Raw genomic sequence first — 72,089 nt, 5'->3', positions numbered from 1 at the left:
ACTGACGCACCTCAGAGCGCAGACTGTCCAGTTCTTTAGGGGACGTTGCTGGAACCTTAGCTTCAGCAGTCACTGGGGAAAAAGTGGGTGTTGCAGGCTCTGGGGTAGCCCCACTCTGGTAACATTGGATGGCATTTGTTTCCAGGGGCTGCAGTCCTTTTATGGCCATGTCCTTGAGATTGTCAAAGGTGGCATCTGGATGATCCAGGGACCACCAACGCACAGTCCTGCTCTCCTCTGGAGACCTCAGTTCCCGGACAAACTGTTCCTTCAGCATTCGGTTCTCATTCTCAAAGCTGGTCGGACTAACCTGGTTCAGAGCCCGCAGGGCCCCTTGGAGACGCCAGGCGTAGTCCCGAACATTGTCCTCTGGTTGTTGGGAGCAGCTGTAGAACCTCATCCGGAGGTCCGCCTCAGTAAGGTCCTCAAATACAGTCTGTAGTTTTTGGAATATTGCGGACACTGTCTCCCGGTCTGCGGCCGACCATGTTTCCACTTCCCGCTCCGCAGCACCGGTCAGCTGTCCTAATACAACGGCGGCTCTTTGTTTGCCGGTCATAGAGTACATGTCCAAAATACCACATATCTTCCGCTTAAATCCAGACAGGGTATCTGGTTTGCCGTTGTTCTGGGGGAGCCACTTTGCTCCAGGAATGTACGGTAAAGTCATAGGAATCACAGGTGTTACAGGCGCTGCTGGTGGAGCGGCGGCTTCCGCCTGTCCGTTATCAGGCGCGGGCTGAATTTCAGGGACGTTGACCGGTAGGTCGGCGTTCTGCTGCTCGACGGACATCTTAGCGCCCCCCTAGTTAACCGTGGCCTACCTTCTGGTTTTTCTTCCGGTAGGCCGCAGCTCCGCAGGTGACGGTTGTCTTCAGGACCTTGCGTCGCTTGCGTCCTACGTCAGGACGTTCAGCGACGCTGCGTACAGGACCTGGCGCTTCCTGCTTTGACGTCGAGGCGTGGGGCGTGTCCGGGACTTCGCGCTCTTTTGCAGGTACGCCCCTTATTTTCCCGCGGTTACGCCCTTCTTCTCGCTCAACGGCCCAAAAATGGAAGCTATCTTCACCACAACTTTACGTACACAGTTCAAAATAAAGGCACACAGTACCCGGTGGCAATGGGCGAAACACGGCGTCGTTGCAGCGGGCACGCAATCCTGTTCGTGACGCCAATTAGAGAGATGTAGCACCCAGGGGAAGTGGGGATAACTCGGTACCCGGGCCTTTGGCCTTTAGGGATGTCGCGGTGGTCGGCTCCCGGGCCCGTACCCTGGGGTCTCTCCTAAAAAGGGGTTGATATTTGTAAAGTTTATAAAAGAAAGAGTTTGTGATGCCACCAGTGGTTTCTGGTGAGGATCACCAGCGCTGCGCAGTCCACTGAGGCTGATGATAAGGCAGCTTGATGGTATAGCTCTCCACAGGTAGAGCTGGGCCTCAGGGCAGTATAGGAACGCGGATGCAGGACAAGGAGACTACGCCGGGCCAGAGCAAGAACAGGGACGGACACGATAGTCACTTCAGTACCTTTTACTGGTGGAATTTCAGGCACTCCCCGGAGCACTGTAGGTTGAAGGGTGTATGTCCGGATCTTCCCCAATGAGCAGGTTTTGGGCCTCCTGGTTCTGGCTTCTGCATAATAAGTTTCTGACCTGCCTGGAGCTAGGCCTAACTTTGTCTCTGTCCTGCGCTGGCTGACCTTGTGGTAGGGCCTTCTCTTGGAGTGCACGCTCCCGACTTACGGGGCCTATGTGTCTCCTGGCTCTGGTACGTATCAGCACTTTAGCGATCCTGGGACCTGTAGTTCTCCAGGGATTCCGGTTTATCTTACTGGGTCGTGGAGATCCCGGCAAGCTTCGGACCCGGTGTCCGGTAACTGATTCTCCTTCTGGGGTGAGCTAGTTAAGCTCCTCTGCCCCCTATGTACTAACTCTCTACTCCTTTGCCTTCGGCCTACTCGAGCCCTCAATAGGCCACTCACACAAACGGCAGCGTGCCGCGGTTCACCGATCTTATGGCGCCAGCACACCTACAGCTCACCTCACTGAGCTACACCTGAGTCTTGATCTGGATAAGCTCCACTGCAGGATAGAATGCAGGAGCTGGAACAGGCTTTTGTCCTCTGAGGTAACTCGTCTCAGACTGCACTGGACTCACTGCTAAACCATAATAGACTGACTGCTGCCTGGCTCCACCTTCCCTTATATATCTCCCTAAGGAGCTCCCTCTAGTGGTCTGAGGTGGAAGGTGGAGATGTGTGAATGGTTATGGGGGCCTCTTGTGGAGGAATCTTTCAATACACCCTTCTAGGATCTGTGATGCCAAGCACAGCTGGGCTTCACACCTAAACAAGGCAAAGACCCCAGCTTGCTGGCATCCTATAGACTCATCTTTCTTTTAACAGTAGACGTCAAACTTCTTGCTAACAGACTCTCAAAAGTAATCTCAATAATACACCCTGATTAGTCTGAGTTTATGCCTGATATGTCCACCACGATCAATCTCAGAAGGCTTTATATTAATATACAAGCAAGGGCTGATAATATTGGTCAGAGGGGGATCCTGTCTTTGGACGCAGCTAAGGCCTTTGACAGTGTAGAATGGCAATATTTCTGAGCTACATTGTGGCAGATGGACAAATTTATATAATGGGCGCAAATGCTTTATTCGGACTCAAAGACCAAAATAAGAGCGAATGGCTCTATGGCTAATCGATTTTTGTTGCACAGAAGTACAAGACAAGGGTGCCCCCTGTCTCTCTTATTGTTTTCAAGTTATGTAAATTTCTGATTCAAACAGTGGACAATATTCACACAGGTGGTCACCACCGATTATATAACTATTAGAAACAAGGAGGGGTATTAAGAGAAAAGGTGCGTGAATAAAATTTTACTTTTATTAATAAGATTAAAATATTAAAAGCTTGTTGATTCAATTATCATACATCCAAAGGGTGTATATTGGACCACTGCTGTGGTGAATTCTAAGCAGTTATTGACCCACAAAATCCTGACTTCAATATGGCAGCACCCATGGGCGTACCCACCGTGGGGCAGGGGGGGGGCAGCTAGAAGCAGGGACGCACGCCGCACACAAGAAATCCCACTTAATAAACCTGACAGGGCACACCTGTGAAGTGAAGACCATTTCCGGTGACTACCTCTTGAAGCTCATCAAGAGAACGCCAAGAGTGTGCAAAGCAGTCATCAAAGCAAAAGGTGGCTACTTTGAAGAACCTAGAATATAAGACATATTTTCAGTTGTTTCACACTTTTTTGTTAAGTATATAATTCCACATGTGTTAATTCATAGTTTTGATGCCTTCAGTGTGAATGTACAATTTTCGTCAAGAAAATACAGAAAAATCTTTAAAAGAGAAAGTGTGTCCAAACTTTTGGTCTGTACTGTATGTGCCATATATTTAGATGCAATCTAAATGTAAGAAATGACCATTATGATCACCATTGATCAGCTTCCTATTAGCCTCTCAAGTGTGCTTGTATGGCTGGTAGGTCAGTAACAATGTTGCATGGAGAGACATCTGTTCAAGTAGTGGTGCCCCAACATATTGACACTAATCTTTAAAACAGTACAATAATAAAATCATGTCATATATGATTATATCCCAACTACAACATCGCAGACCACGATTGTTGCATGAAGAATTTCTTATATAAACGTCATATCTTGCTGAAGACTTTTTTATTATTCACCTTATAATGCTCTCTGGATTCAATATATAAAAAGACTGATCTCTATGTATAGGCACCAATAACAAAATCTTTCTATATAGAATCATATCACAATTATAATATCACCATCCATAATATTTCTATCAAATCATGTTAATAATCATTCTACTATTGGTCCTATTGTAAGGATAAATTAACTCAAGATGATAGAAAGTAAAAAATCTCAAAAACATATAACTTCATACCCCAAATAATATATCACACTACTGCAGAATATAGCCATATCCACAGATCGCCTTTTCATAATACCAATAATCAAATCATATCATGTACAATCGTATCACGATTGTTTCATGAAGAATTTTTTGCAAACATCTACATCTAGCTGAATTTTTTTTAATTAACCCTATAATGTTCTCTGAATTCAATATATGAAAAGACTGATCTTGTAGAATGGCACCAATAACAAAATCATTCCATGTAAAATCATATCGCACTGATAACATCACCATCTATGATATTTCTATCAAATCATGTCTATGATCATTCCTGCCATTGATCCTATTGTAAGGATAAATTAGCTCAAGGTAATAAAAAATAAAAAGTCTCAGAAACACATAATTTCATACCCCAAATAATATGTTACACTACTGCAGAATATAGCCATATCTGCAGATCGCTTTTTCATTGACCTCATCCAATATTGTAATATCTAGAAAAAATGTTCATTGATTTTGAATAGTCTAAAAAGGAGGAAAAAGAATAGAAATTTTAGAAAATTTGACTTACATTATAGTCCCTGTTCAGACCATTAGCAAATAAACTATTAAGTGTAAAGATCCAATATGCCTCTGTCTTCAAAAGAAGTTTTTTGAGGCTTCCCTCTCTTCTAGGTGTTTGAATTTCCTCAATTACTTGGTATTTTAATTGTGCCACAGAGTGTTTTCTTTCTTTGAAATGTAATGGCAGCGGGAGTGTGACATTGCAGCATCTAATAGTAGATTTATGCTTGTTAATGCGTACACCGACAGCCTGTGTAGTCTCGCCTATATAAGTAGAACCACAGGGGCATTTAATTAAATAGACGACATTGGTAGATTTACAAGTGAAAAAACCTTTTATATTAAATCTCTTCCCAGTATGGGGGTGGCAGAAATATTCTCCTCTGATAACATTATTACATTGCGCACATCCCAAGCAGGGATGCGTGCCTCTGTTTTTTGTACTAAGGAATGTCTGTCTGGGGATCAATAAATCACTGCCTACATCAGCACGTACTAATTTATCCCTGATATTGGGAACCTTTTTGTTACAAATTCTGGGAAGTGTTTGAAACTCATTCACATTTGGAAAAGCTTCCTTCAAAATATGCCAATGTTTTTTAATGATTTTATCAACTTTAACATTAATCGGGTGATGTTGTCTAACAAAAGGTATCCGGGACATATTGTCATCTCTTTTAACCCTGTCCAATTCCATATCTCTTTCTCTGCCTGATCCAGAACATGTTTGGGATAACCACGGTGTTGAAAATTGTTCCTCATTTCTTTCATGCTCTGTTCATAAATTACAGGATCTGTAACAATCCTTTTTACTCTTAAAAATTGTGATTTAGGAATCGCTTGTTTCATAGAATACGGGTGGGCACTTTTAAAATGTAAAAAACTGTTTCTATCTGTGTTTTTTTTACATAGATCAATATCTACACGTCCAGTGCCAGTCTTAATAATCATTGTATCTAGAAAATTCATGCGTTGACCATCGCATGATAAAGTAAATTTTAATTCTAGCCATATACCATTCAAATAATTCTGGAACTCTATGAGTGTTTCATGTGGCCCCTCCCATATGCAAAAAATATCGTCTATAAATCTTAACCAAATTTTAGCATGGGTTTTAAATAGTTCATGACAGTAGACAAATTTTTCTTCCAAAAAATGTCATATATAGGTTTGCATATGGGGGGCCACATTAGCACCCATCGCTGATCCCCTTTTTTGTTTATAAAAAACATCTTGAAATAAAAAATAATTCTCATATAGAACAATTTAAAGTAGATCAAATATAAACTCTCGCCGTGCTTCAGGGACTTGAAATTCCTCCAATGTCCAATTAACTGCATTTAACCCCTTCTGGTGTTCAATGGAAGTATATAAACTGACCACATCAATAGTGGCAATAATGGCATTTTTAGAGATGTCATCAATATTTTTAATCTTTTGAAAAAAATCACCTGTATCAAGTAAGAAGGATTTACTTTTTTTAGTAAAGGGAGTCAAAATTTGTTCTAAAACAATCGACAAAGGGCTCAACACAGATTCTGATGAAGCCACTATTGGCCTGCCGGGGGGGTCAATTAAAGTCTTATGGACCTTAGGCAACACATAGATCACAGGGGTAATAGGGTTCACCTTAATCAAATATTCAACCAACTTAGCATCAATAATACCCCTGGATCTATGTTTGTCAACCACATTTTTAATCTTAATTTGTATTTCAGATAATGGATTCTTTTTCAAAGGCATATATGTTTCAATATCGGTCAATTGTCTTTGAATCTCACAAATATATTTATCACGATCCATTATGACAATTGATCCCCCCTTGTCTGCAGGTTTAATTTCGATCTGTTTGTCCCCTTGCAATTGTTTCAGAGCTTCCCTCTCTTCAAATGTTAGATTACCATAAATCTCAAAATCTCCTCGCTGCACTTGGTTAAGTAAACTACTCACATCCCTTCTGACAAAATCAATATACGTTTCAATCGGGTGGTATATCTTTGGGGGTACAAAATTACTTCTGTTTCTAAGACCCAAATCAAATAACTTCAAAGGATCATCTCCATCACCTGAAGTCATCGCTGGCAAGGACGATGGAACATTAGAAAAATGTGATTTCAACCTAAGATTTCTATAAAAACGATTTAAATCAATGTCCAATTGAAAACCATTTAGATCAGTCAATATGCCAAAGGATAAACTTTTTTTGCAAGGTCTGTATCTGCTTCGGTGATATAGTTTTAGACGAAATGTTTATAATCAATGATTCTTCAATACCTGAGACCTGGTGATCATTGAAGGTGTAGTTTCTCCTGTGGTGGCAGCCCCCTCTCCGCGTTTTCTTATGGGATAGCGTCCTCTCCCTCTTCGAAAAAAAGGAATGCGCTGTTGATTCCAGGAGCTGGAAGTGTCTGAGGAATAATAGCCAGTCCGAGAAAAAGATTTAGATCCTCTTTCAAAGCCAGATCTCGGGTCACGCCACCTATAAACTCTGTTGGATAAATAATCCTCAGTGTCTCTGGTGAACTTTCGTCGCTTTTTATCTTGCAGTTCCTTACGAAAACTCTCCAGAATAATATTTGTAGAGTCCTTCAAAGCATTCAATTCATCCGGTTTCATACAGGAGATGAGCTGTATTTCAACATTTTGTATTTCACTCTTCAATTCAATAATAGCTTTCTGTAATCTCTCAATAGTTGAAAGAATCAAATCCAAAGAACATTTATTAATAAGATGCTCAAATTCGTCACAAAAGACTGGGTCATTACAAAAAAGTGTGGGGCGTAAATGTGCTCTCAATCCACGTGGGATCCGTTTTTCGCGATAATACTCTGTTAAAGTAGCAGCATGAAGTTCATATGAGATTAATCTCTTAGACTCCTTTTCAAAGTCTCGTTTTCTGAACCCACTTGCAGGTATCTTTAAAAAGTCTGTAGACATTGTAGATTGTGAAATAATCCTTGTAGCTTCCTCATCATTAAAGGCTTTACTCACTGCGGCCATATAGATCCAACGTGTGCACGTACTCCAAGCAATACAAATACAAAGAAATAGTCGGCACTCCGTAGTCCTCGTTAGTAATAGTGGTGCACGTGGAGAGATTACAAGTAAAATGAAGAAATCCCGGCACTCACGTGTATTCGATCAGTTCATTTATGCCACATGTAGGAAAACTACAACAAGACGTTTCAGCCCCTCACAGACTTTTTTCAATTGTGGATAACAAAAAAACTTTCACACATATATAGAGGAATTCAAAGGAAATGACATCATAAAAAGTTTTTACAAAAAAATACAAAGAAATATACAAAAACCACAACAGAATATAACACAAAATACAACATGTACAAAATAATAATAAAGTATCATGAAAAACAAGTAATATCTCCATACTGATGCAAAAACAAAAATCCAAATATCCCATTTTAAATAATCCAATCCACCTAATTAAAATGTATGAGTGAACCATCCACAAATTACTACAAATGGTATAATTTTATAGAATATTTTTATACATCACTAATTATAGTTTTTATATATAAAAACTGTCTTTCCATTTTTTTATATTTTTTATTTTGCGATGTTGCAGTTGGGATATCACATTATATATGACATGATTTAAATATTGGTAGTATTTTAACGATTGGAGTCAATATGTTGGGGCTATTACAGTCATATGAAAAAGTTTGGGCACCCCTATTAATCTTAAGCTAAATGTTTTATAAAAATTGGTGTTTTTGCAACAGCTATTTCAGTTTGATATATGTAATAACTGTTGGACACAGTAATGTTTCTGCCTTGAAATGAGGTTTATTGTACTAACAGAAAATGTGCAATCTGCATTCAAACAAAATTTGAAAGGTGCATAAGTATGGGCACCCTTATCATTTTCTTGTTTTAAATACTCCTACCTACTTTTTACTGACTTACTAAAGCACTTTTTTTGGTTTTGTAACCTCATGGAGCTTTGAACTTTATAGCCAGGTGTATGCAATCATGAGAAAAGCTACTTAAAGTGGCCACTTGCAAGTTGATCTCCTGTTTGAATCTCCTCTGAAGAGTGGCATCATGTGCTCCTCAAAACAACTGTCAAATGATCTGAAAACAAAGATTATTCAACATAGTTGTTCAGGGGAAGCATACAAAAAGCTGTCTCAGAGATTTAACCTGTCAGTTTCCACTGTGAGGAACATAGTAAGGAAATGGAAGAACACAGGGACAGTTCTTGTTAAGGCCAGAAGTGGCAGGCCAAGAAAAACATCAGAAAGGCAGAGAAGAAGAATGGTGAGATCAGTCAAGGACAATCCTCAGACCACCTCCAGAGAGCTGCTGCATCAACTTGCTGCAGATGATGTCACTGTGCATCGGTCAACTATACAACGCACTTTGCACAAGGAGAAGCTGTATGGGAGAGTGATGCGAAAGAAGCCGTTTCTGCAAGCACGCCACAAACAGAGTTGGCTGAGGTATGCAAAAGCACATTTGGAGAAGCCAATTTATTTTTGGAAGAAGGTCCTGTGGACTGATGAAATCAAGATTGAGTTATTTGGTCATACAAAAAGGCGTTATGCATGGTGGCAAAAAAACACAGCATTCCAAGAAAAACACTTGCTACCCACAGTAAAATTTGTGGAGGTTCCATCATGCTTTGGGGCTGTGTGGTCAATGCTGGCACTGGGAATCTTGTTAAAGTTGAGGGACGCATGGATTCCACTCAGTATCAGCAGATTCTTGACAATAGTGTTCAAGAATCAGTGATAAATATGAAGTTACAAAGTGGATGGATCTTTCAGCAAGACAATGATCCAAAACACCGCTCCAAATCTACTCAGGCATTCATGCAGAGGAACAACTACAATGTTCTGGAATGGCCATCCCAGTCCCCAGACCTGAATATCATTGAACATCTGTGGGATCATTTGAAGAGGGCTGTCCATGCTCGGCGACCATCAAACTTAACTGAACTGGAATTGTTTTGTAAAGAGGAATGGTCAAAAATACCTTCATCCAGGATCCAGGAACTCATTAAAAGCTACAGGAAGCGACTAGAGGCTGTTATTTTTGCAAAAGGAGGATCTACTAACTATTAATGTCACTTTTCTGGTGAGGTGCCCATACTTATGCACCTGTCAAATTTTGTTTGAATGCAGATTGCACATTTTCTGTTAGTACAATGAACCTCATTTCAAGGCAGAAACATTACTGTGTCCAACAGTTATTACATATATCAAACTGAAATAGCTGTTGCAAAAACACCAATTTTTATAGAACATTAAGCTTAAGATTAATAGGGGTGCCCAAACTTTTTCATATGACTGTAATTATATAGAGTGAGTATTATAAAATTAATAATAAAAATTATAAAATTAATAAAAATAATAATAAAAAATATAAAAAAATGGAAAGACAGTTTTTATATATAAAAACTATAATTAGTGATGTATAAAAATATTCTATAAAATTATACCATTTGTAGTAATTTGTGGATGGTTCACTCATACATTTTAATTAGGTGGATTGGATTATTTAAAATGGGATATTTGGATTTTTGTTTTTGCATCAGTATGGAGATATTACTTGTTTTTCATGATACTTTATTATTATTTTGTACATGTTGTATTTTGTGCTATATTCTGTTGTGGTTTTTGTATATTTCTTTGTAAAAAATTTTTTTTATGATGTCATTTCCTTTGAATTCCTCTATATATGTGTGAAAGTTTTTTTATTATCCAAAATTGAAAAAAGCCTGTGAGGGGCTGAAACGTCCTGTTGTAGTTTTCCTACATGTGGAATAAATGAACTGATCGAATACACGTGAGTGCTGGGATTTCTTCATTTTATTTTGGTTGTGGCATTACAGTGATTGGCTGTCCGTACAGCGTCATCAGGTCTATATCAGACCTGGCGCTGCCATCTCCTCGCAATCACTCCGGAATCAGACAGTGTAGGGAGAGCTGCTGCTGAGCTAGGGAGAGATTTGCTTGTTTCTAGTTAGTGTAGGTGTACCAAACTATATTAGAGACACATATCCATCTCAACAAACAGTCCTTCTGAGGACTAATCCATCTGCAGAGATATCAGGCAGGCAGTGTATATAGGCAGGCAGTGTATATAGCAGACTGCAGTGCACATAGCACAATAGGCTCCAGTTCTGTCTGCTGCTGCTGTTAGATATTTCTAGAAATAGGCCCAGGTCTCAGGGGCCAGGAATAATTTTTTTTGGATCTTAATCCTTATTATTTGCTTAAAAAAAGCAATCCAGAGAACACCGTTGTTCTGCGCAATTTGCTTGTTGGCACTGCAGAATACAGCCAGGTCCTTTCCATACTACAGCGCTAAAAATACAGCTATTTAAAACTGTGGTTTGTCCGTCACACGGATCACATAGAAGTTTGCTCCAAATTCAGTCATTTGTAGTGAATGTGGAAGATATTGTCTTCCATTTAAAATGGACGTGATGGTGATGGTGCATGCAGAGGCCGAGGCCAATGGCAAGCTGAAATTGTGCCACAACAAACACCCACATCTTCTCGCTCAACCTTCCTGTCCCAATTAATAGGGGACAGCAGAACACCACTATTGAACACAGAGCAGTGTGAAAAGGTTATTGGTTGGATAGCAGATAATGCTTCCAGTCACTTAGCCACCACCACCACCACATCTTCCACACGGTCAAGTCTCAGTAGCCGTGAGTCTGGACCGCATATTCCTCACCCTAAACGTCCTTTCTCCCACCATGCAGAGTGCCCAGAGACAACTGATCCCACACTTGGACACTCCAAAGAGCTATAACTTTTCCATTTATAGATTTGGGCCTCTCGCCTGGTCCACTTGAAGTGGGACAAGAGGAGATCGCATGTAGCAATGCCCAAATATTTGAGCAGCCACGGTCACACGAAGGCGATGGGGGGAAAGTGTCACAAGAGGTGGACAATGATGAGACACAAATGCCAGAAAGTCAGGAGGAGGACCAGGGTGCGGAAGTGGAAGATGAGATGGTGGATGATATAGTAACTGACCCAACCTGGCAGGAGGACATGCAGAGCGAGGAGAGCAGCACACAGGGGGTGGGAGGCAGAGCACCCCAACAGGCAGGAAGAAGCAGTGTGGTGGCCGCAGACAGAATGTTGGCAACCGTTCCCCGTAACACCAACACAAAGGAAGTTGCCAGTACAGCTGTTGGGTCTTTCCGAGTCTGGTTGTTTTTTAAAGACTCTGCCGATAACCCCAAAAATGCCTTTTGCACCACCTGCCAGGCCAGAATCAGCAGAGGTGGCAAAATGACCAGCCTGATCAGGCACATGGCAGCAAAGCACCCGACTTTGTGTGCCGAACCACAGGGTCCAGGAACAGTGTCTGCGGGTGGTACCACTGCTTCTTCCACTGTTGTGCATGCAAGCCAATCCCCTGTCCATGGTGCATGCGAAGATGCCTCCTGCCCTGCACCTGTCATTGCACACTCAAGTAGCAGCATGAGGAAGCATGTCCATGTCCTTGTCCCAGCGCAGCGTTCAGTTGTCCATACCCCAGTCCTTGGAACGCAAGCGCAAATACGCAGCCAATGCCCTACTGGCCACACTACTAAATTCACACATTTCGCGACTGCTTGTGCTCGAAATGTTGCCTTGTAGGCTCATGGAGACGGAAGTATTCCGCAACCTGATGGCGGTGGCCGGTACTTGGTCCCCAGCCGCCACTATTTCTCCCGGTGTGCCGTCTTCACATTACACAAGCACGTGTCCCAAAACATTAGCTGTGCCCTCAACAATGCAGTTACCAGGAAAGTCCACCTAACCACGGACACGTGGACAAGTGCTTGTGGGCAGGGACGGTACATCTCGCTGACGGCACACTGGGTTAACATAGTGGAAGCCGGGACCCAGTCGGACCTTGGGACTGAACACGTCCTCCTGACGCCAAGGATCGCAGGCCCTAGGTCAATCAGGGTTGCCCCCACAATCTACAGCTCCTGCACCTCATCCTCCTCAGCCTCCTCTTCAGCCTCCATCTTCGAAATGATCACATCTGTCACAAGCTGGAAGCACTGCAGCACTGCCTCGGCCAAGCGGTAACAGGCTGTGTTGAAGCTAATATGCTTAGGTGACAAATCGCACAATGCTGAAGAGTTGTGGACAGCTCTGAAAGAGCAGGCAGATCTGTGGCTCACACCGCTGAACCTACAACCAGGCATGGTCGTGTCTGACAATGGTGGAAACCTGGTGGTGGCTCTGAGGTGAGGCGAGCTCACACACATACCATGCCTGGCCCATGTGTTTAACCTCGTGATTCAGCGATTTCGCAAATCCTACCCATGCTGCCGGATCTGCTTGTTAAAGTACGCCGCCTGTGTGCCCATTTTAGAAAGTCATCTACAGCTTCCGCCGCCCTTGCCGTTTTTCAGCAGCATTTGCAGATTCCGGCTCACAGACTGGTGTGTGATCTCCTCACGTGTTGGAACTCTACACTGCAGATGTTGGGAAGGATTTGTGAGCAGAAGAGGGTAGTTGTTGAGTACCAGCATCAACAAGGCCATCTGTATTCAGTTCAGACTCCACACATAAGACCTCAGGAGTGGACATGGATGTCAGACATATGTGCCATCCATAGGAGGATTATAATGAGGGCAATTTGGGCTACAGCCCGGGGCTCCAGGGGGCCCGGGGCTCCGGGGGGGTCCATGGCCAGATTGCCCTCATTATAATATGTGCGGCACCGCGGCACATACCGGCAGTCAGAGGCGGGGGACCCCGGACCGCTCCCCCAGCAGCAGCGCACGGCCGCTACTTCTTCTTCGGCCGGGCCAGCACTGCACCTGTTAACTTCCCTGTGTGCTGGCCCGGCTGCGTCACTGCTAGGAGACACGGCCCTGTGTGTGGCCGTGTCTGCTAGTGTGACGTCACGCAGTGCGCGCTGCACTGCTTCACCGGAGAGGAGCTGGAGGACTGGAGCCGAGCCGGGGGATGGTGAGTGCGTGTGTGTGTGTGAGTGAGTGTGTGTGTGTGTGTGTGTGAGTGATTGTGTGTGTGTGAGTGATTGTGTGTGTGTGTGTGTGTGTGCAGGCAGATATCATTGTGTGATGTCTGTTTATATGTATTTTTGTGTTTCAAATGTGTTTATGCGTGTATGTATATGTCTGTATATGTTTGTGTGTGTGCGTGCGGCCTCCCGCTGTGTATAGATGGCGCCGTGCGGCCTCCCGCTGTGTATAGATGGAGCCGTGCGGCCTCCTGCTGTGTATAGATGGTGCCGTGCTGCCTCCTGCTGTATATAGATGGCTACGTGTGGCCTCCTCCTGTGTATAGATGGCTACGTGCGGCCTCCTGCTGTGTATAGATGGAGCCGTGTGGCCTCCTGCTGTGTATAGATGGCTACGTGTGGCCTCCTGCTGTGTATAGATGGCTACGTGTGGCCTCCTGCTGTGTATACATGGCTATGTGCGGCCTCCTGCTGTGTATAGATGGCGCCGTGCGGCCTCCTGCTGTGTATAGATGGCTACATGCAGCCTCCTGCTGTATATAGATGGCTACGTGCGGCCTCCTGCTGTGTATAGATGGCACCGTGCGGCCTCCTGCTGTGTATAGATGGCTACTTGTGCTCAATATTAAGCCATACAATTAATGTAAGGCTATGTGCCCACGATGCAGAAATGCTCCGGATTTTTTTTGAGCGTTTCTGCATCTCCCTGGCAGAAAAAACGCATGCGGATTGTACATGCGGATTGTACATGCGGATTGTACATGCGGATTGTACATGCGTTTTTCCTGCCAGGGACATGCAGAAGTGAAGCTTTCTTCACATGCATTTCCGCATGCGGGTTGACAAGCGCTTTCCAAGCGATTTTAGCATCACTTGGAAAAGTGCTTGACAACTTGGTCACACTATATAAATACATCCAAACGGCATGGATTTATATAGTGTGACAGTCAAAGAATGGTAAAAATAAAAAATAAATATATACTTACCTTCTGATGGCCTGCCGACGTCAGCAGTCAAGTGACCCGTCACATGACTAAATGACCCGTCACATGACTAAATGACGTCACCACAGGTCCTTTAGTATACCGCGAGCTGCCGGCAAGCCAGGACGCATCGGATAAAGACACCGGGGGCCATTAGAAGGTAAGTATAATATTTATTTTTTATTTTATTCTTTTTTTACAGGTTCTATGGTACCCGGGTCTGGAGGAGAGTCTCCTATCCTCCACACCCGGGTACCATCCGCACATAGAAACGCATGGATTCTGCATGTACAGATGCAGTGATGCGGATTCCATGCGTTCCAATGCAAGTCAATGGCGGCAAAAACGCAGCGCTTCCGCAAAATAATTGGTAATGCTGCGGATTTTTCTGCAATGATAATCCGCAGCCGAAATTTCTGCAGCATGTGCACAGCACATGCGGATTATCTTTGGGGAACATGGCAGACCTTCTACCAAGCGTTTTTTAAGTGTTTCTGCAACGGATTTGCCGCTGCGGAAACACTTAAAAAACGCATAGTGGGCACACAGCCTAAAAAAAAATTATTATAATTAATATTGTGCCAAATTAATTTCACTATCACATGATCTATCACAGGGGATCATGTGACATGTGATACATCAGGTGTGTGGTGGGGGGGGGCCCGCGCCTTCTAAACTGCCCGGGGCCCATGCTACTCTTCATCCACCCCTGCATACAGGTGATTACACACAGCCCATCCTCATCTCATCCCAACATGGATTGGGTGACAATGAGGAAGAGGAGGAGGAGGAGGAAGAACAGGATCTAGTTTCATGCGCTATAGACGGTACTACCTACACAACTGTCATACCATCACGGAAGTCTTGCCTGTTAGCAGTCTGGCACGCTTGGCTGAGTTTATGTTACGCTGCCTTTCCCAAGACCCTCGTGTTCTCAAAATTTTGGGTGACAGTCATTACTGGTTGGTGACACTTGTAGACCCCCGCTACAAGGAGAACATTATATCTCTTATTCCTGAGGCGTACAGGTCTACAAAAATGGGGCAGTACCAGAAGGCCCTTGTTGCGGAAATATTAAAAAAATTCCCATCTGAAAACGCTGGCGGCAGAGGTCACAGTTCGTTGGACAACCAAGGACTACAGGCGAGAGAGACACAACTCCAATTCAGCAGAGGCAGGGGAACACTGTCAAAGTTCTGGGAGAATTTTCTCAGACCCTCCCATCGCACAGGTCCTGAGACGCGGGGTACTCTCACAAGGAGTGCAAAGTTTGAGAAGATGCTGAGGGAGTACCTTGCTGACCATACCAACACCCTCCGTGATTCCTGTGTGCCTTATAATTATTGGGTATCTAAGCTGGATACGTGGAATGAACTGGCTCTCTATGCCTTGGAGGTCCTGGCCTGCCCTGCCGCCAGCGTTTTATCAGAGCGGGTTTTAGTGCCGCTGGGGGAATTATAACTGATAAGCGCATCCGCCTGTCAACTGAAAATGCTGACTGGCTGACTCTTATAAAATGAACAAGGGCTGGATTGGGCCAGACTTCTCAACACCACCGAATGATCGCAACATAACATAAACTCAAATCCAGTGTCTTTTTTTGGGAGGTGTATTCTCATGCACCTTTTCACACCCACACATGGGTATACACTTCCTGATTTTGGCTATTTGCTCTTCTCCTCCTCCTTCTCCTCATCCTCCACCACCATATCACCAGGGTGACCGTGGTCCGTGATGCAGCACCCACATCATTTTTTTAAAGGGTGTTTATGATGGCCGTAAAAAAAATTTTTTATACAGTATGTTCATATATAACCCCCAGGGGTAAATATTTGTCAGCCCATACACTTAGTCCATGGGCATTACAAGTATAGGAGACTTTTTTTATGAGGCCATCTATGTCTCTTCCAAGGGGCATTGGAGTGCCTCCCAATTTTTTTTTTTAGTCATTGCATTCACTGCATAGGCCAAAACTATGGGAGACCCTCTTCATAATACTGGGAACATTTTTTCATGAGGCCCTCTACGTCTCTTCCAAGGGGCATTGGAGTGCCTCCGAATTTTTGGCAGCCCTTGCATTCAATGCATAGGCCAACACTATGGGAGACCCACTTCCTAATAATGGGAACATTTTTTCATGAGGCCCTCTACGTCTCTTCCAAGGGGCATTGGAGTTCCTCCAAATTTTTGGCAGCCGTTGCTTCACTGCATAGGCAAACAGTATGGGAGACCCTCTCTTTTCTAATGGGAATTTGTCGTTACTGTGGCCCTGTTCTATGGGTCTTTAAAATGTTAGTGGGGTTTTTTCCTAAATTTTGTCAGCCGTTGGACTCACTGCATACCCTATAACTGTATAGCAGACCCTCTCCTTTCTAATGGGAACATGTCGTACTCGTTACTGTGGCCCTGCTCTATGTGTCTTTAAATTGTTAGTGGGGTTTTTCCTAAATTCTGTCAGCCGTTGGACTCACTACATACCCTATAACTGTATAGCAGACCCTCTCCTTTCTAATGGGAACATGTTGTACTCGTTACTGTGGCCCTGCTATGTGTGTATTTAAATTGTTAGTGGAGTTTTTCCCAAATTTTGGCAGCCCTTTCATTCACAGCATGGGCATTACCACTATAGGAGACCCGCTCCTTTATAATGGGAACATTTTTTTTTACTGAGACCCTCCTCTATGTCTCTTCAAAGGGGTATTGGGTTGAGTCCGAATTTTTGGCAGCCCTTGCAGTCACTGCATACGCAATAACAATATAGGAGACTCACTCTTTAGTAATGGGAACAACAAAGCATAGCCGGCTGATGGCCCTATAAAAATAGGCTTTGTGACTTTCAGAGTCCCCCCATCATAAATGAAACAGGATGTGTCTGATGATGTGTCACACACCACATTGCCAGATAAGGTTGTACTGTATAATGTTAAAATGACATTTCCCGTTGAATGTATTTGTCTTAAAAAATAACGTAAAAAAAAAACAAAACAGTAGGATCTTTCTTTAGTATAAAAAACAGAGTCGGCAATGTAACCTCAATGTAATCACATTGTTCAGCTCCTGCACCTCTTCTTCCATCTCTGAAATGACCACATCAGTCACAAGCTGAAAGCACTGCAGCACTGCCTTGGCCAAGCGGCAACAGGCTGTGCTGAAGATAACATGCTTAATGCTTAGGTGACAAACCGCCCAGCGCTGTAGAGTTGTTGAAAGCTGCATCACAGCCGCCTGATCTGTGGCTTTCACCGCTGAACATACAGCCAAGCATGGTCGTATGTGACAATGGGCGGCACCTGGTGACGGAGAAATGACAGCCGGAGTAGATACGGTTTCCCTCTATGCCAGTCCTTTCACCGAGCTAAAGAATATGGCTGTGGTGAAATAAAACTCCCACTGCGAAGCTGTTTCAGATTGAAAAACATTGGGCCCACCAGAGGATTTGATTCTGGGGGCTCACCTTTCTCCCCCGCTCAAGAGCCCCATAGCAGCTGCAAAGTTAGCGCTATCATGAACTCTCCTTATGTAGAAGCCAGGGCACACCAGAGGATTCTCCCTGCCGAGAAGTAGTCCTGGCTAAGAAAAGTGTGTGGGAAGGTTCCCAGACACTCTATGGCTGCTTTTTTACTGAGGTGGAAACCCATGCAAACATGGGGAAAACATACAAAATCCTTGCAGATGTTGCTCTTGATGGAATTTGAATCCAGGATCCCAGCGCGACAAGGCTTCAGTGCTAACCACTGATCCAATGTGCTGCCGTTCACCCTCTGATATCCAACAGGCTGGAGAAACTTGCACCTACTGCCACTCTATCTTCAGCTCCTTTGTGAGAAACTAATGTATTTGGGCAGCCACTCAGTCTACCAAATAAAATTCCTGAGAAGGAAATTGGGGATGGCTTCGCTACTAGCACTGGGGACAGTGCTAATACCATGGCGTTGTACCATAGTTTACTGGAAATATTCCAGGCTAGTAGGAGGCAAGCAGATTCCCACAGAAAAGTACCAGCAGTAGTGTTCAGGGTCCCGCGCTTATAGAAGACGGAAACAATACCGGGAGAAATAGTGGCAGCTGGGGACCGAGTATGGACACCCGGCTGCCGCCATGAGGTTGTGGACAACTTACACCTCCACGAGCCTAAAAGGCCACATTTCAAGTGCAAGCAGCTGCCCAGAAATCTGGCAGTTTAGTTTTGCGGCCTGTGGGTGGGTGGCTGGCTGCATACTTGCGCTTGCATTCCAAGTAACAGAAAACTAAGCAGATGGTGGCCTCTATCATCATCATGGCCTCACCTCGGCACTAAGAACTCTCCTGAAGAAGCCAGGGCCCACCGGAGGAGTCTCCGGTTCTCTGGTGGGCCCGTCCAACCCTGCCGAGAAGCAGCCCTGGCTAAGAAAAGTGTGTGGGAAGGTTCCCGGACACTCTATGGCTGATTTTTTAATGTGGATTGGACGTGCTTATGCATTTTATTTCTCAAAACACATTACAGATCAGGCCATTGTCCAACTCTGTATTCAAGAAATTAAATGCGCAAAGAAAGATGTTTGTGTGTCGAAGCACCATCGACAAGTGCGAGCTGATGTTGGACGGATTGCTATTGCTTCTGCAACAAGCTGCATTAGAGGACTTCCTGGGAGAAATGACACCCAAACTAGATACGGTTTCCCTCTATGCCAGTCCTTTCACCAAGCTAAAGAATATGGCTGTGGTGAAATACAACTCTCACTGAGAAGCAGTGTCAGACTGAAAAACATTGGGCCCACCAGAGGATTTGATTCTGAGGGCCCACCTTTCTCCCCCGCTGAAGAGCCTCATAGCAGCTGCAAAGTTTGCGCCTATCATGAACTCTCCTGATGGAGAAGCCTGGGCCCACCCGAGGATTCTCCGGTGGGTCCGTCCAACCCTGCTGAGAAGTGGCCCTGGCTAAGGAAAGTGTGTGGGAAGGTTCCCGGACACTCTATGGCTGCATTTTTAATGTGGACTGGCTCCGTACCATCCCTGGCCACATTAACCTGTCCATGTGTTTGTGGTTAGGCGGTCCTTCCCAGTAAGTGCACTGGGGAGGGCACGGGTAATGTTGTGGGACCCGTGCTTGTGGAAGGCGGAGACGATACCGGGAGAAATCGTGGCGGCTGGGGATCAAGTATGGACACCCGGATGCCGCCGGCATGAGGTTGTGAAAAGCTTCCGCCTCCACGAGTCTAAAAGGCCACATTTCAAGTGAAAGCAGCTTTAGAGGACTTCCTGGGAGAAATGACAGCTGGAGTAGATATGGTTTCCCAAGTCCTTTCACCAAGCTAAAGAATATGGCGGTGGTGAAATACAACTCTCATCAAAAAAAGCTGTGGACTGGCTCCGTACTGTCCCTGGCCACATTTACTTGACCACGTGTTTGTGGTTAGGCGGTCCTTCCCAGTAAGTTCATTGGGGAGGGCACGGGTAATGTTGTAGGACCCGTGCTTGTGGAAGGCGGATACGACACCGGGACAAATAGTGGCAACTGGGGACCATGTATGAATACCCGGTCGCCGCCGCCATAAGATTGTGGACAGCTTCTGCCTCCACGAGTCTAAAAGGCCACATTTCAAGTGCAAGCAGCTGTCAAAAATTTGGCAGTATAGTATTGCAGCCTGTGGGTGGGTGGGTGGCTGGCTGCATATTTGCGCTTGCATTCCAAGGAGTGGGGTAGGGACAACTGAACGCTTCACTGGGACAACGGTGATTGTTGCAAGTCTGCAACGACAGGTGCATGGCGGGAGGCATCTTCGCATGCGTCAAGGATCACTTATGATGGGCACACTTTTAGGCAGTGACCTGGGAGTCAGAGATGCTTCCAGAGGTCTTCCTCATGCTGTTCCCATGTCTTTTCAGCACTGTATACATGTGTCTGATGATGTGTCACACACCACATGGCCAGATAAGGTTGTAAAATGTTAAAATGACATTTCCCGGTGAATGCATTTGTCTTGGTTTGAAGCAGTGCAAAAGTGGAAAAACGCATCAAAAACGCTACGTGTGAACATAGCCCTAGGTGTGGAGGAGTCTTTTTGGTTTTGGCTATTTATTTTGCCTTATATACAAGTCATTACCCTGGAAAGGATGTTCCCTAACATGTTGCCCAGGAAAATCCATTTTGGTTTTGTTTTTGTATGTTTTATTGTGAGTCCGTAAAAGTGGCGTAATACCTCTGACGACGTTGTTGACAGCAGTGACCTGGGAGTCAGAAATGGTTCCAGGGGTCTTCCCCATGCAGTTCTCATGTCATTTGAAAACTGTTCCCATCGATTTGGGCAATTTTTAGGCCCTCTGCAGACTGCCGGGGGTAGCTGCCTGAAAAATGCTTGAGTTTCCCATAAACTTACATTGGGCTCGTTGCTCAGGTCGAGCTCCCGAGTATTCCTATGTGCTCGACCCGAGCAACGAGCACCCGAGCATTTTAGTGCTCACCTATCACTAGTGATGATCATTACTAAATAATCCAGAGACACATGCATTTCCCGTCTTGTCTCTATGTGTCTCCTAGTTGGGTTTTGGATGTTTTTTTATACTCATTCCTATTTTTAAATTGCCTATTGTATATTTGTTTTTCACTTTTTGTATTTGCACTTTTTGTCTATGTGCCACTGTATAATTGTGTTTGCGTTTTCTTCGGGCAGCGATGTCGGTTCATTCTTTGATAATATGAGCTAATTATTTCACCGGTCTGCAATTTCTGAGAGTATTCAGGATGCGCCGACACACCGTCACGAAATCCATGCTGATTATGGTCTGTGGACACGTGTGATTAAATCAGCACACCGGTCTGTAATTATCAATGGAATTTAAGATGCACTAACACACTGTTCCAGAAGCTGTGACAAAGGACGACAGATCATTCGAAACGCGTAGCACTGTCCACCTACCCCCCCACCCTTTCCTCATAGATGTCAGTTTCAACATGGACTAATTAAACGCATGTTTTTACTTGGAGCTGGATTACACGATTTCTTTAGCCATTCCTCATGTTTTGCTCAGAATGTTCTCCCGTTCTCCATTCATGAACCACACAGCTGATCGGCTTTACTTTTTTCTTGATTGTACATGTACGTCAGCACTACGTAATGACTTAATATTTGTACGGTCACACGCGCACTTTTCGAGTGTATTTTGTATATTAAAGGTTGTATTTATATTTATGGAGGCTTCATGTGTTCTCCTTATTGGAATGTCAAGATATTGGCTAATAATGGTAAAGGTATCATTTGTGTTCATTTCTGGTTCCTCTTATAACAGTGAATGATATCACCCGACGCTGGCACAGCTGTCAGGAAACGTATACAATGGAGCGTGCTAATAATGGGTCTGCAGCGTCCAGAAAGCATCCCTATATTTATATGGACTAGCTCAATGTCCTGGCCCCCATTATAGACCTATGTCCATACGTTATGGCTTGTCTAATCATTGTTAATGATTAGAAACATATTAAGTTATCTAATTTTACCCAACATCACATCCTTTTTGTCACTTGCAGAACTGAATCCAACTTACAGGACAGGGAGATGGCCTCGGAGTCAGATGACGCCCTGTTGGATCCCGTGGCCGATTCTGCTGAGGTGCAGGACCAGCAGCAGGGCAGTCATCGGATTCCGCAGCAACATCTGCGTCAGCACCATCAACTGCACCAGCCTCAGAGGAAGTGGAAGGACGCCGGAGCAGCAGCCCAACCCTTCGACTTGACAACTCCCCTGTTGCTGCTCCCATCCCACGAAGAGTTAGACGTAGGAGGGAGCTCCCCATTATCACCACTAGGCACGAGGTAGATAGTGGGGTATTAGATTATCTTGCCCGCACGGCGAATTATGATGGGGAGGAGGCGTTTACGTGGAGCCTAGGCATGGTATCTGAGCGATATCGACACATCTGTGCAGCTGCCTGCCAGGAATGCCTTCCACATTATTTTGGATGCTTGCATGTGACCTAATAATCTTCATGAGGTGTTTGACTGTCTGTAAAACTGCCATCGGTCAGACAGAAACCGTCTGCACTCGGCAGATGAGGACTATGAGGGTTCATCACAAAACCCATCACGCCTCAGCTCCCTACTTCCCAACCAACATCCCCTGTGGATCGACAACCACCCATTCAGTCAGAGCACATGAGTGGGCAAAGGAAAGAGGAGTGGGTTGATCCAGGAGCTCCAATGGCTGGATCCTTTGTTAGTGATAGGACACTACAATGGTCCAGGCATGGGCCTACTGGAGGAGAATATTATTATGCTCATGGAGGGCAATACCATCACCCCCAAGAGCCACACACACACAGACGTCCTTTCCCTTCAGGGTCATATAGCCCTCAATTCATGGCCCAAACGATTTCCACAGCACCAGCATCTTTGTCTGGAAACGTTTCTGCCTCCCAACAGAAGGCCTTCACCTATCATAATTTGTAATGTTAGGATTACGATGTTATAATTCTGAATGTTTTATTTCTTTATGCCAGATTGTTTGGATTCTAAAAATAAAAAAGGTGTACATATGACAAAATATGTATGCACTTATTTGTATATATATATTTTATTGAAGTTTTTGTTAACAAAAAAAGCCATGTTTTTCATTTTAAGAAAATAAAAAATACATGTTGCTAGTAAAGGGAGCAAAGAAACCCATATGTTGGATGTTTGACACATTATTGCACAAGGAAAGTTAAAAACAAAAAAACATAAACACATTATTAATTCAAGGAACAATAACTAGGGGATTCTGCCATGACGTCTCATCCTATTTAGTTAAGAAACAGGAGGCAAAAAGACCCCGAACCTTAATGACAGAAGACTGTCGTCATGTAGTCGGCACAAATGGATAAAGGAAGGGATTGGGCACATCCTGGACATCTTCAGGACCTGGACCATAACGACACTCATGCATGCGGGTAAAGTTGTGCAACAGCACACATGCCTTGATCCCGCCATTCACATTCTGTTCGCTAAGTTAGAGGACAGACTGGAGCACACGCCATTCAGCGCACAGGATGACAAAGGCACACTCAACCATTCTGCGAGCACGAGACAGCAAATAATTGACAACTTACCTCTGGTGATTGACAATTCCTGAAATTGTTGACTTGCCCAGGAGGAATTCCAAATGAAGGGCCACAAATGATACATCAGTAGATAGAAACCTATTGGATAGATGTAACAATGCATAATGAGATAGTGGAGGAGAATATTTTAACATAATCAATATCTAATAATAATGCTTAAAATATATCCATAATTAATTAATCGATAAAAAAAAACTCTTATTGATACTATATTAGACATTCTTAACCCCTTTACCCCCGAGGGTGGTTTGCACGTTAATGACCAGGCCAATTTTTACAATTCTGACCACTGTCACTTTATGAGGTAATTACTCTGGAACGCTTCAACGGATCCCCCTGATTCTGAGATTGTTTCTTCGTGACATATTGTACTTCATGATTGTGGTAAAATTTCTTCGATATCACTTGCGTTTATTTGTGAAAAAAAAAGGAAATTTGGCGAAAATGTAGAAAATTTTGCAATTTTCAAAATTTAAATTTTTATGCCCTTAAATCAGAGAGATATGTCACACAAAATAGTTAATAAATAACATTTCCCACATGTCTACTTTACATCAGTACAATTTTGGAACAAAAATTTTTTTTTTGGTAGGGAGCTATAAGGGTTAAAGGTTGACCAGCGATTTCTCATTTTTACAACAAAATTTACAAAACCATTTTTTTTAAGGGACCATATCACACTTGAAGTCACTTTGAGAGGTCTTTATGACAGAAAATGCCCAAAAGTGACACCATTATAAAAACTTCACCCCTCAAGGTGCTCAAAACCACATTCAAGAAGTTTATTAACCCTTCACGTACTTCACACCAGTTAATTGAACATGAAGGGAAAAAATGAGCATTTAACTTTTTTTCACTAAAATTTTATTTTAGACCCCAATTTTTTATTTTCACAAGGGTACTAGAAAAAATTGGACCCCAAAAGTTGTTGTGCAATTTCTCCTGAGTACGCTGATACCTCATATGTGGGGGAAAGCCATTGTTTGGGCGCACGGCAGGGCTCGGAAGGGAAGGAGCGCCATTTGATGTTATCAATGCAAAACTTGCTGGAATTCACAGCGGACCCCATGTCGCGTTTGGAGAGCCCCACCGGCTATCAGCGGTGGATACCGCGCATCCAAGGCATTTACACCACTCCTATCGGCGCCTAAGGATTCCCTGCCAGGGACACTGCGCCTCCCACTCCTTCCTCCTCTCTTCCATTCTTTAGCAAGTGGTACACTGATGAAGGTCCAACTTGTGGACCGAAACGTATGATGTGGACTGCTAAAATAAATCAGAAAAAATTTCTAATTATTGGTGTGCCGAGGTTTTACTATTAATTCTACAGTTTTGGATCCTGCTCGTGCACCCTGGTCCAGTTGTGCTGCGTTTTTCACTTCAAACACTACACAACTGATGTATGACAACCTGAGGAACACTACGTCAGCTGTGTAGTGTTCGTCAGGTTGTCATACGTCAGAAATTAATTTAATAGTCCATGAAAGTATGGTACCTTTTGAAGCAGTCTTTCATACACAGGCCAGGTTTGTCGGGGCAGGAGTCACATTCGTAAATGGTGTCCTTGCGTATTCCCCTTCGGTAACACACTCGGCACCTCTTTTGTGACTTACCTTTTTTTCCGCTGTGAGGGATCTGCCCTGGGAAACGCTGGCTCGGTACAATTCGAGATCCTTCAGTTCCAGAAGTAGTGGGGCCCGCTCCGTCACCACTGCCAAATATCAGGGCCTTGATAACTGTCTCCTGAAAGTGAAGATACGACGCAGAAGTCTGGCCTGCACATTGTGACCGAAGGAAAGCGTTGTGCATTGCCATCTGTACAAGGTGCACTGCCAGCTTTTTATACCATACCTTGGCCTTTCTCAAAGAACTGTATGGCTGGAGGACTTGATCAGAGAGATCAACTCCCCCCATGTACTTGTTGTACCCCACTACACAGTCTGGTTTGGTGACCTGTGTAGTGGAACCTCGTACAGTGCTGAGGGTGCTGCCATCACCATGTATGGTGGTCAAGAGAAGGACATCCCTCTTGTCCTTGTACTTGACCACCAACAGGTGGTCGCTACATTGGGCTCTGCTCTCACCCCTTCTGAGCAGCTGCCCAATTAGCGTCTTTGGGAGGCCTCTCTGATTTTTGCGGACAGTACCGCAAGCTGCGGTACGTCGCACAGAGAGGGACTTGAAGAGCGGGATACTTGAATAAAAGTTATCCACGTACAGGTGATAACCTTTATCCAGCAGTGGGTGCACCAAGTCCCACACAATTTTCCCACTCACTCCCAGAACAGGGGGGCATTCAGAGGGTTCAATCCGGGAGTCCTTCCCTTCATAAACTCTAAACTTGTGAGTGTACCCTGAGGTACTCTCACAAAGTTTATACAGCTTGATCCCGTACCTGACCCTCTTACTGGGCAGGTAATGCCGGAATACAAGCCCTTAAAATGAACTAGGGACTCATCAACGCAGATGTCCCTTTGGGGCACATACACTTCAGCAAACTTGTTGTTGAAGTGCTCGATGACCGGCCGAACTTTGAAAAGACGATCAAAGTTCGGGTCATCGCGTACAGGACACCTTGCATTATCTTGGTAATGCAAGAATTTGTGGATGGCCTCAAAGCGTCTCTGGGTCATGGCCATTCGGAACACTGGAGTGTTATACAAAACGTCAATACTCCAGTATTGCCGAACCTCTGGTTTCTTCAGGATCCCCATATGAAGGACCAGGCCCCAAAACTTCATCATTTCTTCTGCGTCTACAGACCAGTTAGAAAATGATGAAGAGGGGTTTTGTTCCAAAAATTGATGAGCGTATAAATTAGTGTGGCCCACCATGACGTTTATAAAATCATCAGAGAAAAAGACTTTGAAAAAGTCTATTTCTGTGAGGCCGGTGGTGTCAAACTTGATTCCTGATAGCGCCACAAAATCAGGAATCAGCGGCTCATAATTATCGGGGGGCGAGGTCCACATGGGGTCAGCAGTGGGGGGCGCTGGATCATCTTCTCTCCTGCGACGACTGTGGGGCGGTCCAGCAGCACCTGAGGAGAAAGAGGAGGAGGAGGAAGAAGAGGAGGATGATGAGGCGTCGGAAAAGTAAAGAAGTGTGGGATCCTCGCCCTCGCTGTCAGTCTCAGTGTCGGAGGCAAGAATAGCGTATGCCTCCTCCGCTGAATAGCGAGTTTGGGATGAGCCGGCCATTTTTTTTTCTTGTGTATGTGGTGCGTGTGTGTCAGTACTTTATTTAGAGTGTATGTGTGTCAGTGTGCTTGTTGTGAACTTTTTTTTCTGAAAAAAAAGAGAAAAAAAGGAACTACTGTAGGTGGTGCAAACAGCGAGCACGAGTGCGGATCAGAGATCTGTGGTCACTGATCAGCGCTCGGCCGCTGCAGAAAGCAAAGAAAAAAAAATGGATAAAAGTCAAGCGATCAAGTACTGATCAAGTAATGATCAGCACTTGGTGGGAGAAAGGGGAATGGGAAGGGGGGAAGGAGGAGAGGGGAGAGAGGGGGATTGGGGTGGATGAGGACGGATCAAAAAATCCTACTTACAGTTGTCGTCTTTCAGATGTCTTCTGTAAGATGTCGTCTTTCAAATGTCTTCTGTACGATGTCTTCTGGAGCAGGAGTGTCGATTGTGGTGTCACAGGCTTCTGTGGTACCGCAAGGCCCAGCACGATGCACAATCAGACAACGCGACCGCCCTCTAGAGAAGAAAAAAGGTTAGTTGAAAAAAAAAGGGTAAAGTAGCGAGCACGATTGCTGATCGGTGTTTTGTGTCACCGATCAACTCTCGGCGGCTGCTTGATGCACGCACGGAGGTGGTCCAAAGTGGGGAGGGGGGAGAATTGACAGGGACAAAAAAAAGTCCTGGAAAGCAGCGAGCACGGACGTTGATCAGTGATGTCACTGGTCAGCGCTCGGCCGCTGCAGGACGCACGAAAAAAAACAAACTGGGGGGAGGAGGATTGGGGGTAAAAGGAGGGGGGGGGAGGAGGAGGGGGGAGAGGGGTGGATGAGGGGAGAACAGAGATGGACTTACCAAAGTCTTCTCTGTTCTTCTTTCAGCAGCAGGATCAGCAGCAGGTTCTGGAAGAGGCTCTGGAGCAGGATCCGCAGCAGCAGGATAAGGAGCTGGAGACCCAGGACCCTGGAGACAGCAGCAGGACGCCGGAGCAGGAGATCCAGGACCCTGGAGACCGCAGCAGGACGCCGGAGCAGCAGCAGCGACTGGAGCAGGTAGGAGAAAAGCCTTGTAGTGTCTCAGAAGATTCTGTGGCACTACAAGGCCCAGCACAGAGAGATCAGTAGTGTGACCGCTCTATAGAAATCCTCACCAAGTGTGAGGATCTGCAGGGCGGTCACAGGGGGGTGATAGGGTGGTGACAGGCAGGTCACAGGCCGGTCACCACCCGGTCACCTCCCGGTCACCTCCCGGTCAGGTACTCTGATTGGTGCGATCGATGATAACATCGATCGCACCAATCAAAGATGGCTGGGGCCTGGGCACGCACCACAGGGGGTCACAGGCAGGTGACAGACAGATCACAAGCCGGTCACCGCCCTGTGACTGCCCTGTCACCTGTGTTCAGGTACTCTGATTGGAGCGATCGATGTCATCATCGATCGCTCCAATCAGAGCTGGCTGGGGGCTTCTATGACATCACAGGGGGTCATGGGGCGGTGACAGGCAGGTCACAAGCCGGTCACCGCCCCGTGACCGCCCTGTTACCGCGCGGTCCCGCAATGATCGGTGCGATCGATGTGATCGGCGATCGCACCGATCATAGCAGTTTGGGGAGAGGGCTGGGGTTACTAGGCAACAGCCTAGAATCGGTGCTCTTAGGAGCACCGATCCTAGGCTGCACATCACTGTTTCCAGAAATCTGATTGCCGTAAACAGTGAGAAATGCTGTGATTGGCTGTTCAGAATTGAACAGCCAATCACAGCGATCGTGGGTGCGGGGGGGGCGGCGACACCCCCCCGAGATGCGTATCAGGCCCATAAGGCCTAGGGCACAGATACGTACTAATACGCCCTGGGTCAGAAAGGAGTTAAACATTGACCATAATAAGGCAAACATTATATTTTTACAAAATAACACAAGCATACAATTAAGCTATAGTCGCTACACTTGGTAACACACACACAGACTTTTCCATCCACTATTGAAAAGCAAGGCCACAGTGTCATGGGTGTATCAGATGTGACAGACAGTCGTCCTGCAGGTGGTTGCAGGAGATCCCTTCGTTTAGCATTACAGACACCTTCTTAACTGTTTCACTCTAGGACCCAGCTGCTACCTCCTTCCTGCTAATTGACACCCTGGTCTGGGTGTTTAAATAGTTTCACTTTCAGTAGGAAGTTGCCTGTGATATTCACATGACTCCTTGTGAATGCTTGGAGCTCTCAGACTGCTATCGTGTGCTGTGGTGCTAGGAGGACGCTTGGAGTTATTTCTCTGAAGTCAACTAACGCTAAGCTACTTTCCCCCGTGTTTGTCTACCTTGTTGTCTTTAGTCGCTAGTGGGGATTGACTAGTGGCCACCTCCCCCCTTCCCTATACAGGGTCAAGCGCTAGGTAAATACAGGGTTTAGGTTCACGTGTGGCAATTGGTGAGGAAGGAGGTCTCCACTCCCCCTTTCCCTAGTGTCAGGGCTCCCTTTCCCCATCCCTTCATGTTACACTAGTCTTTCCCACACCTTGCTTGACACAGATATTCGGACCTGTAATAATGTTAATTAATAGTGAAACCAACAGACTAATTCATTTTTAAACCTTAAAAAATTGGTAGTGAACATGTTATAGGCCTGGAGATCAAATTCTTATTTAAAAAAAATTACAACAAAAATACCTTAGTGTCATAAGAATAAGTACTTCTCCGCATTGAGGTATTCTGGTATGATATTCCTGACCTCAGCACCTCCAAAAGATGGTCAAATGTGGATACGCTCATCCGACAATAGTCATTAAAACTTTTGAGGATGTAAGCGTAGCTCATAATACAGTCTACTAAACTTACCTTTTGTGGCCCTTTTTGTCAGAAGTGGATGGATCCAGTATGGACGCCGCCTCCTCGGATCAGCTACAGTTGGGTAGGGCTCGCCATAGCGTCAAGATAAGACCCAGTGGAAAAGGATGCGCTCTCTATCAGGTTGAATTATTATTATTATTATTAATTATTATAGCGCCATTTATTCCATGGCGCTTTACATGTGATAGGGATATACATAGCAAAAACATTTACATAATCTTAACAAAACGAGTCAGCGACTGGTACAGGAGGAGCGAGGACCCTGCCCGCGAGGGCTCACAGTCTACAAGGGATGGGTGAGGATACAGTAGGTGGGGGTAGAGGAGGTCATGCAGTAATGTGGTGGAGCGGTGGTTACTGCAGGTTGTATTCTTGTCGGAAGAGGTAGGTCTTCAGGTTTCTTTTGAAGGCTTCCATGGTAGGCGAGAGTCTGATGTGTTGGGGTAGAGAGTTCCAGAGTAGGGGGGAAGAACGGGAGAAATCTTGTATGTGATTGTGGGAGGAGGAGATAAGAGGGGAGTAGAGAAGGAGATCTTATGAGGATCGGAGGTTGCGTGCAGGTAAGTACCGGGAGACTAGATCACAGATGTATGGAGGAGACAGGTTGTGGATGGCTTTGTATGCCTTGGTTAGCGTTTTGAACTGGAGTCTCTGGGCAATGGGGAGCCAGTGAAGGGATTGACAGAGGGGAGAGGCCGGGGAATAGCGGGGGGATGTTGTTGCCAAAAAATACTTCAAAACCAGGCTACAGCGGTATTATGGGGGAATATCCCAACATGATATATGTGCTCACAGTATGGGACATGGAAACTAGGCTTTTTATAGGGTTCTACACAAGGATTTCTTAGGTATCTTAGTGAAAATACATGATGAAAATTACAAGGCAGACGGATGCCATTCGCATCGCATACGCTCATATGTGAAAAAGACCGCACAACACACTACACTCACAGAGCAATTGAAAGAAAAATAGCGTGACACTCATCTGACTCCTGCATTAAAATAAGACGCGAGTGTGACTGCGGCCTAAGAAGGGTTATGATAGGAATCGTTGGAGTCAGAGTCCTGGAAAGTATTGTCAGAGGAATCAAATTCAGAGGAGCTGGAACATGGGATTTGGAGGAAGATTTGTGGTATGAATGGGGTATTAATATTGATTTGGGGGGGTGTAGTGTTCCACTCCATCTACCCCATTCATACACCTGGTTAAGTGTATAGTCATTATTATCGTGCTGGAATTTATTTTTCTTCATAGACATAATGCTGTCTTCCAATTTGGTGATCGTTTGTTGTGTTTTACTTATAAATTCTCCATGTTCTCTGTTAGATTTATATGGCTCCAATGTTAGTTTAATATCATTCATTTATGATTGAACAGCAATTAATTTTTACTCCTCATTATTAACAATAAGACACATGAGATTTAGAGAACATGTAGTAAGTAAATGGTTCCATTGCTCCACAAATTGCTGGGAATAAATGGTTGTCAGAAGTTTTTTGATCCGCAGTCCTCTAGGGACCATATCTTGATCAATATACTTCCATAATGTTGTTTTGTCCCACCATGTTTTCATTTCATAAATCATGATTTTTTTTAAGTTTCCTTAAGTTGTCAAACATGGAATTAGGAGTCTGATCCGATTGTCTGCCATTATCGGCCATAACCGCCACACCATACGCCCTTATGAACCATGGCCTACACCATGGCTGTCTCCTCTCTAGTTTTCCCAATGACCTAAATAATCCTCCTATACTATAAGGCCTCCACACTGTCCGCCTTAATGAGCTATACCCACCACATTGTCGGCCATTATCAGCTATAACCGCTACACCATCCGCCCTTATCAACCATGGCCTATACCATGGCTGTCTCCTCTCTAGTTTTCCCTTACACTCTCTATATCTCCAGACTGCCCCCCACCATGCTAACCTCTCTCCATATTGTGCCATTTCACACTGCCCTCTCTCAATATCCATTCTGTGTCTCTTTTCACACTATGCCCTCATACTGCTCTCTCCAAACTGTATCCCACAGCACAGGTATAATGTCCCCCTACAGCTCCCAGTATAATGTCCCCCACAGCTCCCAGTATAATGTCCCCCACAGCTCCCAGTATAATGTCCCCCACAGCTCCCAGTATAATGTCCTCCACAGTCCCTGATATAAAATGATGTCCTCTACAGCCAGCCATCCGTTATTATAGAGGAAAATGAGATCATTGGGTTTGAAACATAGAGCAACAGGTCATCTGAATATAGAGCTGGTTTATAGTGATGTGAGCCTATAGTAACTCCACTAATATCTGGATTTGTATGTAATGCTACCACTAAATGTTCCATCAGAGGAACATAAGGGACAACCTTGCCTCGTCCCATTTTTAATAGAAAATGTGTCCGATAGAAAGATTAAAGGCTGTTTACCCCAACTATCACTTTAGGGTCAGTGTATAAAAATAGAATTTTAGATAACAAGAAATAACCAAATCCAGTTTGTGGTAGGGCGCTCTTCAAGAAAGTCCAATGCACTGTGTCGAATGCTTTAATGGCGTCAACAGAAACATGGCACATTGGGATCCCCTGGCTTTTTGCATGGGAAATTAACAATGTTTTATTTGTATTATCATGAGCTTCTCTAGCCTTAACAAAGCCAACCTGATCGTTGCTAACAATTGAGGGTAGATAGTGGGAGAGCTGTGTTGCAATTATTTTAGAGAATATTTTGACGTGTACATTAATTTACATTAATTAATGATATTGGATAAATATAAGGGCAGGTATTTGGTTCTTTTCCAGGCTTTGATATAACCATTATATGAGCCTCAAGTGATTGGGGGGCAAAGGGGGAGTCTTCTGAGATATTATTGAACACTTTTGCTAAAAATGGTAATAACAGAGGTGCAAACATCTTATAAAATCTATTATTGAATCCACCTGGCCCAGGGCTCTTCCCAATAGGGAATGATTTAATGGCCTCTCATAGCTGTTGCTCAATGAAAGCTTTGTCTAGTACCTCCTGCTCGGGGGGCTGTAAGGAAAGTAGGGCAGTGTCCATAATATATTTGTCAATTTTTGCTTGCATGGTGCACCACCTCCCACCATGCAAGACTGCAATCTTACCCTTCAGTCCAGCCTGCAAGCCGTGTTCCAGTTCATGCTGTGTGCATTCCTCTTGACTGTCTGCTTAGGGCGGCGGCCCAGTTACTTCCTGATTCTTATAGCTGCTGTGGGCACACCCCTAATGCGTCTCCAGCCTATTGCTGTCAGTCACTGGATATTTAAACCCCCTCCACCCAGAAGGAGGTGCCTGTGCAACACCTTCACTCAGTTTGTTCTTGCAACTGTATTGCCAGGCCCTGTCCTCTTACCTGTGTCTTCTAGTCTGTGTCCGCCATCTCTGGGGGCTGCATTCCCAGACCTGTTACCTGTTACTTCTAGTCCATCTCCGCCATCTCTGGGGGCTGTATACCCAGACCCGTTCCTGTATCTCGTTGCAGTAGCAGTTCCTGTCTGAACTGTCTCTTAGCCTGTTACTTGTTTCATCTCTATGTTCGTACCCTCCCTTTTCCTGCAGTGTCTGAACCTGCACCTAACTCCTACTCGTTGTCTCTGTACTTCTGTTTGTGAGTTTAGAGTCCACTCGCTACTTCATTGCAAGTACCTTGTGTGCATCTGGTTTTGCTTGTCCCTTCCAGTCTGTTCAGTGTGAACAGAGCCCTGTCCTTCCTGCTCTGCCTTGCTCACTGCTCCGGTGGTTCCCTCCTGCTCTGCCTTGCTCACTGCTCCGGCGGTTCCTTCCTGCTCTGCCTTGCTCACTGCTCCGGCGGTTCCTTCCTGCTCTGCCTTGCTCACCGCTCCGGCGGTTCCTTCCTGCTCTGCCTTGCTCACCGCTCCGGCGGTTCCTTCCTGCTCTGCCTTGCTCACCGCTCCGGTGGTTCCTCTCTGCTCTGCCTTGCTCACTGCTCTGGCGGTTCCTCTCTGCTCTGCCTTGCTCACCGCTCCGGCGGTTCTTTCCTGCTCTGCCTTGCTCACAACTCCAGCGGTTCCGCTCTGCTCTGCCTAGCTCACCGCTCCGGCGGTTCCTCTCTACTCTACTTGTCTACCACATCTGCAGCTCTGTTCCTGTCTCCCAGTCTGTACTGGACCCTATCCAGCCTGCGCTCCTATCTGCTAGTAACCACCTGTCTGCATACCAGCTGTGCTTGCCAGCAACACCTGTCTGCATACCAGCTGTGCTTGCCAGCACCCACCTGTCTGCATACCAGCTGTGCTTGCCAGCACCCACCTGTCTGCATACCAGCCGTGCCTGCCAATAACGACCTGTCTGTACGCCAGTCTTACCTGCCTGTTCCTGCATTCCGTGGTGTGGGTCAACAGCTGTGACCGGGGTCTGACCTGGAGTAGCCCCTGGTCCCTCTGCTTGGTTCCTCCCTGGTTCATGGAGGCGTTAGCCGCCGTGCGACCTTGGTCGGATCGGGTTGATACTTAGTTACACCCCTCCAGGCACTCCTCGGTTCATGGTACAGTGGGATCACTAATCATGCTCACGCCAGTCTGTCCGGGCGTGAGCGTAACAGTGGCATGTTGTGGTATTGTGCATAAATATTATATAGTGAGCTATAACAGCAATGAAATGCTTCCTCTATGTCAGTGGGGTTATGAATTTATAGCCGGGTGCCCCTTTTATTCTGGATACGTATGTCCTTTGCATGTCTGGATGTAACCTCCTTGTCAATGAGCGGCCACATTTATCTGTGAATTCATACGAGTATCTTCACATGCGATCTTGGTATTTTATACACGTTTCATCTATTAATGACCTTCGCTCCTTTCTTTTTCCAATCAGACCGTTTTTATTGAACAAAACAAAGAATTACCGACATTTTGTTTTTCTTATTCAAACATTGTGAGAAAAACAATAAAAAGAAAGAAAAACCAGTAACAATACAACAACCGGTTTACAATGATATAAATCCCAATATCGCTCTATAGTACAAGGTTTTGGAATAGTAATTTTACATTTGTACATAAATATCTGAAATATTCCTGACTGCTTATTTTTTTCCCTATTGGGACAACAAAAGAAAAAGAATATATCTAAGAAGGGACAATTATATGGACTGAGACAATTATTATTCGCTGACACCTTGGGTAAAATGATATAAATTCCTGGGTTACTGTAAGGAAATGGACAAACGGTCCAGTATAGTATTTCTGAGAAGGTTTTCTGAAGCCATACCGGGGGTAATTAACCATTGTTCCATATGTGTATGGATTTCTTGACAGCGTTTCTTCATATATAAGCTCCCTTTCCAAGCATAGTGCTATGTATCCTGGATTTTAGTTCTGTTATCGTTGGGGGAGAATTGTCTATCCAATGTAGTGCCAACAACTATCTGGCTTGGAATAATATTCTGGAGCTAGCTATTGCCATATGGGAGTCTGGTCTACGTCCTCTCCCAGGAGTCCTAGGATACAGATTTTAGGTTCCAACTGAAGTTGTATCCCAGATACAGATAGTACAAGAGCGATCACCACATTACAGTAGTCGCCAATATTCCCACATCATATGTATCAGGTGGGCATCATTTTGACCACATCTAGGGCATGTGTCATCCGTTTGTATTAAAATTTTAAATAAAATACTTGGGGATCTATATACCCTATGAATGAGAAGAATTTGGGACAATCTTTGTGACTCTGACAATGAAAGATTCGGTGTCAAATCCAAGTTTCCTCAGATAAAGGACCCACATCCTCTTCCCATTTTGTCTTAACGATCAAAGGATATTTACCCAAATGTAGGGCAAGTAACTGCCTATAAATAAGGGATATTAGACATTTTGTATCCACCGCTGTAGCAATGGTATCTATCGGGTGATGTCTATCAATCAGTATGGCGTTTATTCTAGTTGTGTGTTATATGCATGACGTATTTGCAGATACTGATAAAGCACCCTATGTGAAAGGCTAAAATCTGCCTTTATTTGTTCAAAGCTCTTGAATAATCCATTCCTTAAGAGTTGTGATACCGAACATTTACCCCTATCCTCCCACTCACTAACATTATTTAGTTTCTGTAGCTAAGGTAAGTTATAGTTGTGCCATAAAGGAGTATAGTTTGTGTACTTTTCAATCCCCAGAATATTTTTACCCCTATCCCACACCTTATATATTAACTTTAGCTTAAGACCTTTTAGGTCATTTTCTCCAGGAGGCCCCATATCTAGTATGGAGAATGGAAGCTTCCGCTTGGTTTCTTCCATAAGTAGGTGCCCTGAAATTCCACAATATTTGCGAGTACCCATCCCTGAAACCACCTTAGCTGCTTTCTAGCGTTAAGCAGGTCTACGTATGTCTGGAGGGAAGCAGATCATTTATGTTGTTTGTCAAGGAGATCAATCCGCTCAAGCAAATGGTAGACTTTAGCGGCTTTCTCTTTTAAGCCTGGATCTGTTTTATTAGTATCCCTCTGAGGACGCATTTGAGAGCTTCCCATTGAAATGGTAAGGCAGTTTCATCATGCTCATATTTGTGAAGGAGTCTATAGTCTCGAGAAGGTCTGAGACACAGAGTGAGTCTTTCAGCAGATTAGCATTTAAATTCCCACAGTTGAAGCCTTGGTGGAGTCAGGTATAGTCAGATTACAATATACAGGAGCATGATCTGACCATATAGCAATCCCTATCTAGAGATGTAGGTTGCCATGTAAGCCAGTGATGGCAATTTAATGAAAAGTCTCTAGGGCTATGCATATTGAGTATAGGAGAATAATACGTATAATCCTTTACATCTGGATGTTGCATCTTCCATACATCGACCAGTTGGAAAGACCGGAGCACGTTTAGCAAAGCTTTTGGGTGATTTAGATTGGTGACTCCAGCCCAGGAACGCCTCTAAAGAAGGATCCAAGGCAAAATGAAAGTCACCTTCAATGATGATAACAAGGTCCTACAGAAAATGTTTTAGTTTGTTTAAGTTTTGGTCATCATGTCTTAATTAGGTCACAATTAGGGAGACAGAAGTTTGCCAAAGTCAAAATGTTGGAATAGATGGAGATCTTAAACACATACATCCTCTCCGTGTCAGACAGTGTTTCTACAATAGTATGCGAGAAACCAGACAATGTGAACTGAGGTCTAAGATGGCAGACATACAAGAAACAGAGGCATGTTCACACTAGCAAAAAAGAAGCAAGACAAAAATATATCTCATACCCTACCATAATTATATATAAATGTAAAGCAAAATTGCATAATAAATATAGGGTACTTAGTGAACTATTTTTGATCAAAAAGTTGAAGTAATGCATATAAAAGGGTAGACAAATAGGACCGGTCCTATTTGTCTACCCTTTTATATGCATTACTTCAACTTTGATATACAGTAAGGTTTTTAATATAGGCAGTATAGGTACCGTCCCAATTTAGGGTCACCTTGCCGCTGGTGGGACGGCTTGTATACTTTTTTTGATCAAAAATAGTTCACTAAGTACCCTATATTTATTATGCAATTTTGCTTTACATTTATATATAATTATGGTAGGGTATGAGATATATTTTTGTCTTGCTTCTTTTTTGCTACAATAGTATGCGGCAGTGATCTGTGTCGGCCTATACTCCGCACCTTAGACTTCAAAATAGCATTTGTACTGTGACGCCAAGATGAATAATATCTGTTAGTAATCTGAGGTACAGTATATGATCGCCTCTAAAGTGGGTCTCCTGAAGAAAGAGAAAATGAACGTGTTGTTTATTCATATGATAAAACACTTGAGCTCCTTTCTCTCGAACATTAAGTCCTCTGACATTCAATGAACGAGTTCTGCGTTGTGTCATATTATATGAAAAAAAAGGAGGAGGGGAGGAGAGAAAGACTAAGAGCAAAGAGGAGGTATAGATGGTAGATAGTAACGTCTACCTCTCAGTGGCCAAGAGGTATAGATTATGAATATATCGAACACTAGGAAATTACGAAACAAGCAGATCCCAATGCAAGTCCCTAACTGAGGGTTGTCTTTACAGGCGTAAGTCAAACCTTTAGTCCTAGGGTTCCTATTAGGGGGAACCATAGAATATATAGCGAGCAAAGTAATACAGCCTGATATTACAGTAATATAATGTGAACAAAAATTAAATCCCGTTCTAAGATATGAACTGAGACATTCTGTATAGTGGAAGAGTGGCACCTAAAACTCTATTTAGATATATCTTATTATAAGCTTAAAAAAATAAGTAAGCATCTGCAAACTGTCTCATCAGGGAAAACAAGATTCATTTCAGGAGCTGATATGATTGGCAGGTTCCTTTCCCGTCTGGATGCATCACCATCAAATTCCTGATCCATTGAAAGCCTTCTGTGAGGTGCCGAAACTCTGTGGCAATGGTGGAGAAGGTGGCCAGTCAGATATATGGATTCTGGGAATGTCCAGGACATCACAGAATGGTCTCATGTCGCTTTGATCTTTCAAAATATACAATATTCATTTTTTTCGGACTTGCAGCTGGAAAGGTACCACAGGAGCACATCAGACCATTTTCCCAGAGAGCATCAAGTACTGGTTTCAATACCCTTCTTTGAGCAAGTGCCATTCAGGATAGATCTGTGAGCAATTGTATGCGTTTTCCATTGAAATCACCAGGACCCAAATCCCCTGCTTTTCTCACAACGGCCTCTTTCACATTGGAAAAATGTATGTGACCAATAATGTCCCTTGGACGCTCAGGATCTGGGCCATGATTGCCTAATGTACGGTGCGCCCTGTCGATCTCCAGCTCTTTATCAATAGGGTCACCAAGGATATAATTGAACAATGTCCACAGTGTTGGCCTGATCGCTTGTGCATTGATGATTTCAGGATATTATTGTGATTTTCTTGGTCATAAGTGATATTAAAGAGACTGTTTATTTGCTGGCTGTGAAGATCCAGTGTTTGTTTCTGAGCATTTTGATGGCCACAACTTGTAGGACATCATCCTCTTATCTCTGTACCTTGTCAGTAAGCTGTGATAGGCTAGAAGTGAGGGGACGTATTTCAGTTTTGTACGTGGTCTTCAGCCTTTGTATATTTTGCTCTCTCTCTTGTTTATTAGGGATAGACGCAATATGAAATACAAGTCAATTATGGCTTTCCTCATATTAAAATCCCTGTGGCTGGGGGAGTATATTTTCCTGTGCAGCAAGCACTGCTCAGTATGTGGGCTTTGGTGAGAATACTGGGAGATTTGTGGAGATGTTTTCTTGTGAGGCCTACATTAAGAGAGAAGTTGGTGCAGGACTTACAGGCTTGAGCTGTCTGGCATCATGAGGGTTAATACTGCTTCTTTTTCCAAGCTGAGATGAGGCAGTAATGGCTCCAGAGCAGGATGATAAGACTTTCGATAAGAAACACTGCATATCAGACATGCTGACCGAGGTGGAGGACCTCAGATTAACCTCCAATCTCGTCTTTCTTTCCCATATCGGCCGTCATGTTTAAGGCCGGAAATTGCTTATAATTCCCCCAGGAACACGGTCTGAAGAGAGTGCTCTCATTGCTATGTCCAGGCCATGTCTTTCCTGTTGATTTTCAATACGTCCGAAGGCGGAGTTGATTGGGAGCAGGATTGTGTGATGTAATAACCTTATGTGAGCCCCAGAAACGCGAGTTGTGACACCAATGGAACGGCGCCACAACGGGAGGTGCGTATGAGTGTTTTTATTTTAACAAGGCCAAACATGAGGAATGAGAAGGAGTTGTTGTTAGAACCCTCCTGTTTGTTTTTGTTTCTATCTTGTGTTTTGCGGTCACGTGACCATCTTCCTATATACTCCAGCTCCGCCCTTCTGGCTTTGCTGGACTTCAGTGTTGTTTTGACTGTCTCTCTAGCCAGGTGCCTTTGTGCCTATCTATCTCTAGTTTGCTTGGTCCTCTGGGACCTCTAGTACTTTTGTCAGTCTATCCTTTGCTCTGCAACAACTTCTGTTAGGAGGTGTCCCATTTTTGTCCCAGTCCTTAGTTCTTTTAGGGACCCCTCCCTTTCTCCATAGGTCTCCGTTCAGACTAGCCGAGGACGAAGGCAGGTTGCCCGCTACAACGTAGGGACTCAGCTTAGTCTTACTGTAGGGATAGCTCTCCCCATCTTTCCCTAGTTTATGTTGCAGATCATAACAGTTGTACCAATAGAAGTGGAAAACCCCTTTAAGAAGATACAATTTTCGGTTAGCATTTAAATAGGCTTCTCCCCTGTGTGACTTCCCTGAAGTTTATTAAGAGTTGATTTCTGTGTAAAACATTTCCCACATTAAGAACATGAAAATGGCTTCTCACCTGTGTGAGTACTTTCGTGACTAAGAAGTGAGGATTTCTTCACAAAACATTTTCCACATTCTGAACAGGAAAAAGGCTTCTCCCCTGTGTGGGTTCTCTGGTGTATAACAACATCTGATTTCTGGTTAAAACATTTCCCACATTCTGAACAGGAAAAAGGCTTCTCCCCTGTGTGAATTCTCTGGTGATTAACCAGATTTGATTTCTGGTTAAAACATTTTCCACATTCTGAACAGGAAAAAGGTTTCTCCCCTGTGTGAGTTCTCTGGTGCTTACCCAAATCTGATTTCTGTTTAAAACATTTTCCACATTCTGAACAGGAAAAAGGCCTCTTCCCTGTGTGATTTCTCTGGTGATAGACCAAATCTGATTTCTGGTTAAAACATTTCCCACACTCTGAACATGAAAAAGGCTTCTCCCCCGTGTGAGTTCTCTGGTGGCTATGAAGAATCGCTTTGCGGTTAAAACATTTCCCACATTCATAACAGGAAAAAGGTTTCTCCCTTGTGTGAGTTCTCTGGTGGCTATCAAGAATCTCTTTACGGTTAAAACATTTCCCACATTCTGAACAGGAAAAGGGTTTCTCCCCTGTGTGAGTTCTCTGGTGCTTAACCAAACCTGATTTCTGGTTAAAACATTCTCCACATTCTAAACAGGAAAAAGGCTTCTCCCCTGTGTGGGTTCTCTGGTGGCTATCAAGAATTGCTTTACGGGTAAAACATTTCCCACATTCTGAACAGGAAAAAGGCTTCTCCCCTGTGTGAGTTCTCTGGTGCTTAAGCAAAGCTGATTTCTGGTTAAAACATTTTCCACATTCTAAACAGGAAAAGGGTTTCTCCCCTGTGTGAGTTCTCTGGTGCTTAACCAAACCTGATTTCTGGTTAAAACATTTTCCACATTCTAAACAGGAAAAAGGTTTCTCCCCTGTGTGGGTTCTCTGGTGGCTATCAAGAATTGATTTACGGTTAAAACATTTCCCACATTCTGAACAAGAAAAAGGCTTCTCCCCTGTGTGAGTTCTCTGGTGCTTAAGCAAAGCTGATTTCTGGTTAAAACATTTTCCACATTCTGAAAGTGAAAATGGCTTCTTTGAATTAGGAGCAATTCGTTTTTTAATGCTTATTTTGTGACTTTGATTTTCCTTAGTAGTCGGTAATGAATCAGAAGACAGAACCTGTTTCAAAGGATCAGGTGAAAGATCTTTCCTGTGAAGGGATGATGGTAGATCTGGAGTAATAGCATTCACTTCAATTGTATCCTCTGGGATCTCAAGATCGTCTGATTTAAAAATTGAAGATGTCAGCTGTCCGTCTGATCTCCTGGTACAGTCATCTGCCAAGAATAAAACCAATAATTATTTTTGAATAAAATATTCTTGAATTATATATTTTTTAACATTTCTACTTAAACTGTAAAATAGCAACTCATGTAAAAAATATTGAATTATTCACCAAGAAAATTACAGTTCACAGTGTAATAGAAAACTTCATAGCAAGACCAAGTAGAGCGTGATGTTCAACTGTTTGTTCATTCAGTCTCCCAAATATGGAATAAAAAGCCAAACAATGTTATATAGGTGTAACACCAGCTGTCTGCGGACTCCTCCCTTCTGGCGCTTTGCCTCTCGGTATAGTAATCCATTTCTTACTACTAGGAACTCTAGCTGCCGAGTCAGCAGGACAGATTCCTCTGTTCTTAATGCATTCTTTTCGGGCCTCCAGCCCCCCTTAACCCACCATTGGACTACCCCCACCGACCAATCCTCCTGCTGCGCCTTTCTGACTTGATTACGAGTCAGTTGAGGGAGAGAGTCTGGGGTTACATTTGTCACTCGGCAGTACAACAACGGCAGCGCTTCACTGGATACTCCTAAGAATTTAGCACAGCACTGCATAGGGAGGGCATTAGTTTGATGTCTATGGCACAGAGTCTTCACCTCAGGGGCAGGGACCTCTATCCATCCTCCTTCTTCTTCCTCATTTAAGGGTTCCCTAGGCAGCCGAGAGTGTGTCTGATCCCTGGTCGATATTTTAAGCTGAAATCGTACAAAGAGAGTGCGGCAAGCCACCAGTACCCCGTGGCATCCAGTTTTGCTGTGGTTCTCACGTAGGTTAATGGATTGTGTCGGTATGAACCATGAAGTGTACCCCATAGAGGTAGTCATGCAGCGTGTGCACTACAGCCCATTTCAAAGCCAGAAACTCCAGTTTGTGAGCTGGGTAGTTGCGTTCACTGGGAGTCAATCCTCGACTAATGTAGTAAACGGGACACAGACAGCCATCATGGTCCTGATAGAGAATCCTTCCTAGTCCGTCGAGAGAAACATCTACATGTAACACATATGGTTTACTGGGGTCTGCATAGGCCAACACTGTAGTTTGGGTCAAACATGACTTCAGTTTCTCGAATGCCTCATCGCATACAGGTGTCCATCTTTTCCCAAAAAGTTCATTAACTCGGAAGTAGACTCTCTTTCCTGACCTTGAGGAGTGGGCTGTCCTCCCAGAAGGGGGATACCCCTGGGTAAGGGCAGTTAACGGCTTCACAATCTGAGAGTACTGGGGTACAAATCTTCGGTAATATCCACAAAATCCTAAAAAGGACCTAAGCTCCCTCAGTTTGGTGGGCTTAGGCCAGTTTACAACAGCCTCCACTTTGGCAGGGTCGGTGGAAATTCCTTCTCTGCTGATTATGTGCCCCACATATTTCACAGTCGTCTGGCAAATCCGGCACTTGTCAAGGGACAACTTCAACCCAGCCTCCTTCAACTGATCCAGCACCTTGAACAACCGCTGGTTGTGTTCTTACAGAGTCTTCCCAAAAACAATAAGATCATCTAGATAAACCAGGACCTCACGTAAGTGCAGGTCCCCCACTACTTTGTCCATACATCTCTGAAAAGTGGCCGGAGCACCTGTCAGTCCTTGAGGCAGTCTCTGAAACTCGAAGAACCCAATGGGCCAGACAAAAAGCGGTCTTCTCTTGATCTTCTTTTGACATGGGTATCTGATAGTAGCCACTCCGAAGATCTAACACAGAAAACCATTGGCTCCCTTGCAGGAAATCCAAAGCTTCATCGATTCGGGGAACAGTGTACTGGTCAGGGACCGTACGTTTGTTCAAGGTACGATAATCCACACACATCCGAATAGCTCCATTTTTTTTTCGAGCTATCACGAAGGGGGAAGCATAGAGGCTACTAGACTCTATGATGACTCCTGTGTCTAACATACCGCGTAGATGCTGCCTGACATCCTCGATATCCAATCTTCGGGATTTTTCTCGGAAAGGATTTTGATCCTTCAACCGAATGCGATGCTCTACTCCTTGGGCGAGGTCCATGTCCCATTCGCCTAAAGAGAAAGCTGCCCCCCGCATCATCATGCCGTCGATGACCAGCCCCCTCTCTTCTCCTTTCAGCTCACTTCCTTCAAAACAAGGGTCAAAGCTTTCAGGCTGTAGTTCCCTCTTCTCCTCCTCCGTTCTCACATAGGCTTCCAGACAGACTGGGTGGATGGATAGGGTCTGCGAGTAATTTTCTCCCCCAACTTCCCAACACCACTGAGCTATCGTACGGAAGATGTTGGCATTTGTTCCCACTATGACAGGTGATGGTCTCTCATCTCATCTGCCTCCGGGCAGATTAGCGCTATGATGGGTATCTCTTTATCCACTTCAACAACAGTCTTTGGAAATTGCAGTGTCACGGACACGTACCCTCTGTAGGGGTAGCTGTGCTCACTCAGTCCCCCCACCACGAGTCCAGACAACGGTTTCAGAGGCACGTTGGATAAATATCTCTTATACCATCCTTCGAAGATGATGGACACTTGAGACCCGCTATCCAGCAATACTGTACAAGGTTGACCATTGATATATGCGGGGACATGTGGGGCAAGTCCCACTAAACCTTCAGGCAGTGTTTTCGATGAGGCACTATTGGATGGGGCGGTAGAGTAGGTCTTAGTTGCTGATGGGGGCTCAGTATGGGGTTCTACTGGCCCCCTTTTCCCGTTTCCAAACTGCCTCTGAGTGTGATGGGGAAAATGTGAAGAGTTCTTTGAGCTCCACGTCTTAGGACACTGACGAGCTATATGGCCTGGACTCCCACAGACAACGCACCCTTCTGGTTTCCTACTCTCTACTCTACAGAGGTCATCATTCTCACTTCCTGAAGCCAGTGTTTGCTTCTCAGCTACCTCCGCAGCACTTTGTAGCCACTGTATTGTCTTGGCCTGGGCACTTAACAATTGTGTAATCTGCTCCCCCTGTTTCTCGATGACTTTCAACAGTTCCATCTCTCGGCAGTCGGCTGCTGGCTTCAGGGCAACAGTAGTCACGCGAGAGGATGTCTTCTCTCTTGCGGCCAAAATAACCTCCTCCTTGCGAACTTCCTTAAGCAACTCATGAAAAGAACCAGGAATCTTCTGTCTATCACAAGACCTCATCTGCTGTGCAATTGGATCATTAGTGAGAGCTCCTCTGAGTACTTGTTCCAGACGACACTGATCATCTTCTTTAGGGCTGACTCCACCTTTAGATACTATTCTATGAACCAGCTTATCTAGTCGGTATAGATAGTCGGACATCTTCTCATCTGGCTGTTGGTAGGTGGTACGGAGTTTATAGAATAGATCAGTAGCATCTTCAGGGGATCCAAAAGCATCTTCTAAAGCACTCATATAATCTTGATAAGTTGCTAGTGGCTTGCTCCGCCAAGCAGCCTGCACCACTTCCATAGCAATACCTTTCAAACGTTCTACTATTCTCTGCTTCTTTACGGCATCAGTGCCCTGCCACTCTTCTAAGCACAGTAAAGTGACATCCCTCTAAGTATCATATCCTTCTTCTCCAGCAGGGGTGGGGAGGGCACCCGAGAAAGTTCTTAGACAACGGTAGTTCCCTTCTGGCTGCATCTTTGCAAACTGACTAACTAACTTTTACATAGCTGTCATAAGCACATCAGCAGGGGCCGCTGTCTCTTCAGGACTGGCTCTAAGTGGAGTAGAGGGCGGACATATACTAGTCTTTCTAGGTTGAGTGGTTGATTCCTGTTGCTGGGTCTCAACTTTGGACTCAGTAGGCCAAGTGATCTTCCATTGTCGACCATACTCTGGGGACATGGCTACAATGGATGGGAAGTATTTTTTCCTCAAGATCTGCCCGGTTGAGATCAGGGCTCTGAGTAACTGTCCCCCCTTTTCCTTCCTGCGGTCGACCACTTTAGGGTGGGCAAGTTCAGTGAGTCGGTTAACTATTTTCAGTATCTCTTCATCAGACGCATTACAGAGCTCACCACTCACTGCAAAGCTTTGTTTAGCTGTAACATCCATCTCCTCACACCACAAATACACTTCTTGCTCTGTTAAAGTCTCCATAGTAAATACTCCTGTGTTAGTTCTGGATCTCAGCAGTGCCTCCACTGTAACACCCCTTTAGGGCTACCACGGTACACTGGGTGTTATGGGGGGTCTCACCTCTCTAGGGCGCAGTGCCTCCACCCGAATCTTGATTGGAGCTCTCTCTCTGGGACTGCAGAAGGACTGTTATCTTCTGCCAGGGGCTGATTCGGGAAGCCCCTGCCAAGGCTCACTACACACTCACCGGGAACAGGAGTAAAACCGTTTAACAGGTTTATTGCTATGCAGCAGAATTGAGGTGGGTTTAAAGGAATAACATACAATACAAGTAACAGTGCTCTATAAAAGTCATATACACATCACAATCTACTTCTACTCCGACCCTGCAAATATAACGTAGCAGGTTTTCCCTTTTTGTTTTAACTCAGTCCAAACGTTGGGGCCCAGTTGCCGCGGATGTTGGCGCGCAAATGAGAACCGTTGGTGCACTTAGATGAATATTCATGTCAATAGTCTGGGTTGTAGTGTACTCACTGTAAATAGCGCTGGTAGAACCACAAGTCTCAGAAGGGCACTCACTGTGTGTCTCAAACGGTCGGATGGTTCTCTGGACACCAGCTGAAACATGAATGGGGGTTAAGGCATCCTGACTAACACCAAATTTGCATGCACACTAGACCACCCATGATGCTGACCTATGATAGAATGGGACATACCACTGAGGTCCCCAGGCTGATACACCCTAATTCAAATTCTGTTTGGCCTTATTTCCTGGTATTTCCCATGTGTCCAGGTGGTGGTTTGTGTGCATGTAAATTTGGTGTTAGTCAGGATGCCTTAACCCCCATTCATGTTTCAGGTGGTGAGTCCTCATGTCGAGATGGGACACTTTCAATGACTCACCAGGGGAGAATGTAACACCCGCACAGGGAATTGTTAGGGCAGCTACTGGTATACTGGAACTTACAGACACTAAGAAGAGCTTTGCAGATGCTGTTAAACAGGGACCTACAGACATTAACCATTTTTCCCCTGAGCTGCAGTGGACTACAATTCCCAGGGACCCTTGTTTCAGTCAGATGACACAGCCTGGAAGGATAGAAGGAGAGAGAGTGGATTGGATGATGAGGGACTTGGAGGAGGGAGCTGGGAGGAGGTGAAAGTGAAAGTTCAGAGAAAAAAGAGCGTGGCAGCTTGCTGTGAGAGATGGAGCGGTGTGGATCTGCATTCCTCTATGCTGCCGAGTGTGGCGGCCCCCTCTGAGATACCCGCGCTGCTGGAGAGCGTGGTCTTGTCACCCTCTGAAGCAAGTTACATCAAGGACTCGGAGAGCCTGCTACGTTATATTTGCAGGGTCGGAGTAGAAGTAGATTGTGATGTGTATATGACTTTTATAGAGCACTGTTACTTGTATTGTATGTTATTCCTTTAAACCCACCTCAATTCTGCTGCATAGTAATAAACCTGTTAAACAGTTTTACTCCTGTTCCCTGTGAGTGTGTACTGAGCTGTGGCAGGGGCTTCCCAAATCAGCCCCTGGCAGAAGATAACAGTCCTTCGGCAGTCCCAGAGAGAGAGCTCCAATCAAGATTCGGGTGGAGGCACTGCGCCCTAGAGAGGTGAGACCCCCCATAACACCCAGTGTACCGTGGTAGCCCTAAAGGGGTGTTACATAGGCAAAAAAAATACGAATAAAAACTTCTACTCATCTCACAAAAAACAAGTCCCCACTCAGGTCCATCATTTGTCAGTGGAAAAACAGAGATTTTTACATTATTAGTGGCTCAAAGGCTCTTGAAAAGCAACATGGCTTCTATAAACCAATCCAGCAATATTCGCTCTCCCAAAGTCAAATCTCCCCCTCGCTTCTGAGCCTTGCAGTGCGCCCAAACCACATTTATCATCCATGTATTTGGCATTACTATAGTGAGAAGAACCCACTTCATTTACAGTGTGTCTCTCCTGGAGCACAATCTGGGCACTATGTGTTGGGTAATAAAATGGCATATTAGTAATTTTCACTTTGAAACATCTACTGTGTGCTAATTTTCGGAAAGTGACTGTGGAGTCAAAGTAGTGACAACTTCTAAAGATTAATTAATTGAGGGTCATCATTTTCAAAATGGAGTCAATATATGGGAATTTCTACTGCTCTGATTTTCTGACATTTTGTATGGTGTGGTGTGTCCCATATCCTCTGGGACCTGCTCCGGCGACGTCTGCTTCTGTCACCAGGTGCTGTCCTATTTATTCTGCAGGCGGCGCTGGTGATTGAGAAGACGTCGGGACCAAAAGTTCTGGGCGGCACAGGCTCTGTCCAGCCACTTAGATTAGTTTGCATGGAGCCAGTAGTACCATCCAGTCTGGTGGTATGGGTGTGTGTGCTGTCCAGCTGCAGTAACCTGCTCCCTGCTTCAGCCATATGGAAATCACCACACCCTACTAAAGCTGGAAGCATATTGCCGGAAGCTTCCAGATCCAGCCTTGTTCTCCTCTGGTTCAGGCCTCTGTGCTCAGCTCCCGGCTTGTGTATTTGTTTTCCATTGTGACCTCGGCCCGTTTACTGACTATTTTTCCGTATTCTGATTTTGTACTTTCTCTGCCCTCCTGGTTCTGGCTACCTGACTATTCTTCTTCCCATCTCACTCCACAGAACAACAAGTAACACTATGGGCCAAGCCTAGGAGCATCTGTGTAAGTCCAGATCCCTAAGGAAGAATAAAGGGTGATGGGCAAAACTGTGACTACAGATAATAACACCGACTGAAACGATCAAGCTGAACAGTCTTCTTCAGAAAAAAAAACCTTCAGTCTGTAACTGTAACTACTAGGTAGTTAAAGACTCACATAGGTGAGGCAGGCCGATCCAACCCCAAATAAACTATCATACAGAATGAACATGTAAAAAAAATATAACAATAAAAATATATGTTACATCCCCAACACCAACGTATGTATGAAGGGAGATATCCAACACTAAACTGGAGATGCACTCATTTATGGTGGACCATTGGAGGTATGATGAGTCCTGACCAGAAGAGTAGAGAAAGTATTAGTGCCCCCATTTCAGGAGAGATTGTGCAGGAATCTGAATTCTTTAGGATTGAAAACATAATGTAATTTATGATGTGGAGTGAATCCATGAAACCAGGGCTCGAGCCATGCCACCACATCTCCTGCAGGCGTGAATAGATGTATATTACAGCCATCAGCTATGCACAGCTTAGAGATATGTCATGGCACAGGTGTAATGTTATTTATGTAGTTTTATCCCAATCCTGCTTAAGTTAGTCAGTTTTAAAAGAAATTAAAAAGTCAGAATAAAGGGAAACTCCGTTGTTATTGTACAGAAATTCACACTTGGCCCTCACTGCACATTTAATATTGTCGATAATAAAAGTGAAGTTTGGCCAGAAAGACTGGACCTGGTCTTGTAGGGACCATACGAGCACATTCAGCCGCACAGAAAGGAGAGAAGGTAGATTCATCCAATAAGATATCAGGGATCTAGGAAGCCAACACCATCATTACCCTCCACTTTCTGTTACAGGTCCATCAGAATATTTTCCTTCAAGTGATTTTCTCACTTGTCAGCACATTCTACGTAAGCTGTCATTTGGCTTTGTAGTTTACAGATCTGGGCAGGTAACGGTCAGCGTCTACTAATCCCAGGGGGTAGGTGGATCCCCAGGTTGCAAGTTCTCTAGAAAAGGGTTTTCAATGCCCAAATTCATTTGAACAGTTTTGGGTGGAGAAGAATTTTGTGATCTAGAGGCAAAATGGTGATCACACGATTGTGATATGGCCGGACTACACCACCGATAAAGCAGCCACAGCCGGTGACTGAGAAGAATCTGTGACTTCTCTGCATTTAGTGGTCACTACTCACCTGGGTGGTTATCTGTAGGAATCTCCTCCTTACATTGCTCATCACCCCTCACATATGTCTCTGTACTATGATTATGGGTCAGATCTTCACCCTGAAACAAATATTGTAAAAGTGACAGACAGAAGAAGTCACATCTATGATCAGCTCTAATCCTGCCATCTCCACTGTTCTCATTACACAAGTATAAAACATAATAATGGTGAATAAAACAAGACTGAGCACAAGACCTTCACAGCCGTCTACACATCATAGGGGAGATCTCATGACACCTTCTCTCCATCTACCTGATGATCCTGAGGAACACTGGGATCTTCTTGTTTACAGTCCTGTGGAAGAAGAGGACGGGGACATCTCTCTGGTGTTGTCCTCTTACTGGATAAATCTGGAGAAAACAGAATACAGGGTCTGAATTCATTCTTTACATACAGATAATTATAGGCCATGTGTATTTAGTCCTGTCTATTACCTGGTGATGTGAGGGGCTGGGGAACCTCCATCATGACGTCCTTGTACAGATCTTTGTGTCCTTCTAAATACTCCCACTCCTCCATGGAGAAATAGACGGAGACATCCTGACACCTTATAGGAACCTGACACAACAATGATACCGTCATCCCCCCGATCCCTCCATAGTGTTACTGTATAATGTCCCAGCATTCCCAGCAGTGTCACCTCTCCAGTCAGAAACTCAATCATCTTGTAGGTGAGTTCTAGGATCTTCTGGTCATTGATGTCCTCATGTATCAGGGGAAAAGGTGGAGGCCCCCTGATTGGACTCTTGGGTCTTCCCCATCCCTCAGACACAGGGGCCTGACGGCGTTCACTAGAGGTCTTCTTCACTACTGTGTAATCCTGGTTATGGAGAGACACATTAATAAATCTCACTACAGACATTTCCAGAGTCCTCACCTCTCCAGTTCTGTCCATCTGTTATTCCCATAGATAAGAATGATGTAATGTGACGTCATCAGAATCTCTCACCTCTCCAGTAAGCCGGAAGAGGATCTCTAGGGTGAGGTGTAATATCCTCTCCACCATCTTGTCTCTGTCCAGATCCATCTTTTATGGATCAATAAGGAAAATTCTCTTATATAGAAGATCTTCACTGAGAGGATCTGATATTGTAGGGATCTGAATGAGAAGATGATGAGCAGATGTAGCATCATAAAAATCCTGTGTAATAATACAATTACTGGAGATAATAAGGGGAAACATATGAGGAGATTTATTATTTTACAATGTTTAGTTTTCCTCCTTCTTCCTCGGAGTCTGCAGCTGAATACGTTTCTCATAGACTCATCTTCCATGACGCTAATTCTCATCTCATTTACCAACAATCGGCATTAGCAATACTGCAGGAGATATTCATTACATGTGACATGAGAAATAACTACCGTATTTTCCGGAGTATAAGAAGACTGGGTGTATAAGGCGACCCCCAACTTTTCCAGTTAAAATATAGAGTTTGGGATATACTCGATGTATAAGACTACCCCTCTTCTAACGCACATACAATAAAAATTAAAAAAAAAATCAGATTTGATTTCAATATGGTAATTTTAAAGTGATGAACCTTACTGGCGATTGGCTGGTTGTTGTATACAAAGCCTGCTTGGATTGGTCAGCTCTTCCTGCCTGCCCAGCTCTCCCTGTCTCCAAGACTATCAGAGCGGCAGCACATCCCTCTGGCCTGCCCTTGTATCCTATTACCGGTACCTCCTTCTCTGCCTCTCTGATCTCGCTCCTGAGGACTGCAGTGACGAGGTGAGGGGGCGCTTCACCGGGAAAGAGTAAGTGAAGCAAGCTGCAGGCGTCCGGGACGCCCGGGGTATGGAAAAAAGAGAAAGAGCGGTGCTGTGCCCAGAAAAACACGCCTCTTTCACTCGTCTGGCCCACCCTTGTATTACCTCCTTCTCTGCCTCTCAGGACGCAGAGAAGGAGGTACCAGTAATAGGATACAAGGGCAGGCCAGAGACAGGGAGGACTTATAAATGACCATAAATACCGTATTTTTCGGACTATAAGACGCACCGGACCATAAGACGCACCTAGGTTTTAGAGTAGGAAAATAGAAAAAAAAATGTAAGCATAAAATGTGTTCACGATGCACTTTTAAGGGGGAGGGGGTCTTCTGCTGACACTGGTATAGGGGTAATGTCCCCCAATTCTGACAATATCCCCCATCCTGGTATATATGCCCCCCTTCCTTTTATACGTGGCCCCCATTTCCATCCTGGTATGCCTGTCATCCCTCCATCCTGGTATGCATGGCACCCCTCATCCCTATCCTAGTATGCATGGAACCCCTCCATCCTGGTATGCATGGCACCCCTCATCCCTATCCTGGTATGCATGGCACCCCTAATCCCTATCCTGGTATGCATGGCACCCCTCATCCCTGTCCTGGTATGCATGGCACCCTTCATCCCTGTCCTGGTATGCATGGCACCCCTCATCCCTATCCTGGTATGCATGGCACCCCTCCATCCTGGTATGCATGGCACCCCTCATACCTATCCTGGTATGCATGGCACCCCTAATCCCTATCCTGGTATGAATGGCACAGCAATCCCCATCCTGGTATGCATGGCACCCCTCATCCCTGTGCTGGTATGCATGGCACCCCTCATCCCTGTCCTGGTATGCATGGCACCCCTCATCCCTTCCCTGGTATGCATGGCACACCTCATCCCTATCCTAGTATGCATGGCACCCCTCATCCTTATCCTGGTATGTATGGCCCCTCATCCTTATCCTGGTATGTATGGCCCCCTCATCTTTATCCTGTTATGTATGCCCCCCTCAGCCTTATCCTGGTATATATGCCCCCCTCACCTTTATCCTGTTATGCATGCCCCCTCATCCTTATTTTGGTATGCATGGTCCCCCTAATCCCCATCATGCTGCACATAAAAAAATAAACACTCCTACTCACCTTCCTTCTCTCCTCCAGCGCTGCGTCCTATCTGCCCGCACTGATCTTGCCTTGTGAGCCGCGCATGGCGTCACTACCATGCGAGGCTCACAAGGGGAGATCAGCTACTGGAAGTCACTGCTCCTCACGCTGGAACTGTGACTTCATGCTCCTTAATAGCCGGCACACAGCGTAGCCGCAGAGCGGCTCCTGCTGCTGCAGGGCGATCACGTGTGCCTGCTATTAAAGGGCATGAATATTCCCCCCCCCACAAGCCCATGGAGAGAGTTTGAATATTTATGCCCTTAAACAGCGGGCACAGGTGATTCCGGCAGCAGCAGGAGCCGCGCTGCTGCTACACTGTGTGCCGCTATTAAGGAGCATGAATATTCAGTGCTCCCCACGCCTCATGGGGGGGGTTTGGTCGACTATATAAAGTATTTGGGGGCCTCCCGACAGATGATGTTAGGGCAGAGAAGGATCTGTCATCCTGAATTTTAGAGGCTAATCCGTTTGTTCTTCCTGTAGATAATCGTCCACTAGAGGAGTCTGGAGGCGACTTTCTCATACAGACCACAGGAAAGCTGGAATATTTGTGTGTATAGGGAGATGGAAGAGATAGCCGTCTGTCAAATGACTGTTCAGCCAACACTTATCTAATGTGTATGGAGCCGTTACGATTACACTAACAGGCAAGGATAATACACCGCACTACAGTAGTACAGTGCATCACCTGAGCAATCAGAGGATTGTATGTTGTATGAGCATGACGCGCCCCCTGTGGTCGTGGGGTACACGGTAGCCGGGCCGGTTCTGTATTGGGGTAGTCACGGTGGCAGTGACCCAGTCCGTGGCCCAGGGAGGTCAAATAAAGAACAGTGAAAGTCAATTTGGTGAAATAAAGATTTGGGGATAATGTTCGTGATGCCACCCGTGGTATGCGACTATATGGGGCCCCCGCTGCGGTGCAGATCCACTGGGGCTGTTGGTGACGCAGCAGAGATGGTTTGGCTCTCCACGGGTAGAGCTATGCCCCAGGGCAGTATAAAGGAATTGATGAGGTAGATGTTGTCAGCAGGGACAGTGTAGTGCAGGGCAGGGCAATTAAGTCAAGGACACAGCGGGGTGCAGTCTTCAGGTTTTACTCACAGTTGTTAAGTTCTCCAGGTTACAGTTACCGGTTTGTAACCACCCATGTCGTCCTGTGTCCTCCTGGGAAGTGTTCCAGCCAACTCTCAAATATCCTAGGAGCACTTGAACGGGACCCTTTTCGGTGTACCTCTCCAGGCCGTCTCACTACGCTGGCTCTCGCCCTCCTGCCCTGTGCCTCAGACACAGTGTCCCGAGCCAGTGGCCGCGGGCCTTGTCAGGCGACGTCTCGTCTGTCCCCTTGGTCCTATATGGCCACCTTTTCAGCGATTTTGTGTGGACTGTGGCTACGGCACCTAAAGATATAGCAACCTCCGGTTTGCTAGCTGAGCTTTAAAGTACTCCACTAGTCTGGGGTCAGTCCCCTCCTGCGGCCTTGATCCCTCTATGGTCAGCGTGAATTCGGGCGCACGGGTGGCTTCCCGCACTCGCCGTGCCCCTAGGATCCCTTCTATTTCTGGAGCCTTTCCCACTGCTCCGGTCTTCTCCCCTCACTCTCCTACTGCTGGGCCCCTCTGACTGGGCCCACTCCTCACTCTCCACTGAACTCCTGCTCCAAGCACTGGAGCCAGGAAAATGGACCCTTCTAGATGTTTCTACCCTAGCTTTTATACTCTTCCTGTCTGAGCTCCCCTGAACTATTTCCTTCACCCACCTCCTCCACTTAGTTCCACCCTCCTGACAGGGATCAGGCCTGTGCTCTCCCTTAGGAGCAATCTTGCCCTTCCGTTATGAAGTAGTGTAGTGTTGGATGTGAGTGGTTGGGTCCCGTGTAGTGCTCCCTCCTTACCTGAGAGTGGGGTACCACACCTCTGGCTGAGATGCAGCACTTCTGTGGCAACTGGACCCGCAGGGGCACAACAATCGCACTAATGAGAGTTGTTTAAAAAAATATTTAACATGAAAAAAATATCACAGTTTTAGCAACAAGAAATATCTGTCACTATAGGGAAACCAGACTCACTGCACAATGCTCGTTAAGTCACGTCCATAACAACTTTCTTATACTCTGTTATCCTATACACATTCTATACACAGTGACGTAGACAGAAATCACAGTGACGTAGCAATAGCTGAAAATGAGCCCGCCGAAGGGAAAAATATTATATATATAAATATATATATATATATATATATATATATATATATATATATATATATATATATATATATATATATATATATATATATATATATATATATATATATATATACATACACACACACACTAGATAGTGGCCCGATTCTAACGCATCGGGTATTCTAGAATATGTATGCGGCCGACCGGGCGCGACTAATCAGCGAAGCAGTGTTTAAATGGGTTGTGCACTACTTTAAATTAACCCCCCAATGTATCCCCCCGGGGCCCCTAATGAATTTTGTAATTATGTCATGTTGTCAATACTGCTTGTGACAACATCGCTGACCACGCACAGCCAGCACATAATTCCCCCGGCCGCAGCCGGCTCTTGCTTCCGCTTACATCACGACTATTTGCGGCTGCAGCCAGGGGTCTCCTGTTCGCGGGCTGCGACCAATCAGCGAACCGTGTTAGTGAGGACCAAGGAGCGCCACTGCCGGTCATCTCCCGGCTGCATCGCCGCTGACCTCCATGCGGCTACCGTCGGGAGATCAGCGGCTAGGGCCGCTGATCTCCCGTCGGCAAGTGTGAAGGGAGGACCGGGGAGCGAGGCCGCCGATCGGGGTACTTCTGCTGCGAGCAGCCGGGAGATGACCGGCTAGCACCGGTCATCTTCCGGCTGTGTCGCCGCCGATCTCTCGACGGTGGCCTGCGTGTATCAAATCTGGCGCCACTTCGCGGCCAGGCTGCGCCAGTCGCTGTTTGGTCGCGGCCGGCTGGACGTGACCAATCAGAGAAGCGGTGTTTTAAATTTCGCGCCAATATCGCTGATTGGTCGCGGCCGGGCAGGTGCGACCAATCAGCGAAGCGTGTTTCAAATCCAGCGCCAATTCGCGGCCGGACTGCGCTCGTTGCTGATTGGTGGCGCGACCAATCAGCGAACCGTGTTAGTGAGGACCAGGGAGCGGCCCTGCCTGTGCGGGTACTTCCGCTGCGAGATGCCGGGAGATGACCGGCTAGCGCCGGTCATCTCCCGGCTGCATCGCCGCTGACCTCCATGCGGCTACCGTCGGGAGCTCAGCGGCCAAGTGCGAAGGGAGGACAAGGCTCCATCCATTCTTCCATTGATGTGGTGAAGTAGTCCTGTGCCCTTAGCAGAGAAACACTCCAAAAACATAATGTTTCTACCTCTATGCTTGACAGTGGGGATGGTGTTCTTTGAGCCATTGGCAGCATTTCTCTTCCTCCAAACACGGCGAGTTGAGTTAATGCCAAAGAGCTCAATTTTTGTCTCATCTGACCAATTTGTTTGGATATTCTATCTCTCAATGTTAAAATTAATCTGCACTTAAAATTATAGATTGTTCATATCTTTGTCAATGAGCAAACTTACAAAAACAGCAAGGGATCAAATACTTATTTCTTCACTGTATATTACATATACAGTACAGACCACAAGTTTGGACACACCTCATTTAAAGATTTTTCAGTATTTTCATGACTATGAAAATTGTACATTCACACTGAAGGCATCAAAACTATGAATTAACACATGTGGAATTATATACTTAACAAAAAAGTGTGAAACAACTGAAAATATGTCTTATATTCTAGGTTCTTCAAAGTAGCCACCTTTTGCTTTGATGACTGCTTTGCGCACTCTTAGCATTCTCTTGATGAGGTTGCGGATGGTCTCCTGTGGGATCTTCTCCCAGACCTGGACTAAAGCATCCGCCAACTCCTGGACAGTCTGTGGTGCAACGTGACGTTGGTGGATGGAGCGAGACATGATGTTCCAGATGTGCTCAAACAGATTCAGGTCTGGGGAACGGGCGGGCCAGTCCATAGCTTTAATGCCTTCATCTTGCAGGAACTGCTGACACACTCCAGCTACATGAGGTCTGGCATTGTCCTGCATTAGGAGGAACCCAGGGCCAACCGCACCAGCATATGGTCTCACAAGGGGTCTGAGGATCTCACCTCGGTACCTAATGACAGTCAGGCTACCTCTGACTAGCACATGGAGGGCGGTGCGGCCCTTCAAAGAAATGCCACCCCACAAACAAACCGGTCATGCTGAAGGATGTTGCAGGCAGCAGATCGCTCTCCACGGCGTCTCCAGACTTTGTCACGTCTGTCACATGTGCTCAGTGTGAACCTGCTTTCATCTGTGAAGAGCACAGGGCGCCAGTGGCGACTTTGCCAATCCTGGTGTTCTGTGGCAAATGCAAAGCGTCCTGCAGGGTGTTGGGCTGTTAGCACAACCCCCATCTGTGGACGTCGGGCCCTTATACCACCCTCATGGAGTCGGTTTCTAACCGTTTGTGCAGACACATGCACATTTGTGGCCTGCTGGAGGTCATTTTGCAGTGCTCTGGCAGTGCTCCTCCTGTTCCCCCTTGCACAAAGGAGGAGGTAACGGTCCTGCTGCTGGGTTGTTGCCCTCCTATGGCTCCCTCCACATCTCCTGGTATCTGCTCCATGCTCTGGACACTGTGCTGACAGACACAGCTAACCTTCTTGCCACAGGTCGCACTGATGTGCCATCCTGGATGAACTGCATTACCTGAGCCATTTCTGTGAGTTGTACTGTAGACACCGCCTCATGCTACTTTACCTCTAGGGGTGACAGCAATGGCAAAATGAAAAAGTGACCAAAACAACAGCCAAAAAGGATGAGAACAGAAAAATGGTCTATGGTCACCACCTGTACAACCGCTCCTTTATAGGGGGTATCTTGCTAATTGCCAATCATTTCTACCAATTGTTTGTTCCATTTGCACAACAGCAGGAGAAATTGATTCACAATCAGAGTTGCTTCATAACTTGACAGGTAGATTTCACAGAAGTGTTATTGACTTGGAGTTACATTGTGTTGTTTAAGTGTTCCCTTTATTTTTTTGAGCAGTGTATATATATATATATATATATATATATATATATATATATATATATATATATATTATACCGTATTTTTCGGACCATAAGACTCACCTAGGTTTTAGAGGAGGAAAATAGGAAAAAAAATGTAAGCAAAAAATGTGGTCATGATGCCCTGTTATGGGGGAGGGGGTCAGCTGCTGACACTGGTATTGGGGTAATGTCCCACAATTCCGTTAATATCCTACATCCTGGTATATATGGCCCCTCTTTCCTGGTATACGTGGCCCCCATCCCATTCTGGCATACGTGGCCCTCATCCCCATCCTGGTATTCATGGCACCCCTTTGATCTACCATCCTGGTATGCATGGCACCCCCTGATCCCCATCCTAGTATTCATGGCACCCCTTGATCCCCCATCCTGGTATGCATGGTACCCCTTGATCCCTCATCCAAGTATTCATGGCACCCCTTGATCCCCCATCCTGGTATGTGGTGCCCCTTTATCCCCCATCCTGGTATTCATGGCACCCCTTGATCCCCCATCCTGGTATCCCCCATCCTGGTATGCATGGCACCCCATGATCCCCCATCCTGGTATGTATGGCACCCCTTGATCCCCCATCCTGCTATGCATGGCACCCCTTGATCACCCATCCTGGTATGTATGGCACCCCTTGATCCCCCAATTCTGGTAGGCATGGCATCCCTTGAGCCCCTATCCTTGTATGTATGGCACCATTTGAGCCCCCCGTCTTGGTATGCATGGCACCCCTTGATCACCCATCCTGGTATGTATGGCACCCTCTGAGCCCCCATCATGCTGCCCACAAAAAAAAATAAACAGTCATACTCACTTCCTCTCTCCTCCAGCGCTGTCCCGCTCTGCTGTCAAGACTCTCACTGTATGAGCCGCGCATGGCATCCCTGCCATGTGCTGTGCTGGAATAGTCACTGCTCCCCACGCCGGGAGTCTGTGCGTGGGGAGCAGTGACCATTCAGTCTCTTCAATAGTCGGCGAACTGTACCGCAGCGTGGCTCCTGCTGCCGCTCTGCGGTCAATGAGCCCGCTATTAAAGACCATGAATATTCACTACAACCCATGGGAGTGGGTTGTAGGGAATATTCATGAGCTTTAATAGCAGACACATAGACTGCAGAGCGGCAGCAGGAGCCGCGCTGAGGTTACAGTGTGTTGGCTATTAAGGAAAATGAATAGGGAGCAGGGAATATTCATTTTCTTTAGTGGCGGGCACAGTGTAGGCTGCAGCAGGCGGCTGCTGGCTCCTGTGCCACGTTGTTCCCCCGCTGCCGCTCCCCCACACCCACCACCATGCATGGCCATACAGTAATATAGTATTCGGACTATAAGACGCACCCCCCACTTTCCTCCAAAAAGAGTTGCACTACCAGTCGAGAACAGAATGCTTTCCAGAACTTGGAAACAAACTGGGTCCCCCAATCTGATACCACATCGGAGGGAACCCCATGAAGCTTCACGATCTCATTTATAAACACCCGACCAAGTGTCTTAGCATTTGGAAGTGCAGGTACTGCGACGAAGTGAACCATTTTACTGAACCTATCTACAACCACCAAGACCACTGTTTTACCTGAAGAAACCGGGAGGTCAGTAATAAAATCCATGGACAAGTGTGCCCATGGCCTACTAGGGATAGGTAGTGGAAGAGGAGTACCAGATTGCAAAACAAGAGGAGGGGGATATACATACCACAATTTTTCGGAAACCAACAGCTACTGTTGCCCCCCTAAGGGTTCGGTCGCCACAGAGGTATTGCATCTCACCCAGAGGTGTGGTATGTCACTCTCAGGTAAGGAAGGAGTACGGCTCAGGACCCTAACACTTGAATTCACTACACCACATTTCCGGGGGACAGGGCGACAATGCTCCTAAGGGAGAGCACAACTGTCCCTGATCCCTGGCTGGAGTGGGTGGAACCACCTAGTTAGGGGGGAACTACAGTACAGTCCAAAAGTTTGGACACACCTACTCATTTTAAGATTTTTCTGCATTTTCATGACTATGAAAATTGTACATTCACACTGAAGGCATCAAAACTATGAATTAACACATGTGGAATTATATACTTAACAAAAAAGTGTGACACAACTGAAAATATGTCTTATATTCTAGGTTCTTCAAAGTAGCCAACTTTTGCTTTGATGACTGCTTTGCTGAGAAGGAATTGTTCGACTGATGGTGAATTTATACAGCAGGCTAAGGAAATGAGAGAGAGTTCGAAACGAAGGGGATACCCTGATTGGGTTTTGAGAAGGGCGTACCAGTTTGCTTTTAAACAAAATAGAGAAAATCTGCTCTCTCCAAGAACAAAAGACGATAATGAAAAAGGAAAAGAACTTATTAGGTTGATTGCGACATACGATAATGGTGCCCCACAAGCAAGGGTCATTATAGAAAAATATTCGGGAATTCTACCATAGACGAGGATTTGAAAAAAGTTGTTGGTACAAAACCACAAATCACGTTTCACAGAAACAAAACGATTGGAGACAGGGTTGTCAAAAGTCATTTTGTGCAATCTAAAAAGGACAAGTCTTGGTTACCAGGGAGACCGAATGGCTGCTACAATTGCAGCGGATGTGTGGCCTGTCCGAATGTTAAGACCACAAAAACCTTTATGAGTAACGTTACAGGACTGTCCTTTGATATTAGAAGTTTTATTAATTCCAGAACAACATTTGTGATATATAAAGCAACATGTATTTGCAAAAAGGAGTAAATAGGGAAGACCATACGAGAAATGAGAAGAAGAATAGGAGAGCATCTAAATGATATTGCAAACAATAATGACACGCCCATTGCTAAACATGTAAATTTAGTGCACGGGGGGATCCGAAAGTAATATCATTGACGGGAATTGGTTGCATGAAAATGAATAGTGGGGGGGGGGGGGACATGGACAGAATCCTACAGCTAAAAGAAGCAAGATGGATTTTCCGGTTGAACACCATGACCCCTAAGTGGCTCAATGAGCAACTTGGCTATAGTTGTTTTATCTGAAAGGAGTATCTCCTGATCCCCACCTTACAAAATCCTCCCCCTCCCTTCCCCCCGTTTGATCATGCTTACGTGAAGCGTCCCATTACATGAGCCTGTCAAAATCAGATTTTTGAGCCTTTAAAATCTTGAGTGCCTTCAAAAGAAGGTGATATTTATATCCTTAAGGATTATATACCCTTAGGAAGAAGGGAAATTTATGGATAGATATATAATATATGACATTGTGGGCAACAGGTTGCTTAAAGAGTGCCTTCAGAATGAAATATGTATATTCAAATTATGTCTGATGAAGTTTGTATTTAAAGCTGCCAACCTACCCCAAGTAGGAAGGAGCATCATGTGCGATTTGGATTGATGGTCACTATGGCAGTGGTAATCATTCAGAAATAATACGGTATATATGGGGACATGTGACCATATGTGGTCGGTCGTGTGACTGAGGCGTTTCGGGTGCCACGTGACCGGAAGCGTTGTGGAGTCCACGGCCACATGTTGTAACATATGGCTGAGTGTAGGCGGCTGTAAAAATGGGGCTGCACTGCGTGATCGCGGCATGCCGGGTGGCCAGAAATTATGTGATTGGGTATGTCACATGACTGTGACCTGCTGGGCGTCCGGAAATGTTGCGGTCGGCGGTGTCACGTGGTCACGGCTTGTCGGGCGGTGGAAATGATGCGATCGGGTGAGACCCAGCCGTGTCATGTGATTGTGAGACTCCGCGCTCAAAATGTCGTCAAAATGGAATGAGTCTGATGAGAGCACTATTATAGGATAATGTATTTGAAAAAGCAATGGGTTTGATAGAGATAAACCCTGGAATTATAGCAACAAAAATATAAGAGAGATATAAGACCCACCCGGGAAGTGACATAGGACTCCCTGGAAAGGAGGGAAAGTAAACCTATTTACATACAGGAAGTGAGTGTGTGGGATTATCTCCCCATACATTTTTTGGAAAAATAGTGGGGGCAGCACTCTGTACGACTGTAATGAACACTCACTATTGTGAGCCTCATTGAATTTTTTGTTTTACTCACTTTGACACTTTATTGGCACAGAGTCACCTTCTCTCTTTGCATTATTTGTGCCTTCCCCAAAATGCTAAACATACTCCCCTGATGAATTCTCCATAAGGAGAAAGAAACGAGTCGGGAGGGTTTTTGTGGGATACGTTAGAAGGTACACTTGGGTACTGCCCGTGTCGGGGCGGGAGCTAAACCCAGGGGCATGACAGGGTAGCATCAGAAAATCCCGGATGGTGTCTAGATGCAAAATGGGTGAGAACCACACATTTTCTTTCTATATTGCACAATAGGACTTTAGATTATGATTAATGTTAACAGTCAGGACTGGATATATTCATCCGGGGACCGTATCCTGTAAATATCTGCAATGAGTCTTTTTGTGTCCTTAGGTTAATAGGAGTTATGTTGATTCAGTAATGGATATATAGGATATAAAGTTTTATAAGTATAAGTGAAGGTTATGTTATAAGAGAATCCTCTCTGCTGTGAGTTGTCCTTTTGTTTAGGAATTGAAGGACAGGTCCTAATAAAATGTCCCTTTTTCCCAGAAAAAAAATACTCCTTTTTTCTTGCGAATCTCAGGGGAGATGTATGATGTAAAGGCACCCCCTAACCGCATGGGTTCTGCGGTTAAGGGGTGCTGGTTTGTGCTGGTTTACAATTTTGTCCCTGGTGTCCTTACACAGCTCTTTGGACTTGCCCATGGTGGAGAGGTTAGAATGTGATTGACTGAGTGTGTGGACAGGTGTCTTTTATACATCTAACAAGGTGCAATTAATACAGGTAATGAGTGCAGAGTAGGGGGGGCTTCTTAAAGAAAGACTAACAGGACTGTGGGAGCCAGAATTCTTGCGGGTTGGTCGGTGATCAAATACTTATTTCATTCAATAAAATGTCACTTAATTGACGCTGAGAAGGCGTCTGACCCAGTCAATTGGTCGCTCGTCTTCTCGCTGTTAAATAGGTTTGGGTTTGTGGGTCCTATTATTCACTCCATTAGAGCCCTTTATTCAAGACCCTCGGTGAAGGCATCTGTTAATGGCACCATGTCTGATGAACAGCCTGTTTGTTAGGCAATCGCTGCATGTGTCACAGCAGCCCAACCGCCATGACACATGAGCCGCGGCGGCACCAACATAGATGCCGAGCACCCGAGCGCGCTCACCGAAGGGTTAACAATCCACGCGCCCTCATCACTAATGAGAACAAGACGTTTCCTCCCTTCCTGTCTCCATAGTTGGGTCGTATGTATCTATCACAGGAAACAGAAACCTTATGATTCTTATAAAGGGGCAACACAAGACCCCAAAAGAGCCTCCGTGCTGAAGGGGTTAATGCCCCCTGCGCCCAGTAATGGGGATCTCCACATACCTCCACCTGCAGAGCCGCCACCACATATATGGCTGTTGTGTGCGGCGCGCACAGGAGCTGTGATGAGGTCACAGGAGGGGAGGAGTCAGGGGTCACATGATCAGGGGCCTCAGTGGATGCAGGACTCTGCTGTGCTGGTTGTCATGGTGCTGGATGAGCTGAAGTTTATGTGTGGGGTCAGGAGGGGTTTACAGTGTGGATGTAGCAGAGCCGCGTGTGTACGAGGTGTACGGAGCATAGCCGCGCGTGTACGAGGTGTACGGAGCGGAGCCGCGTGTGTACGAGGTGTACGGAGCAGAGCCGCACGTGTACGAGGCGTACGGAGCAGAGCCGTGTGTGTACGAGGTGTACGGAGCGGAGCCGCGTGTGTACGAGGTGTATGGAGCAGAGCCGTGCGTGTACGAGGTGTACGGAGCAGAGCCGGGTGTGTACGAGGTGTACGGAGCGGAGCCGCGTGTACGAGGCGTACGGAGCGGAGCCGCGTGTACGGAGCGGAGCCGCGTGTATACGAGGCATATGGAGCAGAGCCGCGCGTGTACAAGGCGTACGGAGCAGAGTTGTGTGTGTAAGAGGTGTGCGGAGCAAAGCCCATGTGTACGAGGTGTACGGAGCGGAGCCGCGCGTGTATGAGGTGTACGGAGCGGAGTTGTATGTGTACAAGGTGTGCGGAGCGGAGCCGTGCGTGTACGGAGCGGAGTTGTGTGTGTACGAGGTGTACGGAGCGGAGCCGCGCGTGTACGAAGCAGAGTTGTGTGTGTATGAGGTGTACAGAGCGGAGCCCATGTGTAATAATAATAATAATAATAATAGTTTATTTTTATAGCGCCAACATATTCCGCAGCACTTTACAAATTTTAGGGGGGACTTATACAGACAATACAGAATAAGCATATCTCATATCGAACGGAGTGAGGGCCCTGCTCGCGAGCTTACAGTCTATGAGGAAGTGGGGGAGACACAAAAGGTAAAAAGTACATATATTGTATAATGCAGCCTTGATATACTGAATAGGATAAATAATAATACATGGACTGGTCGCCAGCCAGTATGTGTGCAGTCCTGACAGAGGCTTTTATGTGCATGGTTGGTTTGAACCCGAAGTTGAAGAAGATTTTAATATGGGGGAAAGCTGGGATGGACAGAGTGTGTTTAGGTGATACGCCAGTCTAAAGAAATGTGTTTTTAGGGTTCGCTTGAAACTGTGGGTATTGGGAATTAATCGAACTGTCCTGGGTAGTGCATTCCAGAGAATTGGCGCAGCACGCGAGAAATCTTGGAGACGGGAGTGGGAAGTTCGGATTATGGAGGATTTTAGTTTCAAGTCATTTGCAGAACGGAGGGCACGTGTAGGGTGGTAGACTGAGACAAGGGAGGAGATGTAGGGGGTTACTGAAGCATAGAGCGCTTTGTGGGTAAGCGTGATAAGTTTAAAACGAACTCTATATTGGATGGGCAACCAATGCAATGACTGGCACAGGGAAGAGGCATCTGAGTAGCAGTTGGCGAGGAATATGATCCTGGCTGCTGCGTTCAGGACGGATTGGAGAGGGGAGAGTTTAGTAAGAGGGAGACCGATTAGTAGAGCGTTGCAATAGTCAAGACGAGAATGAATAAGAGCGACAGTAAGAGTTTTTGCCGAGTCAAAGGTGAGAAAAGTCCTGATTCTTGAGATGTTTTTGAGGTGTAGATGACATGAACGAGCGAGTGATTTGATGTGAGGAGTGAAAGAAAGATCTGAATCAAAAATGACCCCAAGACAGCGGGCTTGTAGCTGGGGAGTAATGGTTGAGCCACAAACGGAGATGGCAATATCGGGCACAGGTAGATTAATGGAGGGAGGAAAGACGAGTAGTTCAGTTTTTGACAGATTCAGTTTTAGGTAGAGGGAGGACATAATGTTAGACACAGCAGAAAGACAATCACTGGTCTTTTGTAGTAATGCAGGGGTGATGTCCGGAGCAGAGGTGTATAATTGGGTGTCATCAGCATAGAGATGGTACTGAAAACCGAATCTACTGATTGTTTGTCCAATAGGAGCGGTGTATAAGGAGAAAAGAAGGGGGCCTAGGACTGATCCTTGAGGAACCCCGACAGTAAGAGGAAGTAGGGAGGAGGAGGAGCCGGCAAAAGACACAGAGAAGGAGCGGTCAGAGAGATAAGAGGAGAACCAGGAGAGAACCGTGTCCTTGAGGCCAATAGTGCGGAGCATAGTGAGGAGGAGCTGGTGATCCACAGTGTCAAATGCTGCAGAGAGATCCAGGAGAATCAGCAGGGAGTAGTGACCATTAGATTTAGCTGTTAGTAGATCATTAGAGACTTTAGTGAGGGCAGTTTCAGTAGAATGTAAAGAGCGGAAACCAGATTGTAAAGGGTCAAGAAGAGAGTTGTCTGAGAGATAGCGGATTAGACGGGAGTGGACCAGGCGTTCCAGGAGTTTAGAGATAAAGGGAAGATTGGAAACAGGTCTGTAGTTGGCCGTGCAGTTCTGGTCGAGGGATGGTTTTTTAAGTAATGGTTGTATGCTGGCGTGTTTAAAAGAAGAGGGAAAGATACCAGATGAGAGGGAAAGGTTGAAAATTTTAGTTAGGTGAGAGGTGACAGCTGGAGCAAGGGACTGAAGGAGATGTGAGGGAATAGGGTCGCTGGTGCAGGTGGTAGGGCGAGAAGATGCAAGGAGCCTGATCACTTCATCTTCCGTGACTGGTTCGAAGTCAGAAAATGAGCAAGATACAATGTGGCGGGGGGGAGCATGCATAACATTTGGGGATTGGGAGAAAATTTCCTGTCGGATATGGTCAATTTTTTCTTTGAATCAGTGTATGAGGTGTATGTAGCGGAGCCATGTGGTTACGAGGTGTACGGAACAGAGCCCTGTGTACAAGGTGTACGGAGTGGAGCCGTGTGTCTACGAGATGTACGGAGCGGAGCCCATGTGTACGGAGCGGAGCCGTGTGTACGAAGCGGAGCCGTGTGTACGAGGTGTACGGAGCGGAGCCCACGTGTACGAGGTGTACAAAGCGGAGCCGTGTGTACGAGGTGTACGGAGCGGAGCCCACGTGTACAAGGTGTACGGAGCGGAGCCACGTGTACGAGGTGTACGGAGCGGAGTTGTGTGTACGAGGTGGCCATGGAGTAAACGAATGCAGTATAAAGGACCACATAACATGTTCCAGTAAAGCTGTAGTGTATGGCCTCAAATGTCCATGCAACAAGTTATACACAGGACGAACTATTCGCCAGATGAGATCGAGGATAGGCGAACATTTAAGGAATATTAAGAATAAATTTGATGGCCATCCGCTATCAAAGCACTTTATGGAAAAATATGGAGACTCCACCGAGAATATCCAAGTTATGGGTATTCAAGTGGTACAGAAATACTGGCGAAAGGGTGACGTCATTAAACAGATGTCCGGAGCAGAAGCCACTGGATATTTACACTGGACACTGAGACCAAAGGGCCTCAATAGTGAAATCAAACTATTTGCCTGCAACTAAGTCTAACAAGGAAAGGGGATTATCATGCGACTGATTGATACATGACATTTGTATCCAATTTACGGATATAAAAAGTCCACAAACCCTGAAGGCCCATCCCTGACGAGGGAAACCACTAGATTTCCGAAACGGGTAGAAACTGGTCCTCTGTGGCCTCCGTATGGATCCTAACCATGTGACCACGTGTCTCGCAGGTGTTAGAACCTTGCTGTTAGGTTTTTTTTCCTTTGCTGGTCACATGACCTTGTTGGCCTATTTAATCCTGCTCCGCCCTTCTGGCTTTGCTGGACTTCATTGTATATCTACTTTCTAGCTAGCCTGTGCTCTGTGTCTTGCTCTGTTAGTTTGCTTGGTTTACTGACCTCTATGTTCTTTATATTTTGTTTGTTCGTCTGTCTGCTACTATTTCTGTTAGGAGGTGTCCCATATTCCTCCCAGTCCTTAGTACTTGTAGGGATTCCTCCCCCACATCTATAGGTCTTCGTACAGACTAGCTTAGGACTTTAGCAGGTCTGATCGCAGGATCAGGTTCCCTGTTACATCGTAGGGATTCAGCTGAGTTCTATCGTAGGGACAGATCTCCTCTCTTTCCTTAGCTCTGGTAGCAGAACATAACAGTAAGTCCAGCCAGCAAATTCTCTAAGGAAAGATTTTTCTGTTCCATCATGGTGTCGGTTCAGGATTTGGCTCATCGCCTGCAGGGACTCTCTCTGGAAGTGGCCGAGCTCCGTCAGCACGTGAGTAACTGTTCTGGAGCACATTTCTTGGAGCCTAAGGTATGTTTGCCGGATTTATTTTTTGGTGAACATCGAGAATTTTTTTCATTTAAAAATGCTTGCTTATTGTATTTTCGTTTGAGACCCAAGTCCTCTGGGGATGAATCCCAGCGCGTAGGGTTCATAATGTCACTTTTGCGCAAAGAGCCTCAGGAGTGGGCCTTTTCTTTGCAACCTAGTGATACATGCTTCAGATCAGTGGATAGTTTTTTTTCTGCTTTAGGACTATTATATGATGATCCTGACCGTGTCGCATCAGCTGAGACTGAGTTGAGACGTTTAAAACAAGGATCAGGTAATGTCGAAAAATATTGTACACATTTTCGTCGTTGGTCCACTCAAACAGGGTGGAACGATTCTGCTCTGAAAAGTCTATTTCTTGCTGGGCTCAGTGAAAGGGTTAAAGACCTGCTAATTGCTTATCCTACACCTGAGGATTTGCAACAGGCTATGCAATTAGCTATACGGGTGGATAGAAGACTGCGTGCTAGGGTTAATGAGAGCAAATCCTCTGCTATGTCAGTTTCTGGTTATGATAATGTGTGTACTAACAGTGGTGAACCGATGGAGATTGGATCGGTGGCACCTCGCTCTCAAGAAAAAGACCGTCGTTTTTCGAAAGGCTTGTGTTTCTATTGCGGAAAATCTGGTCATTTGATTAAAGGCTGTGAGCTTCGTATGAAGAAAGAAAAAAAAATGGTCAGTCACGCCCGTATTGCCTGTTTAAATTCCAAGGGTATATTTTTAGCTGCTTCCACGATTGCTCAGGAAAACATTTTACAAGAAGGTGTTGTGATAGCTGCTTTAGACTCCGTTTTGGAAGATGAGATTCTTAAAGCTCAGGAGAATGCCCCATCTAACACTGCTCATGGGAGGTTGTTTGTGCCTGGGACCTTTAGGAGAGATTTGTTTGTTGAGTGTCACGAATCTCGGTTGGCAGGTCATCCCGGAATCTCTGAGACCAAGAGACTGGTGGGTCGCAGTTTTTGGTGGCCTGGATGGCAGAAGGAAGTCATTAGGTGGGTACGCCAATGTACTGTATGTGCTAGATCTAAGTCCTCACATACTCCTGCTGCGGGGTTGCTTTGTCCTTTGGAGGTCCCCAGTGCTCCTTGGACACATTTGGCTATGGACTTTATAACTGACCTTCCCCCCTCTGAGGGTTTTACTGTCATCTGGGTGGTCGTGGACCGTTTTAGTAAGATGTGTCACTTGGTTCCCTTCATCAAACTGCCCTGCGCTAAAACTCTCGCTAAGGCCTTTGTCAAGGAAATTGTCAGACTTCATGGCGTTCCTACTGACATTGTTTCTGATAGGGGTCCTCAGTTCGTGGCTCGTTTTTGGCGTGCCTTTTGTGACAGGTTGGGAATTCATTTGTCGTTTTCGTCCGGATATCATCCTGAATCTAATGGCCAGACAGAAAGGAAAAACCAGGATGTTGAGCAGTTCTTGCGTTGTTTTGTGGCAGACAATCAAGAGGGGTGGTCTGAGTTTCTGCCACTTGCCGAATTTGCTCTGAACAATCATACATCTTCTTCTGCTGGTTGTTCGCCTTTTTTTTGTTGTTCTGGGAGACATCCGTCGTTTGGGTCGTTCTCCAAGTTGGGATCTGCCGTGCCTGAGGAGGAGAATTTTTCCGGTGATTTGGAAAGAGTTTGGACGGATGTGCGTGGTAATCTTCAGGAGGCCAACAGAAAATCTAAAGACTACTTTGATAGGAAACGACAGGAGGTTTTGTTCGCTGTTGGTGACATGGTTTGGTTGTCCTCTAGGAATCTGCGGTTGAGGATTCCTTCTAAGAAATTGGGTCCCAAGTTTGTAGGGCCCTTTAAGGTGCTTCAGGTTGTCAACCAATCTGCTGTTAGGTTGGAGGTTCCTACCTCCTGGAGAATTAATCCGGTCTTTCATGTCTCTCTGTTAAAAAAAGCTGTTGTGTCGGATGGTGACGCCTCTGCCTCTGTTCCTCCGGTGGTGGAGGACGGGGAATATGAAATTTCTCGCATCCTTGACTCTAGACGGTATAGAGGTAGTTTGCAGTATCTTGTGGCCTGGAAAGGTTTCGGACCCGAGGATAACTCTTGGGTGAGGTCAGATGATGTTTCCGCGTCCAGACTTATCAGAGCGTTTCACAGGAGATTTCCTGATAAGCCTGGTCCTAGGGGATCCGGAGGATCCTCTTAGAAGGGGGGGTACTGTTAGAACCTTGCTGTTAGGTTTTTTTTCCTTTGCTGGTCACATGACCTTGTTGGCCTATTTAATCCTGCTCCGCCCTTCTGGCTTTGCTGGACTTCATTGTATATCTACTTTCTAGCTAGCCTGTGCTCTGTGTCTTGCTCTGTTAGTTTGCTTGGTTTACTGACCTCTATGTTCTTTATATTTTGTTTGTTCGTCTGTCTGCTACTATTTCTGTTAGGAGGTGTCCCATATTCCTCCCAGTCCTTAGTACTTGTAGGGATTCCTCCCCCACATCTATAGGTCTTCGTACAGACTAGCTTAGGACTTTAGCAGGTCTGATCGCAGGATCAGGTTCCCTGTTACATCGTAGGGATTCAGCTGAGTTCTATCGTAGGGACAGATCTCCTCTCTTTCCTTAGCTCTGGTAGCAGAACATAACAGCAGGTTCTGAAGCGTCGAGCGCGCCAACCTCCAGAGGCGACCCTCCCACTTAGTCACCGGCCGGGATTAAGTGTATCCAGTGTGCCGCCCGCCGTGCCTACTCCTAACCTCTGGAGAGATCCATCGCCCTCCACCTATCAGCGGTATAAAGGTCCTACCACCAAACAGTCCACCAATGCCGGCATCTACGGGACACAAGCACCCACCTGCGCTGCCATCGCAGAACTCCTGGTCTTCACATACTTCCTATTCTAGATGGTTCAACCACATTGGCAAGACTTTTACTAGCTATCACATACAGTACAGACCAAAAGTTTGGACACACCTTCTCATTTAAAGATTTTTCTGTATTTTCATGACTATGAAAATTGTACATTCACACACTGAAGGCATCAAAACTATGAATTAACACATGTGGAATTATACACTTAACAAAAAAGTGTGAAACAACTGAAAATATGTCTTATATTCTAGGTTCTTCAAAGTAGCCACCTTTTGCTTTGATGACTGCTTTGCACACTCTCGGCATTCTCTTGATGAGTTTCAAGAGGTAGTCACCGGAAATGGTCTTCCAACAATCTTGAAGGAGTTCCCAGAGATGCTTAGCACTTGTTGGCCCTTTTGCCTTCACTCTGCGGTCCAGCTCACCCCAAACCATCTCCATTGGGTTCAGGTCTGGTGACTGTGGAGGCCCAGTCAACAACACCCATACTAATTCTCTACCTCATCTCTAATCTATCTTCTTTGGATTCCCCCACCGGAACCTCCTGCCTACTTATACATTCTTGCAGACAAAGCCTCGCGGAAGTGAACAAGAAGCACCTACATGATCTCTTTTTTAAACGGATTTTAATTCTCTACCTTTGTTTAAATAAACCATATATTTTTAATATCCACTTGGCATCTTAGTCCATTTTCTATTTTATCTTACTCCTGTACTCATTCAATCCAGCGCAGAGATATATATCTTTTATTTATAATTAATTACCCTTCCCAGCTTGTGGGAACATATTCCGCAGCACTTTACAATTTTAGGGTTAAGGGTATTATTCGGCCATCCACCTCCATCTACCTCTCCAGTCACAGTGGGGGGGGGGTTGTTAAAAAATATATATATATGGAGAGTTATGTCCGTACTTGGATTTTAGAGAGATTAATAAAATCACGGTTCACAATACCTGTCCTTTAACCTGAGATGTTTAAACAATTATCTAGAGATGAATGATTTTCCAAGCTTCACTTGAAAGGGGCATATAACCTTATACGTACGTCAGGGTGATGAAGGGAAGACAGCGTTCAATTCGCCTTAGGGTCATTTTGAAAATTTGATGATGCCATTTGGGTTAACCAATGCTCCAGCAGTCTTTAAAAAATTTCATAAATTACATTTTTGAATCTGCTTTTTTTAGTAGAGGTAGACGCTTCTCCTTTTGGGATGAGAGCTGTTCTTTCATGAAAAAAAAGTGGGTATCTACATCCTTGATGTAGAGTCTTTGAGAAATGGAGACATTGGTTGGAGGGGGCAAGATATTTGGTCTTTACCGATCATAAGAACCTGTTGTATATTGATGCTACTAAGTGCTTAAACACCAGATACGCTCGGTGGACCCTGTATTTTTTGCCTGTTTGGTTTTGTCGCCGACGGAAGGGTTACCTATTAACAAACTTTAGGTATCGCTCTCTTTATGCGTACATTTTATTAATAAAGTACATCATTCCGTTTTAGCTGGACATGCGGGTTCGTTTGCCATTCGGAGATCTCCATCTAGGTCATTTTGTTGGCAGAATGCTCTTAAGGATATTAAAGAGTATGTCTGTAAGGGCTCATACTCACTTGGGAGAAAAACGGACGGGAGCAATCCGATAAAAAAATCGGATTGCACTCGGACCAATGTTAATCTATGAGGTACATCTCATATGCAATTTTTTTCTCAGCTAAAATAGGACTGAGAAAAAAAACGTCAGCATGCTGCGATTTGCTGCGTATATCGGACGAGTCTCGCCAATGCAAGTCAATGGGTCCTAGAAAAAAAATGGACGTCATACGGACCATGCGAGTGCCATCCGATTTTCACGCACCCTTCTCTTAAAAAAAGCCGTTAATTCATCAGCCCCGTACAGTTGCAATACATTGATACCCGACAATTTAGAATAGAAAGAATAGAATAACACACATAGAATAGATACACATGTGGTCAAAATTGTTGGTACCCCTCGTTTAATGAAAGAAAAACCCACAATGGTCACAGAAATAACTCTTGAATCTGACAAAAGTAATAATAAATTAAAAATCTATGAAAATGAACAAATGAAAGTCAGACATTGCTTGATGGTTCTTCTTAACTTAATATTGTGTTGAACCTTTTGAAGCAATCACTGCAATCAAACGATTGCTGTAACTGTCAATGAGACTTCTGCGCCTCTCGACAGGTATTTTGGCCGACTCCTCATGAGCAAACTGCTCCAGTTGTCTCGTGGTTGAAGGTTGCCTTTTCCAGATGGCATGTTTCAGCTCTTTCCAAAACTGCTCAATAGGATTTAGGTCAGGGCTCGTAGAAGCCACTTCAGAAAAGTCCAATGTTTTCCTCTTAGCCTTTCTTGGGTCATTATCCTGTTGCAAGACCCATGACCTGCGACTGAGACC

General features: G+C 45.4%; 1 protein-coding gene across 1 annotated transcript; it reads right to left on the bottom strand.

Moving 5' to 3' along the window:
- Positions 1–36,880: 36,880 nt before the first annotated feature.
- Positions 36,881–62,646, bottom strand: LOC141178761 (uncharacterized). The gene is made up of 7 exons (XM_073660605.1): positions 62,556–62,646; positions 50,072–50,221; positions 49,763–49,942; positions 49,557–49,680; positions 49,375–49,472; positions 49,091–49,181; positions 36,881–41,173 (listed from the first exon to the last, which is right to left on the bottom strand). The coding sequence occupies exons 2-7, from the start codon at positions 50,147–50,149 to the stop codon at positions 39,816–39,818; spliced, it is 1,929 nt and encodes a 642-aa protein (XP_073516706.1). The 5' UTR covers positions 50,150–50,221; positions 62,556–62,646; the 3' UTR covers positions 36,881–39,815.
- Between the last annotated feature and the right edge of the window lie 9,443 nt (positions 62,647–72,089).

The sequence above is a fragment of the Phyllobates terribilis genome, unplaced genomic scaffold, assembly GCF_046119375.1.
Source record: "Phyllobates terribilis strain yellow unplaced genomic scaffold, ASM4611937v1 Scaffold_30__1_contigs__length_15301838, whole genome shotgun sequence".
NCBI classification, from domain to species: Eukaryota; Metazoa; Chordata; class Amphibia; order Anura; family Dendrobatidae; genus Phyllobates; species Phyllobates terribilis.
This window is presented reverse-complemented; position numbering and strand designations above follow the sequence as displayed.

What these genes read in the sequence shown, in the direction of transcription:
- LOC141178761 (XM_073660605.1), bottom strand. Translation starts at nt 50,149, where the DNA reads ATGGATCTGGACAGAGACAAGATGGTGGAGAGGATATTACACCTCACC. An exon ending in TTGAGTTTCTGACTGGAGAG is followed by an intron (nt 49,681 to 49,762) that starts GTGACACTGCTG and finishes TTGTTGTGTCAG; the next exon opens with GTTCCTATAAGGTGTCAGGA. An exon ending in GTGTTCCTCAGGATCATCAG is followed by an intron (nt 49,182 to 49,374) that starts GTAGATGGAGAG and finishes TATTTGTTTCAG; the next exon opens with GGTGAAGATCTGACCCATAA.